The sequence below is a fragment of the Ruditapes philippinarum genome, unplaced genomic scaffold (assembly GCF_026571515.1).
Source record: "Ruditapes philippinarum isolate M1 unplaced genomic scaffold, ASM2657151v2 ctg386_1_1_1_1, whole genome shotgun sequence".
NCBI classification, from domain to species: Eukaryota; Metazoa; Mollusca; class Bivalvia; order Venerida; family Veneridae; genus Ruditapes; species Ruditapes philippinarum.
In genome coordinates this window covers 227,299-279,138 of record NW_026862271.1, presented here as the reverse complement: position 1 = coordinate 279,138, position 51,840 = coordinate 227,299, and the positions used below count along the sequence as shown (strand labels likewise).

Here is a 51,840-nt window from a genome sequence, read left to right as displayed (position 1 = left end):
TTGTTGTAAATATCTTGTAGTCAAGAATTACATTTCACAAATATTAATCAATCTAAATGTTGCATATGTATAAAAATTTTATACATTAAAAGTTTAAAAATATTTTCAATTTCTATCAAGAACATTTTTAGCACGTTGTTCCTAAAAGAAATGTCCCATGTAAGGCACATCCTTTTGATTTGGATATAATTGTCTGACTTGATGAAGGACACATACAGCATTCCAGTAAAAAAAGTTCAAAAAAAATATCTAGACAAGATGGCTTGATAATGTCTTTAATTAATCTGTGAGTTATTAAACCCATGAAACTTCTCCTGTGTAAAATCAGCTGTTTTTGTTTATATTCTCTGCAGGTAAACACTGCATGCTATTTTAAGCTCAGGGTTTGTAACAGACAGTTTTACATCACTGATTAGTCACACCCACAAATACTCGCTGCTGCAGCAGCGAATGTTGCACTTTAACATAAAGCTAGATTTGACATTGGAATAAAAAGAACCAACGGTGAGTAGACTGTTTCGTTATCACCCAGACGAAAACTTAAACTAAATTAAACTATTTTCAAAATTGAATATCAATTTTTGCTTGTTAAAACAGTTAATTTTTGGACGATCAACTGAGTCAGGTCATAATATATTTAAGGTATGATCCACCTAATGCATTACCTCCACTTTGAAGAGTATTCAAATAGCCTAGAACTACTGTCACTTGCATTGTAACTGAGGGGCGTGGGTTCAAGCCCCAGAAGCGACAACATTTTTTTTTTCTTTCTTTTTTTTTTGAACATTATTTGTGTCTCTCATATCACTCTTGAGAAGAAAAAAGTGTTTCATTTGAATAATGAAAATATTAATGGTATTTATTGGCTAAATTGTGCCAATTTTTTTTTATCAAATATGGTACCTGATGTTTTCAAAGTCTAATAAAATAAAAACTAGACGGTAAAAGTATTTTATAAAAAAGTATTTTATATTTGACAGGCGCAACCAGTATACTTTTAAGAAAATTTATGCAAACTTTGAAAACAGCCCCTGATTTGAGTAAATTTAAGTGATATTTTGAAAAAGGCCCGCCAAGTAGAAAAATGACCAAACAAGTACTTAAAAAGGGTGGGGTAGGGTAACATTTATAAACATATTTCAAACATTTTGAGTAGAAACAATAATTTTGCTGGGTCATTTGTAAGCTGAATGCTATTATTTGTTTCTCAAAAATGTTCTGTAGGAAAACATTTTTTCATAAAGATTATAAAAAAGAATATTTAGAGTTTCTCATTTCTGAAAAAGAGCCCTTCTAATAGCCAAGTTTTACTTAAGAAAAATCTCCATAACTCGTAAACCATACGGTAAACTTTGTTTAAATTTTGCATTATTGTGTCTTTTAAGGTATATAACTGACCTATGTTGTCAATTTATAGTTCCTTATAGTGCCCATTAGGGGGCTCATACCTTAAAATATTTCTTTTGCATGAAGTACTGAAAGGTGGTTTATTATATGCTGATATTTGTATTCCATCGATCTGTAATCATTCGTTATCAACGATTTCTTAACAAAAAACTAGGTTAATGCTGACCAAATTTTCATAGAATGATCCCAAACATCTGAGATAAGACCCAGTTGATCTGATATATCAAAGTATTACATATTTATGGTCTGGTAGTCACTGGACCTTAAATTGGATCGTGACAAATCCTCCTTTATTTAAAACTTAAGATATTTTATTTGCAACATTGCCAGGTAGTCAACTATAAAATAACAAGAACACATGTTGCTGCAATGCAGCAATTGAGAAACTCCACTCTGCGCTCATTACAGATACCTTACCAAATCATTTCTGCGCCCAAGTTATTTTCTATTTAGATTAAGGAGTAGTGTACATTGTTCCGGGTGTTTTGTAAATAATTTAAATTTGCATAGCTATAATTATCGTATGTACTGTCCATGACAGAGGGGCCAGATATTAAATTTTAAAAAATGCTTAAACTGATGCCTACCTGGTAAGGAAAGTAATTCCAATACAAACAAAACGCCTGGGCTCCTTGCCATTGGTTCTTGTTGCTGGGTCATGTGGGGGTTGCGTTCATTGAACGCCGCCTTTCCTCGTTGATCTTGTTTATCATATTTTACAAGACTTGTAAATATGTGACATGACAGTAGTGCAACATTGTTCTGTCTGTGTCACTACTGTAGTCAGTAATATTACATGATAAAGAATATCAAAGCATGTACATTTTCTTATTCACCTATAATGCTACTCACTTACTACAAATATCAACAACTAATCATTGTAGGAAATATTAATATCCGCATGTAAATAAGCCAAATCGACTTTATTTTTCTAAATGTCCATTACATGTTTCGCGCCAAATTGTATATCATGTTAAACAAGACAGGCATTGATGCAAAGCATCAAATGACGTCCAAGCAAGAAATGCAGCAAGTGACTATGAACTAGTAGACATCACAAAGATTTAAGGATCAGGATCAAGATCAGGATTTAATTTAAAAACTCAAATATTCTCCATTATTTATCCTCATAGATTAAATATTCAGTGTTAACTTGATAAAACTGGACTTGAAATAGCATGTTTATGAAATTTTAGAATAATTTATTATTATTTTTACAAGATATGAACATTTTACAGTTGATCCTTATTTTGATCTTGATCCTAAAATTGATCCTCATTTTGATCCGATTGTTTTTGTATTTGTTTTGTTATTTGTTCATTTTATCCCAAAATAGATTGGTTTCTTTGCAAATAAACAATTATTCATATTTCGAATATGTACCATTTAATTCTAGCCTAATACGATCAGTTTTAGTTTCATAAAGCAATGAAAATAAAATCAGGATCATCTGACCCTGATCTTTTCATTGTGAACACGGGGCCTTTTGACCAGATATTCTTTTAAACTTTTCAATGGTTAATTGGATTTTACCAGAATTGTACATGCATATCATAGATGAATGGGCGGACAAAAGACATTGTTCATCATGAACTTTGGTCGGCTTGCTAAAAAAATATATTAAATGTTTTTTTCTTTGGAACATACAAAACAGTAGCCTTTATTATAAATGTAACAAATATACAAACAGCATATAAAAATAGTAATGAAAGAGACTAATATTGTAATATAACAGGCATTTTTATCTATCAAATTAAGAAAAATGGTTTCTTTTGATGCCTTGGACTTAAGACACAGTAGCTATATTTTAAGTCTCAGATAAATACTGAAAGAAGAATACACACTGGAATGAAAAAAAATTGGGATGAATTTCTTATTTTAGACCAAATTCAGGATGTTTTCGTTATACGCGTTAACAAAAATAATGGTACATTTAAAATCATGAATAAAGGTGCATGGCATGTTGATATATTGAAACATTATTTATCAATGGAAGACTGTTACCTGTATTTTAGACAGGAATCATAGGGTATGAGGAAATTCACTAACATCATGATCATGCAGTCAAAGATATAAAAGCTACTTGACATAGGTTATAAATAAAGAGCTTTACATGAAAGAAATCGAAAGGAAATTGGCTTCCGAATTTATTTTAAGCTGTAAATCGAAGGGATTAATTGATAAAAATCGGGTCCATGGACAAAAAAAGTAACACAAATAGCGCCACGCCTTTGGGCGCGGAGCACTAAAATCATGTCTTTTGAATTAAGGTTTATTACTTTCAGTTTGGATAGATGTCAGACCGGACTGTGTCGGGTGCTGCGTTTAGTGAACGTTGCCTTGCCTTGTTGATTTTTGTTCATTCTTCCTGTCTGAAAATGCACGGCTCATATCCAAGATACTAAACATGTGTTATTGTTTAAACTAGAAATGTGTCCATAGGACACGGATGCCCCCACACGCCACTGTTCTGTCAATCTTATGACTCTAGGTCAAATATTTTTTGGACTACATGTGCCACAAGTTGAAAACTAAAAATCAACAAAGGGCCATAATTCTGTTAAATTTGGTCGCAGCAAAAATTCCTTCCTTTACTACCATCTACACATTAAGGTTGTTAATCCCTGGAAGTTTAAGCAAAATCTGCCATCCGGTTTAAGAGGAGTTGCGTTCACAAAATTTCTACATAGTATATAATGAAAAAAACCAACAAAGGGCCATAATTCTGTTAAATTTAGTTGCAGCAAAAATTCCTTCCTTTACTGCCATCTACACATTAAGGTTGTTCATCCCTAGAAGTTTAAGCAAAATCTGCCATCCGGTTTAAGAGGAATCGCATTCACAAAATTTCTACATAGTATATAGTGAAAAAATCAACAAAGGGCCATAATTCTGTAAAATTTGGTCGCAGCAAAAATTCCTCCCTTTACTACCATCTACACCTTAAGGTTGTTCATCCCTGTAAGTTTAAGCAAAATCTGTCATCCGATTTAAGAGGAGTTGCGTCAATCTTATGACTCTAGGTCAAATATTTTTTGGACTACATGTGCCACAAGTTTAAAACTAAAAATCAACAAAGGGCCATAATTCTGTTGAATTTGGTCGCAGCAAAATTCCTTCCTTTACTGCCATCTACACATTAAGGTTGTTAATCCCTGGAAGTTTAAGCAAAATCTGCCATCCGGTTTAAGAGGAGTTGCGTTAACAAAATTTCTACATAGTATATAATGAAAAAATCAACAAATGGCCATAATTCTGTTAAATTTGGTTGCAGCAAAAATTCCTTCTTTTACTGCAATTAATATGCGGCAATCTACACATTAAGGTTGTTCATCCCTGGAAGTGTAAGCAAAATCTGCCATCCGGTTTAAGAGAAGTCGCGTTCACAAGATTTCGGGACGTACGGACGGTCTGACGGACAAATGCAACGCTATATGCTCCCACATTGTGGGAATGTGGGAGCATAAAAAAGTTTCCACTCAAGCCGGTGCAAGGGGGCGTGAGGGATGTTGCACTTTTTCATATCCTTACGTACACAATCAAACCCGAGTCTACAAATTTCATATAATTTGCTGTCTTATATGTTTCCGAAGGATCACTTTTTTTCCAGATATTTATACATCACAACAATGCTGTTAGTTGCCCCGTACTTCACTTCAGTGTCGTTATATATTTCTGGTCTTTCGGGTTGAGAATTGAGTACCAAACACGCTGATGGTAAGTGGCGTGAGGGATGTTACACTTTTTTATTATCCCTTATGTCTAGACTCAATCAAACCGAGTCTACAATTATCATGTAATTTTGTTGTTTAAAATGCTTTCCGAGCGACCATTTTTTCAAGATTAATGTTGTTTCATACCGTTTTGGTGACACTTTTGCTTGTGTCCCTTGTTGTTTTCTCGTCTACGGTAAGTTTCTTCCCCTTTGCCCCTAGTTTTATTTCTTTAAATTACCCCCCCCCCCTTCCCCGGATCTCCTGTCCCCTTTGACTTTGTTGACCTATTGTTCGGTCATTTTTTTGTTTTCTTTTAATTTCATTATCAGTTATTCCTAATGAGTTAAAAAATATTCACATTTTAATGATTTGCCTATTCGTGCTCTGCCTTGTACCCTGTCCTGTTTTTGTTTGGGGTCCGCCTGGGCTCCTTTTCACTGGTTCTTGTTGCAGGGTCGTATGGGGGTTGCGTTCATTGAACGCCGCCTTTCCTTGTTGATCTTGTTTATCATATTTTCTTCATAAATACTAAAATAGAGAAAAACAGAAAAATCTGGAAACAAAGTGATCCCTCGGAAGCATTAATCACAACAAAATTACAAGAGAATTGCAGACTCGGTTTGACTGAGTCTGTACATGAGGGATAATGAAAATGTGCAACATCCCTCACGCCCCCTAGCACCGGCTTGAGCGGTACTCAATTCTCAACACTTAATAGTGCTGTCATCAATAATCACGAAGAACCAGAAAAATATAACAACACTGAAGTGAAGTACGGGGCAACTTTTTACGGCTGCCACACAGCACTTGAAAAAAATAAATAGATAAATACAGAATCCCTAAAGAAATAGATAAATACAGAATCCCTAAAGAAAGCCCAACACGGCAAAATTGAAAATGTTGCAGGCTCGGTTTGATTGAGCCTGTTCATGGACGGTCCTGGAAAGTGCAAGTTACCGTCCACGCCCCCTAGCACCGGCTTAAGCAGAATTCAACATTTAAACATGAAATAGTAAAATTTTTAGAAACATCCGCAGATGTGTTCATACGGCGGTTATCATGGAACCTTCAATGTGACACTGTAGTGCCATTCCCTGAAAAGCGGCGTATGGTCCCCAAGTAATAAAAAGCGTGTGCCCTAAACGAGAAAACAATGGGCGGAACTAAATAAAATGGAATTTTGAAAGGGTTAAGAGGTTATGAAGCCTGCGTATCACATATAAGACGTCTAAAGACAAATTTAAAAAGCAGGCAACATATCCTAAGGGTGATTCAACATTATTTAAGTAGGAATATTGGAACCACCAAACTAGAAATGCCGAAAAGTTGAAACTAAAAATACCACAAGCACAACAATAATGTCGTGCTGAACGATCTTTAAGGATCGAAAATATAACATCATTGACGGGGAGACTTTTTACAGCCGCCACACGGCACAAATAACACGGATGTGATCATAAAATAGATAAATACAGAATCCCTAAAGAAAGCCCAACACGACAAAATTGAAAATGTTGCAGCAGACTCGATTTGATTGAGTCTGTCCATGGACAAATGTAAGTTACCGTCCATGCCCCCCTAGCAGAATTCAACATTTAAGCACCAAAATGGTGACATTTTGAATTTAGAAACATCCGCGAATGTTTTCATATGGCAGTTATCATGGAACTTTCAATGTGACACGATGGTGCCATTCCATGAAAAGCGGCGTATGGTCCCCAAATAATAGAAAAAGTGTGCCCTTAACGAGAAACAAATAGGCGGAACTTATCAAAATGGAATTTTAGAAGGGGATCAGAGGTTATGAAGCCTGTTTACCACAGACAAGACGTCAACAGAAAATTTAAAAAGCAGGCAATATATCTTAAGGGTGTGATTATACAGTAATCAAGTTGGAACACCTGAACCACCCGAGTTGAAAAAGGCCAAATAGAAGAAACTAAAAGTACCACATAACATGTATACACAACAATAATGTTGTGTTGAACGATCTTCAAGGATCGAAAATATAGCATCATTGATTAAATGTACGGGGAGACTTTTTACAGCCGCCACACGGCACAAATAGCACGGATGTCACAATAAAATAGAGAAAATCAGAGTCCCTAACGAAGGCCCAACACGACAAAATTGAAAAAGCAGACGATCAAACACCAATTATACAATTGATAAAGTTATCCAATAGTACGTTTTTGTAGTTAATACATGCAGGCGATACTGTTCGGTTGAAGAAATCACAAACACATATATAAAATGTATTTAGGTATATGTAATGGAGATTTATGGTAAAAAAACAAATGACTGACGGTTTTAATTTAGAACAACTTGAATAGATATAACCTCAACAACTTATTCTGGTGAATTTTGAACTTTGGGATTCCATAAATATGTTAAACAAAATGACAATTAGATTTGATTACATGCTGAATCTAGACTGTTATCTAAATAAGCAGGTGTTCCTAAAATGGAAATGTAATCCTGAGTAAAAAATGTAACAAAAGTATCTGCTTTAAAATGCATATTTTCATTTCATATTTGATCAAACAGAAAATTAAACAAGAGGGCCATAATGGCCCTATATCGCTCACCTTAGGGAATAGATCTTAACTGGATTTTTCTTATTTAAAACAAGCAACATGTTTATAAAATACTTTAATGTTATTTAGTTAGTGTCAAATGTAAAATAGATGAATACAGAATCCCTAAAGAAAGCCCAACACGGCAAAATTGAAAATGTTGCAGGCTCGGTTTGATTGAGCCTGTTCATGGACGGTACTGGAAAGTGCAAGTTACCGTCCACGCCCCCTAGCACCGGCTTAAGCAGAATTCAACATTTAAACGTGAAATAGTAAAATTTTGAATTTAGAAACATCCGCAGATGTGTTCATACGGCGGTTATCATGGAACCTTCAATGTGACACTTCCGTGCCATTCCATGAAAAGCGGCGTATGGTCCCCAAGTAATAAAAAGCGTGTGCCCTAAACGAGAAAACAATGGGCGGAACTAAATAAAATGGAATTTTGAAAGGGGATCGGAGGTTATGAAGCCTGCGTATCACAGATAAGACGTCAAAAGACAAATTTAAAAAAGCAGGCAACATATCCTAAGGGTGATTCAACATTATTCAAGTAGGAATATTGGAACCACCCAACTAGAAAATGCCGAAAACTTGAAACTAAAAATACCACAAGCACAACAATAATGTCGTGCTGAACGATCTTCAAGGATCGAAAATATAACATCATTGATTAAATGTACGGGGAGACTTTTTACAGCCGCCACACGGCACAAATAACACGGATGTGATCATAAAATAGATGAATACAGAATCCCTAAAGAAAGCCCAACACGGCAAAATTGAAAATGTTGCAGGCTCGGTTTGATTGAGCCTGTTCATGGACGGTACTGGAAAGTGCAAGTTACCGTCCACGCCCCCTAGCACCGGCTTAAGCAGAATTCAACATTTAAACGTGAAATAGTAAAATTTTGAATTTAGAAACATCCGCAGATGTGTTCATACGGCGGTTATCATGGTCAACAGCAACAGGAATGCAATCAAGTGTATAGAAATACCTCTTTTTTCTTTTCTTTAAAGTAAAATGGGTCAAGGACAAAAATGACCGGGTTGCATTTGTATACCAAATAACATGACTTATGAGTCTGTGATGTTACAAAAATGTACTACCATTGACCATTAATGTTGAACATTTAACTAAGTCGGTAAACAGGAAGTGGATAAGGGATAGACCTGAACTTATTAATGCAGTCACATTACCAAACATCAAGAGGCTGTGTTATGTAGTTGCTGAGAAAACTGTTACGGAAACTTCCTTCCATTTACAATTAATGCCGAAAATTTAACTAAGTCATCAAACGGGAAGTGGATGAGCCACATACCTAAAATCATATCCCATTGTATGTGGCTACATGTTGATGCTGTATACCAAATATCAAGAGGCTGTGATAAGTATTTGCTGAGAAAATTGTTACGAAAAATTCCTACCATTGACCATTATTATGAATTAAACTAAGTCAGTAAACATGAAGTGGATGAGTGACAGGCCTGAAATCGAAACCCATGGTATGGAACAATGTGTTAATGCTGTATAATAAATATTATGAGGTTCTCTAGAGTAGTTGCTGAGAAAACTGTTACCAAAAATGACCCAACCAATTCGCCTGCCTGCCTGGAATCAAGTCTCAATACATGATGGTAAACAGTATTTTTTTTGCATATGATTATGTAAATTTTTTCGAAAACCAGTATTATAGTTGTACCAGATATCCCATTAGATTTTAAATATTAAAATATTTTTTGATAAAAGTGTTTACTCAGGGGTATCATGTTGGGGACAGGATCTAACCCCCAAGCATCTGTGGTTTTCTGTATTTATCTATTTTATCATATAAGGACACCCCTTTCTACAAAAACTTCTTCCTGTTCACATGAGTGGCTCTATACACAGGTTTAATCATAAAATTAAATCATGTAAAATGTTATTAAAAAAAACAACAACAAAAAACAGCAGGGATCTCAGGAAGGTCAGAATTTTCCGTGGCAGACTGTTTGGCAAAAAATTTTCATGAGTCAAATCACTTTTTTCTTGTGTTATTTTTCTACACGAATCATTTTCATGTTTTCAGAAATTACTGTTTGGGAAGTCATTTAGAGTAGATTTTCAAGTTTAAATTGATAACTATTGTAAGGTTAGGCAATTATCAGCTTCTTGCTTAGTTAACATGATAAAGATAATTAAGTATTTCTAGCACCATGGATAATTACCATAATTATTGTTCCATTTTCACTTACATTTATTGAGGTGATTAACACATGTGTACATGCAGGGGTAAAAGTTACAAATACTGAAAGAAAAAGTTGGGGGCCACGGGGCCGCTAGGACCCCCGGAGGGTCCAGGGAAACGCCCTGGCTAGGGGTCCAGGGGCTGGATGCCCTCGGAAGCTTTTGCAATTTAGTGAATTTAAAAGCTCAAAAAAAGGCTCAGATACATACTAAAGTGCTTTATTTATCTTCAGATGTAAGTAATCTGATATGTTAAAATTTACAAAAATTCACTGAGCAATACTATTTAAGCAATATATACACATTCCCACATAACAAAATTATGTTCATTCTTTTACTATTTTCAATTTCATATCTTAAATTTAATCCTTTTCCATTGTCTTCCACTTGTTGATGCAGCACACTCTCAACTGACTTGACAATTTCTTCAGATGCGGAAACATTTTGAATTCTCTCAATCCTAAATGATCCATTACTACTTGACTAGTTCTATCATCAAAGTACTGAAAGATTATATTCAGTACTTTGTTATTGTTTTTTGTTAGTTGCCCCATACATATTCAAAGATATTAACTTATCTTTCACTTTTGACTTCACTCCATCCTTAAGGTCTTAGACCCATCATTGACATATCAAGAAGGAAAAGAGGAAGGAAAACACCAGTACCTGCAAGACTGACAGTCTTTTGTCAAAATACATGTATATGAGCCGTGTCACGACAAAACCAACATAATGGGTTTGCAACCAGCATGGATCCAGACCAGCCCATGCTGTTCGCTATCAGTTTCTCTACTTGTAATAGAGTTGGAAAGCAAACAGCATGGATCCTGATCAGACTGCATGGATGCGCAGGCTGATCTGGATCCATGCTGGTCGCAAACCCATTACGTTGGTTTTGTCGTGACACGGCTCATATGTTTGTTCTGTAAGTAAAAAAAACCAGCACAAATCACTTTACCTACCTGACTGATAGGACATGCCTTCAAGAGCTTTTTAAATTTGTCTTTTGACGTCTTATCTGTGATACGCAGGCTTCATAACCTCAGTTCCCCTTTCAAAATTCCATTTTATTTAGTTCTGCCCATTGTTTTCTCGTTTCGGGCACACGCATTTTTTTACTTGGGGACCATATGCCGCTTTTCATGGAATGGCACTAATGTGTCGCATTGAAGGTTCCATGATAACCGTCATATGAATACATCTGCGGATGTTTCAAAATTCCAAATTGTACCAGTTCATGTTAAATGTTGAATTCTGCTTAAGCCGGTGCTAGGGGGCGTGGACGGTAAATTGCACTTAACAGTACCGTCCATGAACAGGCTCAATCAAACCGAGCCTGCAACATTTTCAATTTTGTTCTGTTGGACTTTCTTTAGGGATTCTGTATTTATCTGTTTCTTGAGCACCTTGTGTTATTGACCGCTCTTGTTTTAGTTGAAGTCGCCGCCGCTTAGTCGATGGCAGTGCCGATCTTTCCTGGACACGCTTCCTATGCTTCTGGCATTTATCTGCATATCTGAGGCTGTGGACACCAGGGGAAAGACCTGCCTCGGAGTGTACCTGAAAGCAGTAATCAGATTATTTAGCACACTTTAAAATGACATATTCAGTCAAACATGGATATTGTAAGAAAAGAATTTTCTTGATCTATATATAAACCCGCGCAAAAATAATTCAGATAAAATGGGAACTATTCATAACTCTTTACTATTGTTGAGGAAAACTGCATTATGATTTTTGTAAAAGTAACACCATTATTCAATAAAGTTTGCTTTTTACACCAACAATTTATACATTCCATCAAGGTGCATAGTGGTCTATAAGCAATATATTTCTTCATTATCACTCAACATTTTCAACAGCAATTGCTTATATCTTTATATAAAAGTCATCTTGTGGATTGTTTGTCTCATAAAACTGACCGGCATACAGGTCCTATCTGCACAAAGCATAACAGAAAATTTAATGAAAATCTTTCCAAAGTTCTAGATAATAGAGTATTTACCTTAAGATCATCACCTGTCAACATCTTGTTCCTTGAATAATAACAGTGCTGAACTGGAACAGCTGAACAAAAACAACAAACTTCAATAAACAATTAACATCAATCAACCGTCAAACAAACATTCCAACATTATTTTGGCAATACATCCAACTAAATCATGAAAATTATTCTTTTTTTTTTCAAAGGCTTCAACAATCTGAAAGAGACTGTTTTCTCTTTCTCAAATATAAATCAATGCTTATTACTTTATGAATGTTCTTTATTTTTCGAGTGATGGTTGAAGTTTGCCAAAATTATGCATGAAAAATTCACAAATATATGTAATACTGAAAACAATTAATACCAAGGAAATAGGGTCTCCAGAACTACTATACCACAAATGAAAGGTTGTTATGACTTTCTTAATTGTTGTTCAAAACTATGTCTGTACTGGTCTAACATTTGTAAATAAAATAACAAGCAAACTAAACAGAACAAACTTAAACAGTAATAAGATATGTACCTTTGAAATGTAGTGACGCCCTTCATTGATGAATGCTGCTGTGGCCTTCACTCTAAAATCCAAAGATTCTGAATTCCCATAATGAAGGGACTTTGGAGCCCTCATGGTGACCTCTCTGTTGGCGTGCTCGCACTGCTGACTCGAACCTAGGTCTGCGAGCTGGGGAGCCTTCATCACAACTGGTTCAAACAGTTTTTCTAGCTGAGATCTAAGGTGGTCGTCCTTAAGCGGTCCTTTGTAGGGCAGGCTTCTGTGTGAGTATTTAACACTGCGGTCACGCTTGTACCCACACCATCGAGGCTGGCACATTGTATGGTCTGCGAATTGATGAGGTACTAAAGCTTTCAGATTTTCTTCTAGTCCCTTTGGATCACCTTGATTCTTTGCTAGAATATACTTCACACATTTCTGAATGTGTAAGATCACTAACTTACTGAGCTTTGTGCTTTTGTCCGCCTGAAGAGCATATAGCTTCTTTCCAATGTTTTTCACTATATGATTTCTGTCAAAAAATATGATAAACAAGATCAACAAGGAAAGGCGGCGTTCAATGAACGCAAATTTCTTTTTCAAGCTAATGTTTGATTTGGATTTCAGACGAGCTATCATGGTGTTATCTCCATCGCCTTCAATCACTTCCACAGGGGTTCCGTCCTTGTGTAGCTCACATACACCCCGCTCACCCGATACACTTTCCATAAGCCTGGCACTTCCTGTGTGATCATGAACACAACGATGATTTCGTACTGCCTCTGAAGGTCTATTTCTTTTCCACCATTTGCAAACTCCGCATGTCCGATGACTAACGACTGCTTTCACTACTTTCTTTCCATACTGTGCCTTGCTCATGAAGAAGGTGTGAGCTGTAAAATTACATATGAACAACTAATGACATCTGTGTATCATTTTGCTTTCTGTTGGAAAACTTAAACATCTATTTACAAAAAGCAACAATAAATACTAGAACCCACCATGAAAAAAAAAATCTGGAAACAAAGTGATCCCTTGGAAGCATTAATCACAACAAAATTACATGAGAATTCACATTCCAAGATGGTAGTCTTCTCAGAGCAAACACTTAATCAAAACATTGCCTACTCTCTCTCTCTATCTCTATCCCCTCATACACAATCACAACAAACTAAGTACATTTCGATTGCAAATTGCCTTAACGGTTAAAATTTTGTATGTGTTTAGACACTCTTCACTACTGCTGGTGTTGCGATTAAACTGGTAAGTTAGTTTATAACTTATTACTTACAAGTCAAGCTGTCAAAGCCACGTTTGTGCCAGGCAGTATCTACAGCACAAGACATTCCTGTTCTAGAGTGACAAGGGAACTTCGATGCCAGACAAACTCGACTTGATGGTGTTTTCTGTGCCCGAGACAGCATTGGATGTTTTTTTTATGTTTTCTAACTTGATAACGTCTCCTGTAATATGCAGAAGAAATATGCTTTGAGAGACAAAAGCTTTCCTTATTTTATCAGAATGTGGGTCAGAATATTAACGCTATACATGTTGGGAAAAAAATGTTGTCTGCTAAATGTTGTCTGGTATATGTATTTTTGGCCATTTTTCTTAACAATTGGTACAAATAGTGTCTGATTGGCTTGGAACCTGTCCAGATGCTGATTTAATTGGCATCTGCATTAATTCCAATCAGTTTGCAAAGGCCTGTGTCCTTTTTAGTAAGGTTCACTTCATGATTTGACAGACAGTTTACAATATTAGTACTCTTTTTTGTACCTTTTCAAAGCGGAGGAGAGTCTCACATTATCAGTTTCATCATTATCCTCATCTACATCAGTCCAATCATCATCCACCTGGTTGTCAGGTTGTAACATCAATCTAGCGAGTAAAGAAAAATAATAAGCAAAATTCTGTGAGAACTATATATAAGAATGGAATGAACAGTAAACTTGTAAATAAAATACTTTCAGCTGTGAAAATTTATAAATTATAGATCTGTTATGCTCCTGCTTATGATAATGGATATCTTTATAAATGCTATATGACTGTAAATAGACTTACTTTAGTTTAGGGGAGACATCTGGAAGTGGACATACACCAAGATCTTCGATAAGGCCTTCCATCCTGTCAGCAGCTCTCTTGGACTCAGCTTCAGCCACTTCCCTGAAATATAAATGCTATCTTGACCGTGTGTAAACAAAAACATTTTAATGTTATGTGTCAGGGTTCGAAATGCCCGGATTCTTCGAACCCTGTCATCTTTATAGTTAATTGATTATGATGGTATTTATACAATTATAGTACAATAATAGTATTTTTAAAATGTACAGCCAGACTGTTCATCTAACCATCATTCATGGGAAAATCCAGTTCAATACAAAGAAAACAAGCATTATAGCTTGGCATTCCCAGAGCAAATCATCATTCAATATCCACATTTTCATTGACCATGTAAATGAACAATTTAGAAATTGTTGATGCAAGCAATTATCTGAATCTTACTTCATTTCTTGATGGAAGGCATCCTTGGCTGCCTCACAAGTTGACATGTCGGCCACATGTTCAACAATGTTTCCAGCCCGTCTCTCCATGGTCTTTAGGTTTTTGTTACTAATTGGCTTCAGGTTCAATGCAGCCAGGAAGCTATTTACACGTACGGGCCCACCTAAACTGTCGATCATTGCTAAAAATACCAAACAATAGAAGCAATGAAGCAAAATGTTTGATTGAAACCATTTACATCTAAATCTTATCATTAAAATTGGCATATATTATATGTATTGATGTAACATCCACGAATGGTCACATGAATGGTCACAGCAGTACGCTCGACCTATTATTGTTATTCGGTATTTGAAAGGATAATGCCACAGTTTTTATGTATGTATTGCAGCATAAGTGTTAGTACATGTGCAATATGAATACAGCTTACTTACAGTAAAATGTGTTACAGGTTTATTTACACATAAATTTGTAAATGATCACTGCTGATAGTGATATATGTCATCATAAACAGCTGGACATTTAATAAGTTCTTGTAGTTCGTGACAAATAAAGCTGGGGGGAGTGTAACAGTACAGAGAAATCACTTACAGATGGGATTTAGACATGATGTATGATGTGACGGTGCAGTTTACTTCTAAAATTGATTGATTACAGAAAAAAAACTGTCAATGTATTTATACACTGGTATCATATACAATATAACAATAGCTGTATACGTGTTTTTTTTATTTATTTATTAAAAAAAAGACTAAACTTAATCGTCTAAAATACATACCGGTTCCCAGCTTCGTGTTGACAACAAAACTTGGAATTCCCTTCGACTTTTCCCGACGATGTGTCTTCCCATAAGGAACAATGTTAATTTCTTCACAGTCATTATTTGTACATTTCACATAAAGGTATCCCCCAAGACCCCTCTGTAACTCGCCCACAATGTTAAAAAGCGTCAGTGGAACTGGTCCAAGACCACAGAATTTGCAACACTTTAAACCAGAAAGAAGAACATCAAACTCAACGATTCTACGACCTGTCTTCCAGCCCATCCTTGACACATTTTTAGGCAATTTCGGCTGGCATTCACAGTCTTGTCCATTACACAAATGTGCTCCAACATAATTGTGATCTTCTATAACATTCGACTGCTTCTTTAATCGCCGAGAATTCACAACTTTCTTGTAACGGCCTGTTTTATCGCGGACTTTCATTTTGACATTTACGGTGAAGGACGTTTCATATAATCTCTAAACAAAGTGGTGGATTTCAAACATCCGATAATTTCAACGAATTGTTGTGAATTTGGATATTATATTGTTAATATACCAAACAAATAGCAGTTATTTAATTTTTGTTTACAATACTTTTTATGAAAACGCAATTTGTAACGTTTATATTTTTTAGAGAATAACTAAGCCGACCTAAGCCGAGTAATCCCGAAGTTCCTCCGTATCCGTTACGAGGAAGGGCGGAGTTAGGCGAAATTTCACGATCTAATGATCTAATTAGACTCTAGAGAGTGGCTAAACTACACAGAGAAATGATCTTACTTGGTCTAAGTTTCTTTTAGTGGTCCTCATCTTCAGCTCCTCTTGATTAAGAAGCACCTTTTTTTCTGTTCGAATTTGTCTAGTTGATCGTTTTGGAACAGACTTCACAAAAGCCCATTGCATTTGGTTTCTTCAACCAAGCATCCCATTTTTCACCTTTAGAGTCCTTTTCCGCTAACCACTCTCACCTCCATTTGTTTTTTGCACCTTTTTTTAGATCGTTAGTATTAACACTTCACTGTTGTTGTCATTGTATTTGTACATGTATGTATTTTGACATCAAATGACTATGCAACAAACGATTTCATTGGCTGGTAAAAATAACGACGACCAATCAAATCTGATCTTGTTTAAATTTAACTAGCTCAATTTTTCATCGGCAATCTCCGTATTGTAATTGTTTTGATTCGTATATTTCCCATTTTGTGCAAACAGGTCTGAGACGGACAAATTTATTTAAAATAATATATCAAGCATTATCAAGCAATGTGCACACGCTAATTAATGAGGCATGCACACACACCCTTCCCGATTTCTCATCGGATTTAAGTCATTCAGAAAAATGACATCGGAGATCGCCGAAAATACGGAATTCCGTCAAACATAAAATTTTAGTAATCATATCACGGGAGGTGATATTTACATAAATACTAAATGTCATCCCTTAATACTTCACAGATTGTGAACAAAATACCTGTTTCAACGAAGCACACCGATAATTGTATTCATCTTCTTTTCTTTGTTTTGAAATACGAGTTTATGTTACAAAATTTCTCAATTTCCTTGTTCAAGGCCGCCATTTCGTCCTACTTCCGGTCGGTTAGTTTTGTAAATAGGTCAGATTGATACAGATGTTTTCTGGACAAAAATGTTGACACAAGACTGATTGATATGCATTATTTAATGATTTGAATTGTATGTTTATGATCAGAATGAAATATAATGACATAAATCGTTCAGCAGATTCAGTAAAACCAGCGTACACAAGTTGAAATATATGATTTTACCCGCAAACCGGAGGAAGAATTTAAGTAATATCCGTACTGTGAATTAAACTTTTATCTTAATCAGCTTTTTTGTGAAAAAAATACAACATTTTTGTTTACTTTCGTTTCTTTGTGCAATATCTTACACAATAAAATGTGCAAGTCAATGTCAAGAACCAAAATATATTACATTTTATTTCGGAAATGACACAGTCTCCTTTCTGGTGGTGTTACGAAATTAATGGAAGAATCTATTATTAAATGGGGAAATCAACTTCACTTTAGCTCTGAAATTTGGGCTATTCTGATTGACTTTGTTTTGAATTAACATTCACATCCAACAACATTTTCATCTTTCTAATGCTTTAACAGAAAAATCCTCATCTGTTGAGACAAAAGATACAAGATACACTTTTTCAATTTATCCCTACAAAGACAGTCTATACAATCTTGCAATTAAAAAAAACCCTTTAACCCCCAAAACAGAGACCAATTTTCAACTCTAGACCATAATTTGAATATACGTTGTAGAATCCAACAAGCTTATGCCTTGTGAGAAATATCTAAGCTCTAGCCCTTTCCATTTTGAAGTATAAGACCTTTTAAGTTTTTTCTTTTAGTTGCCATAGCAACCAGAGTTTAGCATGGAATAGCATTCTTTGAACAATTTTGATAGAGCTTCATACAAGGAGTATTCCTGCCAAGTTTCATTAATATTGGCCAAGTGGTGTTTTAGAAGATGTCGTTTAAATAAAATGTGGACGGACGCGGGACACCGGACGCCATTTGATTGGCCATCCTAAAAGCTCATCTGCACTATGTGCAAGGTGAGCTAAAAACATAAATATGAAACAATTATCTACAGCACAGGTGTTCTATTCGGCGCGTATGTAACCCTCCTACCTCTGCAAAACCATGTAAACTTCAGTATCTGTCATTTGAAGCATTAATCACAACAAAATTAAATGAAAATTGCAGCCTCGGATTGTCTGAGTAGTTTCAAATGTTATTGTAGCATTATGTTGTAAAAGTTGTAAAAATTATACAGCAACAATTAACAATTTCTTTAAACAACATCTCAAAATAGAGAAAAACAGAATCCCTTAAGAAAGACCAACACGGCAAAATTGAAAATGTTGCAGGCTCGGTTTGATTGAGCCTGTTCATGGACGGTACTGGAAAGTGGAAGTTACCGTCCACGCCCGGGCCCTAGCACCGGCTTAAGCAAAATTCAACATTTAAACACGAAACATGGTGAAATTTTGAATTTAGAGACATCCGCAGATGTGTTCATACGGCGATTATCATGGAACCTTCAATGTGACACAGTAGTGCCATTTCATGAAAAGCGACGTATGGTCCCCAAGTAAAAGAATGCGTGTGCCCTAAACGAGAAAACAATGGGCGGAACTAAATAAAATGGGATTTTGAAAAGGGATCTGAGGTTATAAATCCTGCGTTTTACAGACACTACATCAAAAGACAAATTTTATAAGCAGGCAACATACCCTAAGGGTGATTATACAGTATTCAAGTAGGAATACTGGAACCACCCAAGTTGAAAAATGCCAAATAGAAGAAACTATAAATACCACATAACATGTATACACAACGATTATGTCGTGCTGAACGATGTTCAAGGATCGAAAATATAACATCTTTGATTAAATGTACGGGGAGACTTTTTACGGCCGCCACACGGCACAAATAACACTGATGTGACCATAAAGTAGAGAAAAACAGAATCCCTAAGGAAAGACCAACACGGAAAAATTGAAAATGTTGCAGGCTCTGTTTGATTGAGCCTGTTTATGGACGGTACTGGAAAGTGCAAGTTACCGTCCACGCCCCCTAGGACCGGCTTAAGCAGAATTCAACATTTAAACACGAAAAATGGTGAAATTTTGAATGTAGAGACATCCGCAAAGTTATAATGCACAGTTACCAAACTTTACACGAATGATCTTGGGTGGTCCCCTGCCAAAGTTGTTCAAATGGTTACGGTCTGTTGCATAAGTAGGCCACGGGGCTAGAAAAGGAGTTTAAAAAAATGTACACTTAAATCTTCTTGTCTGAAAGTACAAGGCCTAGAGCTTTGATTTTTTGTTATATTGGTATATGATATCACCTATAGGTCATCTACCAAAGTTGTTCAAATTATAGCCCGGGGGATCAAAAATGGCCCCGTCCCGGGGGCCATAGGTTTTCAATATATGTATATAGTAAAAACTTAAAATCTTCTTGTCTAAAGGTACAAGGCTTAGTGCTCAGATATTTCGTATGTAATATCACCTATAGGTCCTCTACCTAGATTGTTCAAATAATAGCCCTGGGGTCAAAATTGGCCCCGCCCCAGGGGGTCATATAGGTTTTCCTTATATGTATGTAGTAAAAAACTTAAAAAATCGACTTGTTTGAAGAGCTGCGATATTTGGCATATAATATTATCTATAGGTGCTCTACCAAAGTTGTTCAAATTATAGCCCTAGGGTCAAAATTGGCCCAGCCCCAGGTAGGTCATAGGTTTTCCTTATATGTAAATAGTAGAAACTAAAAAAATCGACTTGTTTGAAGGTACAAGGCTTAGAGCTAAGATATTTGGTATATAATATCACCTATAGGTCCTCTACCAAAGTTGTTCAAATTTAAGCCCTGGGGTCAAAATTGACCTCGCTCCGGGGGTCATAGGTTTTCCTTATATGTATATAGTAGAAACTTAAAAAAAACTTCTCCTCTGAATTGACAAAGGCTACAGGTTAGATATTTAGCATGAAGCATTGTGTAGTGGAACTCTACCAAGATTGTTTAAATTATAGCCCTAGGGTCAAAATTGGCCCCGTTTGTTTGTTTGTTTGTTTCATTTTACGCCTTTTCCCAACAGTATTTCAGACATATAGGCGGGTAGTTTCCTAACCATCGTTCCTGGAGAGTTACACCAGTACTAGACTACCTTCCTCCGTGCTAAACTACCAAAGCATCTCCCGGGGATCGAACCCACGCCAGAGAGGTAACTGGATTAGAAGTCATCGACTCTAAACCCTCGACCACGGAGACAAAGGCTACAGGTTAGATATTTAGCATGAAGCATTGTGTAGTGGAACTCTACCAAGATTGTTCAAATTATAGCCCTAGGGTCAAAATTGGCCCCGCCCCGGGTCATAGGTTTTCCTTATATGTATATCCGCCTATATGACTGAAGTATTGTTGGGAAAAGGCGTAAAATGAAACAAATAAATTATATGTATATAGTAAAAACTGTACCCATCCACAAACTTTAACCTTTACAAGCTTCCTACTCAATCCGTAAACTTTATTATATGTAATTTATTTTGTAAATATGTGGATTATAAATAAAATATTGTTTAAACTAAACTTTATTGTCTTAAAACATCAACTCCAGTTTTGTATATTTTTAAGAACTGGTTACTTCACTTTTGTATATCAATTCAATTTAGTACTCAGGTGAGCGCATTGGGGCCAATGACCCCCTTGTTTAATATTTTTGTGGGAAATAGTGGAAATTGAATTGAAAGTATATATCAAATATAAAACATATTTCAAATGAACAATAATGCAGTTTACAAGGTTTTGGAGAGGACGGAGGGTTGTAGAGTATGTAAGGGGGGGGGGGTGGAGGTAGTGACCAATCAACGCGTCGAACACCTGTGATCTACAGAATATGATTAAATCACCTAACTTAATCACTGAGCATGAATTGCTTTATTTATATTCTTTTTCAGTATAAAAAACAAAGGTGATGACTTCGTACAAAAATGATGGGGACTGTGTTCCTGTTCAATCCATGCCCAATGGCGTCTTTATACCGTCGAATGGACAAATGAATGGACATTTTATTTATGCTGGTAAGATACAATTTTACACTTAAATAGGTGTTTATGCATTCAGTATCTGACAAGTAAGAATGTCAATAATTTCGTAAACTAAAACTTTTCGTGTATCACATAAAGCATCATAAAGCAATCGTGCCAATTAACAATGTGTTTTTAAAAGTAGTCCTCTGTTTCATTTAGGTGATCAGATATGCATTCGTGAAATGCCGCAACAATGGAGGCCAACCAAATGGAGTAGAGAAGTACATACGTTTTGCTTAAAAACCGCAATATATCAAAAATAGAATAGTTTGTTTTTATTAGATAATGTATCTCAAACTAGAACTCCATGAGTCGGATGTGTCGCCTTGTGAACAACAGTATAGCTGTCACTTAGGCACTTTCTTGTTAAATATAGGTTATATATAAACACGACTCTTACAATATACATGGACCTTGAACTTTAGTCGCATTTGAACTGATTGTAAAAATGCTACATCAGGATTGATGTAGAATGAATAGCTTTATTGTGTTGGAGAAATGACCCGGACAAAAATAAAGTGTAATAATTAACATAGGGCAATAAATCATGAAGTACATAGTAACGGTTCTTATATATGCAATGCTCTTTTTCTCAATGAGATATATCATCCTATGAAGTTTCAAGTCCATAGCTTTTATAGTTTAGGTGAAATGGCCGGGACAAAATTAAAAGTATTATATTATAAACAAAGAGCAACAACTCAAAAATTAAGAAGCGCAGAGTATCCGTTTTTAAGCACTGCACTTTTTCATAATGAGATCTGTCATCCTATGAAGTTTCAAGTCCATAGCTTTTATAGTTTAGGAGAAATGGCCCGGACAAAAATAATAATGAAAATTAACAAAGGGCAATTACTCAAACACATACGTGCAGAGTACCGGTTCTTGTGCACTGCTCTTTTTCTTAATGAGATCTATCATCCTATGAAGTTTCAAGTCCATAGCTTTTATAGTTTAGGAGAAATGGCCAAGACAAACATAAAGTATGGAAATTAACAAAGGACAATAACTCAAAAAATAAGAAATGCAAATACCGGCTTTTGTGAACTGCAATTCTTCTAAATGAGATCAATCATCCTATGAAACTTCAAGTCCATAGTTTTGATAGTTTAGGAGAAATTGCGATACAACAACACATTTTAAAAAGCATAATTTGAAGCTAATGCTTTTCTAACCATTTTAAAACGTGGTAATGGAAAAATGCAAGCATGTCGTAATGATCAATATTTACAGAAAGAGAAAACTTGTCAAAACATTCATTCATAGATCTAGAAAATTTGAGATTGATGCACTTACTTTCGCGCTAATTTTTCAAACATTTTGACGGATAACACCTTTATGTACTTTATCTGTTAGTCAAAAGTTATGTAAAGTTTCATCAAACATTGAAAGAGAGAGGCAGGACATGTCAAAATGTGAAGACAGAATCTTGTTATTTAATGTGTGTTCTACTTAACATTTACAGTATGTACGATTAGAACTCTAACAACGGTATAATCGAAATTGCTAAATGTTGATTTTTGTAATTGTCATCACTTTCAAATTATATTTCTCTTTATTTTGTAATAGCATCTAGATTGTATGAAAGACGATTTAATTAGGTTTACACCAAAAGAAGATCCGTCAGTCACACGCACACGGATATTGATGATTGGACTTGTTGGCGCGGGAAAATCCAGCTTCTATAATACCATTGACTCCGTATTCCGGAATCGTATAACTCAGCGCGCAACTTGTGGTAGCGCAGAAGAAAGCCTTACAAAAAATGTAAATAATTGTTTTCTTAACCTGTTGACTATGTAAAATCAATTTCAAAGAACACGCAAAATTTAGTTTTCTTGTTCTCATGTTTTCATTTAACGACTACACATAAAGTTTATAATTTTAGTTTATTTGTGTATTTTGAATTCCAAGTGTCATAATCCTCGTCGCATGCAGATCGTTACCATTGTCACTATGAAAGTATAATTATGTATCACACTTAATCCTTAAAATTTCAAATGAAATATCTAAAAGTATCTTCATTATTTAAGTATAACACCTACGCTATAAAAGATCAAAGTGGTACAGACATGAACTTCTGTTTATGTGACACACGCGGAATGGAAGAACTCAATGGTCTTCATCATGATGACTGCAAATATTTATTGGATGGACACATAAAAGACCACTACGAGGTATTGCTACTTTGCAATTGTCAAAATACATGTTATAAGATTATAGAATACTCATTCAAAATTCCATTTTATTTAGTTCCGCACATTGTTTACTCGTTTAGGGCACAGCTTTCTATTAGCTTGGGATCATATGCCGCTTTTCATGGAATGGCACTAACAGGTCACATTGAAGGTTCCATGATAACTGCCGTATGAACACATCTGCGGATATTTCTAAATTCAATATTTTACCATTTCCTACTTAAATGTTGAATTTTGCTTAAGCCGGTGTAAAGGCATGGACGGTAGTTTGCACGTAACAGTACCGTCCATGAACAGACTCAATCAAACCGAGCCTGCAACATTTTCAATTTTGTCGTTTTGGACTTTCTGTAGGATTTCTGTTATTTTCTCTATTTTATTGCCACATCAGCGTTTTTTTTGCCGTGTGGAGGCTGTTAAAAGTTTCCCCGTACATTCAATCAGAGTTGTTATATGTCCGATCCTTATAGATCGTTCGGCACGACATTTTTTGTTGTGTTTATCATATATTTAAGTTTTAACTATTTGGCCATTTTCTATTTGGGTGGTTCCAATATTCCTACTTGAATAATATTGAATCATCCTTATGAAATGTTGCCAGCTTTTTAGTCCCCTACCGGTTTACCGCGATAACGCAAAATGTACGGAAAATATTTTTATGAAACTTGATATATGGATAGATGGCAGTATGGAGATTATGCATGTCTTTTTCTTTTCTTCATATGTTGAAAATTCTGGTTGCTATGGCAACAAATAGACTGAAAATATGGCAAATTTTTACACATAACCTGGATCCCGCGATAACGCAAGAGTGCTGAAAATATTTTTATGAAACTTGATATATGGATAGATGGCAGTATGGAGATTATGCACGTCTTTTTCTTTTTTTTCCTATGCTGAAAATTCTGGTTGCTATGGCAACAAATAGACTGAATTTCAAGATTTCTGATTCTAGTTTTAAAGTTTTTTCACTATAAGTTCTTTATTTCTTAAGGTATTTTCTTCAAACTTTAAATATAAGTTGCTAGTCATCAACAACATCATATGTGACAAAGTGTACAACTCTAGCACAAAATTTATCAGAATTACCTCCCTTGAACTTAAAATTTTCATGAAAAAAATATTGTTTTTTTTAATAACTTCTTTTTTTCTGAATGTATCTACTTCAAACTTCATATATATGTTTCTTATTATCACTCAACATTTGTGAGAAATTTCAATACTCTAGCAAGACTATTTCCAGAATTATGCCCCTTTTGAACTTTTTTTCGAGAATTTGGTAATTTTTACTCCAACTTCTTCAATCATGATAGGATTTTCTTCAAACTCCCACATCATAATAATATGACAAGGTTTATAAATCTAGCATCCATATTTCCAGAATTATCTCCTCCTTAAACTTTTGATTTTTCTTATTCGTTCTTTTAACTTTCATTTACTTCAAATTCAAAATAAACATTCATTATTCATACCTTCATTACTAATTGTTCTTTGTTACACTCACATCATGTATGACATCTTGCATCTTTATTTCACGAGTTATCTCTTTCTAAAAATTTTGCTTTTAAAAATGTTATATTTTGATAACAGGGATGTTTAAAAAATAACTGTAGAGTGTCCTTCATTCCGTCTGTCTGTACATAAAAACTGTTTCCTGTGATCACTTTTAAAGAACTTTTTAACAAAATTACTTAAAGTAGAAACATACGTGAATTGCCAATGGCCCTTCAGAATGTTGCTGGGGTTCTAACCGGTAGGGGACTTATGGATTGCTTGCAATACTATGATAATTGCTTGTTAACTTTGTCTTTTGACGTCTTATCAGTGATATGCAGTCTTCATCACATCTGATCCCCTTTCAAAATTTCATTTAAATAAGTTCCGCCTATTGTTTACTCGTTTAGGGCACACGCGTTCTACAACTTGTGGACCATACGCAACTTTTCATGGAATGGCTTTAGCCAGTCACATTGAAGGTTCCATGATAACCGCCGAATGAACACATCTGTGGATATTTCTAAATTCAAAATTTAACCATTTCGTAGGAGCGTGACAGTACCGTCAATGAACAGACTCATGAAACCGAGCCTGCAACATTTTCAATTTTGTCGTTTTGGACTTTCTGTGGGGATTCTAATTTTTTTATTCTATCGTATATACTAAATCAACGAAATAACATAGCAAAGTTATATAACATAGAATATTTGTAATAACCTTTTTCAAGCAAACTGCTGTTTGTTAAATGTTTTAACATTTCGATATCTTTTAATTTTGTCTTTTTTATTTAGTTTTCAACGGAGCATTCAGTTTCTTGGTGGTATTATAACGGAACGCCGTCTGCCAATGATAGAGTACATTGCATAGCGTTTGTCATTGATGCAACATCAGTGGACGTTTTATCAGAAATGGATTTAAACAAAATCAGAACATTTCAGAAACTTGCAAAGGAGAGAGGTGTGCTGTTTTGTTATCGGTGGTTAAAACGTTACGTTAAGGATGCAAATTACTAACACCTAACATTTTGCTTATTTCTGTTTTGTAACCTTTTATTTTGTTTTCTAGAAAACATGATTTACCCGAAAAAAAAAGTATTTTGCAAATCAAAGACATATTTTGTATTTTCCTTTTTTAATTAAGTGATGAATTATTTCAACATTTTCATAGAAGCATTAAAGGATGATTAACCAGAAAACACTGACCCGTTACATAAACACCGAGTAGGAGATAAATGATAAACTTAGTAAATTATTAATTTTTATATCTATAACAGGTATATTGCAGACAGTTGTTCTAACAAAGATAGACAATCTCTGTAAAGATGTGAAGAAGGATATTTCCTTAGCCTGTTCAAGCACAAATGTTGAAGAGGCTGTTCAGAAGATAGCAGACCTGCTAGGTCTTCCACGTAACAATGTCTTCCCAGTAAAGAACTACGAAAATGAAACAGAGCTTGACGACAAAATAAGTATTCTCGCCTTAGCTGCTTTGAAGCAAATGCTTTTTTTCACAGAAGATGCTTTGCAAAAGAAAAAAGAAGAGGCAGAACACGAAATATGGTTGAAACAGCCATGCAATATCCTTTAAAACGCAGCCAACCTGATTCATATAAATATACGTTATAAAAGTTAAAACAAAACTACGAAGATACATATTTAAAGAATCAGTCTCACACAGACTTTAAGTAGTACTCAATCTTCTTTTTACTTATGTAATGTTTTAGACTTTCATAAGCTGTACTTTTCACACTGAAATAAAACTGAATAGTGTGTAGAAGCTTGAACAAGATCAAATCGTCGCCAATTCAAGCTAAATATTTAGTAGGAAGACAGTGTTTGATAAAAATAATTTATCAAAAGTTTGGTTTTAAGTTTAGATTAAACCTCGCCCCGAAAGATGTTTTGAAGTTTTACTTGATGTAAAAGCAACACATGTGCAAATACTAATTGTAACATTAAATGTGAATTTTGGATGTACAACGACGGAGATATGAAAGTTATGTTAATTACGTAATCACTTACTTGTACACTTGAAATGAAGATATGGCAATAAATTATGGAAATCTTGTCAGATTTTGCACAACTATCGGTACGTAATGTTTATTTTGATAGACCTAAGGTTGTGTGGATAGAGAAAATGAAATATTCTCAAAACAGTAAAAAAAAAACAAGATGGAAATTAAATGGAAGTTTATCATGGCATTAAAAATAACATGATTTAAGAGAATAATCTCAAATGCTAGTTGAAAAAGTATTCTTTACGACAAAATAGATACGCAAACTTTTTTTCACTGCGGAAACCATTACTTTGAAAAAGAAACAACCAATCTTTTTTGGAAGGTCATCTGTACGCCCTTATCAAGATATATAGAATTACCTCCAATAAAAAATAATTCTTTCGGAAAACATCCTTTAACAATAACATATTAATTGGTTCAAAAAGCGTATTTTTAAAATCTTTTTTTTTTTTTTTAATTTGTAACTTTATTTTCTGATTTCACATACAGACATTATAACATATCTTGAAATTCACAAAGACATACAATAGTATATAAATTCATATCAGTTCACAAGGACATTACATAATTATAGTATTTTCTAAATGCATATAAACAAACCATAAGAAATTTTCAGAAACTTCTTTATTAGTTCCCTACCAGTTTAACCGGAGGGGACTTTAGGTTTACCCTCCGTCCGTCTGTCTGTATGTCTGTCTGTCAGTCCGTCTGTCAAAACTGGATCCCGTGATAACGCAAAAAGTACTGAAAATATTTTTATGAAACTTGATATATGGATAGATGGCTGTATGGAGATTATGGACGTCTTTTTCTTTTCTTCCTATGTTGAAAATTCTGGTTGCTATGGCAACAAATATTCTGAAAATATGGCAAATTTAACATATAACTGGATCCAGTGATAACGCAAAAAGTACTGAAAATATTTTTATGAAACTTAAAACATGGGTAGATGGCAGTCTTGCGATTATGCACATCTTTTTCTTTTCTTCCTATGTTGAAAATTCTGGTTGCTATGGCAACAAATAGACTGAATTTCAAGATTTCTGATTTAAATTTTTCAGCTTTTTCACTATAAGTTCTTTATTTCTTAAGGTGTTTACTTCAAACTTTAAATACAAGTTTCTGGTCATCAACCACATCATATGTGACAAGGTTTACAACTCTAGCACAAAAATTATCAGTATTACCTCCCTTGAACTTAGAATTTTTATGAAAAAAATGTTGTCTTTTATAAGTAACTTCTTTATTTCCTAATGTATCTACTTCAAACTTCATATATATGTTTTTTATTATCACTCAACATTTTGGAAAAGGTTAAATACTCTAGCAAGACTATTTCCAGAATTATGTCCCCCTTGAGCTTCCCCCCTTTTTTGAGAAATTGGTATTCTTTACTCCAACTTCTTCATTTCTTATAGGATTTACTTTAAAATCCCACATCGTAATAATATGACAAGGTTGTATAAACATAATTTCCTTACCAGGCAGGGAAACTTAACACATTACTGTGATATTTACAAACTTAGAACTCAAAAGATTTAAGTTAATTCATGTCATTCATTCACTGGTAAAATTGAATGACCAATGGCCCATCAGAATGTTGCTGGGGTTCTAACCGGTAGGGGACTTATGGATTGCTTGCAATACTATGATAATTGCTTGTAATTTATAGTTAATATTTGACCTATTCTCTATTTTACCGTAAACGAATATGGTAATGTTTTTTTTAGCTCGTAAAATCAAAAATGAACATTGATTTCCCTGTAAACAAACCATTCTCTGAAACTGTTACAGTCTAAGTCTTAAGTTCGAATGAATATTCAATAGAACCTTTTCTGAATATATAGATAATTTAACATGTTCTGAGACCTTGTTACAAATTCACAAGTACATACAATATATTATAATCATATAAAATTCTTAATCATTATAAAAGACATTAAACAAAAGTTGATATTTGGATATATATCTATTACTTATACAGAACTAAGAAAACAAAGATGGCTAGAGAGAATATTACATCCATTTACTGGAAAAGAAAAAAAACAACAACAATAATATACCTTCTGAACAGTCATGAATAGTGACTAATATCTTTGTTAAAATTATTATAGTATATATACCTTGTTATAATGATTTGCCTGTAATTCCAGATTGAAATTTATTTTTATACAAAAGAGTTATCTAAAATATGAAAAAAACATATGCATTAAGGGGTCAATTTAAATCTTAGAATTATCTACATGAACTCAAGCAGACAGATACTATTCTTGCATAGTTCTAACAATATAAGATGTTAAATGCATAGTTCTAACATAATCATATGGATGTTTAAAGCTTGAAGAAAAAAAATAAGGAAAATAAAGGTTCAAGAGTGTCAGGTGGAAAAAACATTTAAAGATGGAGCAAACCAATAACCAATAATCAAGCGAACCATGATTTAAACAAAAATCACAGCATTAAGTTATACATTAATTAAACGCATATATAATAAAAGTAAACAAATATACTACCTGTCCTGTGTCGGTGTAAGTGATGCTAGTGGGGCCCAAATTATATTAAACTTATTTAGATTAAATATTCTAAATATTCTGCTTAAAAATAGGAAAAGAAATGCTTTTTAAAAGATGAAAAATCAGGTACTGTCATTTTCATCTTACTCTGATATATATAGTATTTAGCAAGGCATGGCTGTCATGTCTATTTCTAGTGACATACTGGATTTTTCAAATATCTAAACCTTGCCATTCAATAGTCGTAGTTTCCTTACTGATTATTTAAAGATTGATTTGTATTCAAGACTTCAAAAATTTTTGAAACACAATGTCCGGTAAAATGAGTTTTCTACACGATTTTTTTAATCTTATAATACCCTACTTAAAAGACACATTTCTACGGTCAAATGTTTAATTTCATAATTTAAACTTTAATTTCATAAAAGATACTGATAAAAAAATTCTTATTTTGTCCGGTAATATGTAGGATCCCAGTAGTACTTCATGTTATATTAAGTTTTGACATTCGATTTCTTTTTTTTTTTTTTTGCAAATTGTTTACTAAATAAATCAAATATGTTTACGAAATGTAATAATATTAATTGAAAGATTTTGTTAAAGACATACTTGTGTCATTCGGATATTTTTTTATTAAAGTTTACATTGTTTACAACAAAATTATAAAAAAAAATCCGCCAAAACAATACAGTCCAATACTAAGAGATTAATACACGGCAGAGTAGGGCCGGAAGGTAATGTGATAATCGGTCCGCAAAATGAATAATGGCCCCGAGGGCTTCAACCCGATGGCATTATTCATTTAAGGGCCGATTATCACCTTCCGGCCCTACTTTGCCGTGTATTAATGTATTTAATCTAATAGTAGCATTAAAAAAATACTTTGAAGTTCTTTCGTTGAAATTCTTGTCTACACTTTTACTGTTCTGTAGAGATGTTTACTGTTTGTGTGTTCAAAGCAGTAGAATCTAGAAGCAAGTTTTATTTTTCAATTTTTTTCGGAATTAATTTGTCGTATTATTTATTCAAATTTCAATAGTAACAAAAATGTATTTGTACGAAATACGCTTAAGCTCTCATAATAAAATAAAGCGATTCGTGCTGACAACCTACTTTCACTTTTACAGTTAACTGTTTGATGACGTAAAATATGACGTCATTGTTTCAGTTTGTGCACGTGCACATGTTCTGCGGGCTGATAACTAGTTCTCGGCCCCGGGCCGCAAACTCATAATATGTCACGTGACACTCATAATCAGTTGAAATCATAGGCAATTTTGTTACTATATATAGTAACAAGTGTATTAAAATAAAATACATAACGTCTTTCTCATTTATGACAGGCGATGTTGCGAGCATTAGAATACAATATGAAAGTCTGAAACGTGTAGAAAGTTTAGTGGAAGCTTTTAAAAACTCACAAATAAACCAACAAACTCTCAACAGTATAAGAAATGCCATGAATGAAAATGATGCCCGTAAGCTTGGTAGTGGTATTGTAGCAGGTAGCAGACCAAGTTATATGAGGGTGCTTATTACACTTATAGGGTAAATCATTATCTTACTGAATCGATATTAATTATTGGTTGAAACTCTTTTTTACTAACATCATTATCTTTAATCATGTTAAAAATAAAAGCACTCAGATTATGGCAAATTGATAGAAAGCACTTACAATTATTTAACATTTTACTAATATCAAATGACAGACTTTACGCTAAGATTATGAATTTCTTTTAACGTGACTGTTACACTCGTGATGGTTACTTTGTTATTTGTAATGAATTTATATGCTATGCCTATACACGAGTATATTAATGAGTTTATCTATTAATGAACAAATCTTATTTTTCAGCCGAATGTATAAAAATGATTTTAGGAACCGAAAGGACTACTTTGCTCGTATTTTTCTACTCCCCTTGTTTATGGCGTTCATAATTATACATGTATTTTTGGGAAGGCTTAAACACAACAGACAAGTATTCAGCACTTCATGGGAATCATTAACAGTATTGCACTTTGTACGTATAATCATTTACTTGCAAAAACATTTACACATATCATGCAGAAATCAGTAAAAATAAGTGTTCATTCAATAATTACGTAACATTTATTGTGATATATTTTGAACAAGACATACTTGTTGTCTGATTATATGACATATCATTCTTGAAATATTTTTTTTCTTTAAAACATATTAAGTTGAAAAAACGAGAGGATCAGGATGAATAAAGATAGGGCAAAATGTTCAACAAAACTTATACAAATCTATACGAAGACCAGATGTTTGTTATGCTTCGTATATTTTTGTTGATGCATACCAACGTTTAAATCTATTATTGTCAACATAATCGGCTCAATTTTCAGTTTTATGTTTGCGGGATTTATACTACCGTGAGAGTCGAGACGGATTGTACGGACCTGCGACATTCTTGATAGCGTACTCCATACATGTCATACCCTTCAATATTGTGTCGAGTGCCATATTTAGTAGTATTATATACTGGTATGATAAAAGTTTATATAAATCACAATTTCCACAGGCTAGTATTTTAGACTGTATTTACTTCTTGCTTGTGTATCTTTTAAAGTACAAATAGCGGTTGATATAACAGGACGGTAAATTTTTCTTAGACAAAAGTAAATTGCATTTTAACTATAATATGCACAATGAGTGATTTGATTAAGCACAAATGCTTCTTTTTTTTATCTAATTGTAAAAGTACTATTTACATATTTTGTAGGATTTCTTTCCCCTTTCACATTTACAGGGTTTGTGGGATATACCCAAGTGCTGATATGTTTGGAATATTTACTCTCGAGGTGTTCGATCATACTGCATTATTGGGGAGAAATATTGACTGTTGCCTGTCTGGGAATGTTTATGAATCCAAATTTAGCCAATAGTGTTGCTGTTCTGCTGCAGTCAGTTGCTGTCATTACAGCGTCCGGATATATAAAGTATGATCTAAATTTGAGTGACAAAAACTAAAGTCTTTGATCGGAAATTTTGCAAAATCTATTCAAGTTAACATTTGTTGAAACATTTCCTTGACAATAACGGAAAATGAGTTAAATTTGCGATTACTTTCATCTTAGTTCATTAAGAGAAATAGATAAGGTTATATATTTAAAAGAATATAGTTGAACATATATCATTTCTTTATCGTCAAAGTAATTTAACAAAAGCTTTGTTAGTGAGCTTTCCTACTCGTCAATTTTGGAAATTTCAATAAATGACATGGTCTGTGACCGTAACGACGTTTTAAAAGCGATGCTATTCAATGTTAGAAAAGGAACAGATGAATAAGATATCAATGATTGTTTGAAAGGTTTTTTTTTTTTAAAGTGTATTATTATTAATATTATATACTATTTTCTTTGATGAATAAAACTCACATTTTGTCCAGTGTAACTTTTTAATTTTTCCAACCTCTGTAAAATTTATTATATTTCCTTTTCAGAACATTAGATACCCTGGTTGAACCAATGGAGTGGTTAAGTTACATACTTATACATAGATATTCTGCAGCCATCTTTGTAGCAAACGAGTTTAAAGACCTTGACTTTGACTGTGATCGAAATGGTAAGTTTGAAGACATTTTCATACAATAAGAAATGACTGCCAATGCTCCGATACCTTATCCAAATAAAGGTGCTACGTGTTTTTCTAATTTCTTTCTGTAAAAAAAAGAATGAAAATCGTAAAGTCATCCCAAGCAAAATATTAAAATCACAGATCAAGTCTCATTAATAATATCAGTATAACTTGAAATAATCTATATTTCCTACTTTATCTATTTCTGCTTTATACGAACTACATAGAATTATGAATTTATAGTACCAAACATATCTTATACAATTCAGTTACGTTGAATTGTATTGAAAGTGGAAATGATTACCTAAACAAATATTACCCTGGTGCTGTGGATGATATTGCGAACAACTTCGGGTATTTAGCAGCTTATTTGGCAGGGACTCTAATATTTGCTATTATTGTCTTCAAATTATCTTGTTTACGAAATTTACATTGACACATTTGTAAAAAATTGTGTAATAATGCATCTTGTCAAATGTGATATATTTTATATTGACCAAGATTAATGGTCAGTTATGTTACTTGCTAGATATTTTTATGAAATGAAAGAAAAAAAGTAAACAGATTTGAATTAAAGTATGTTGTGTTTATCTTCTATCAAAGCGGTACTGCAATAAAACAATAACAATTCTCTAGTGAACTTAAAACGAAGACCCTTAAGTGTTTTCTTGAAGAATTTACCATAATAACTGGCAAAAAGCAGATTGAAGCACTGATCTTTTCCTTATCAAATAGTTCTTATATTAAGTAATATCTTGTGCATTATAAATAATCGGACAAGCAGATTGCGTATGAATTTGGAAGAGTAAGACTAAAATTGACCCCCCCCCCCGAGGAAGTCACATGATTTTTGATTGACTCATCTTGGAAAGCCTTTTTTGAAACTTCTTGTCCGAAATCCCAAATGTTAGAACCTAGGTATTTAGTGTGTTGTTTTGTCAAGTAGAATATTATCAAGTTTTTTAAATTATGATCTAGAATTTAACATTTACCCTACCATGGTGTAACATTTTACATTCACTTGGACAGCATGATAAAAAATATTTTCTCCCGAGATACTAAAATTCACAACACCCACAGGTCTGGTTTGTAGTTTAAAGGCTAATCCTATGGACCTTAGTAAATTAGAGAAAGTAAGAATCCATAAAGAAAGTCCGAAACGGCATAATTGAAAAAGTTGCAGGCTTGGTGTAATTGAGCCTGTTCGTGGACGGTACTGACTAGTGCAAACTACAGCCCTTGCTCCATAGCACCGATTAAAGCAGAACATGACACTGGTGAAATTTTTGAAGATGACATATTTGATAGTAAGACACTTTACACCACACAGTATCTGAATTACTATAAATTGTATGTATACAATGTTATGTTGAATAAAATATATGTTATGTTATATACAAAATTCATGTCCCTTGGGCCAGAAATGGTTTACTGGTGAGCGATCTAGTGTTACTATCACTTGTCAAAATATAGTATGTGCAAAGTTTTGGTCATTATTTTTGTTTTGTTAAAAACATTAAAAAGCTAAATTTTCAAAACTGTCCCATTTTCTAAGCAATTCTTTTAAATGTTTTTTCCATATACATCTAGTACAAGTATAGATTAAAACCACAACACAACTAATTACTCGAGATCATAGCTTTAAAAGCTTTTAAAGTTATGAATTACACACTTAAATGATAATTTTATTGTGTCTTTATTTATATTGCATACTGAGGACATTGCATAAGCATTTTATTTTTCAAAAAAAAATTAGCTTATATGCAGATGTTTACTCTAATTATGCATACAAACTGACGTCATTGTTAACATGAGGCCTTTTATAGTAAATATTTAGGTATGTTATCTGCATATCAAGTGATTTAATGCGGATTGAACAATGTATCCAGTCAGTAACTAGCACGCTTGTGATTTATCAGGTTTATTTGAAAAGTAAACACACATATACTTCAAACTCTGTAGTAAATAATATGGTATTGATCACCTCGCCCCAATCAGTAGATCTACTAAATGACTTTTGGTGTAGTAAAGTAAAATGAGTCACGAATGTATTAACACTGAAAAGATCATATTGCGACTTTTCAGCTTTACTGGTGGAGGAAGACAAAAAGTACTATTAAAGCATTATTTCAGATAACCCTAACCCTAGATGTTTCGTAAGCTACATGTAGATGGATTGCTTTCTTACATTAAATAATCCAAAGGACTATTTGTTTATATTTCCGTAATACTTTGATTTAAAGTCATAGTCAATTTAAGAATATCCATTGACATATAATCATAACCAAATCCGAAATATGTCATTTGTACATTCTGTTTGTCATTCGTACATTCTGTTTCTAAAAAAAGACTAACTGTACTTATCGTTTACATCTCTAAGTCGACTTTAACACAATATAACGATATACGAAAGTTGTTTGATACGTAAATGTGCATTGAATCACAGCGCTAATACCTTAATCGGAACACCTCGACTATCAACTATGATAAATTAAACAAGATAAACAAGGAAATGTGGCGTTTTATAAGTTTACGTAAAGCACCGAGAAGTTGACTTAAATATGTTTTTTAAATAAATAAATAAAATAGAATAAATAAATATATAAATATGCTAAGAACGTATAGTTTCGATTTCGTTTTCGGATTTTTGTTTGACTATTTATACCTTGGCTAATAACCAATGGGACTTTAACACGGAAACACTAGATTAGATTAATAGATAAAGCTAGATTTGCTTTTGATTCAGAAACATTGGAATAAAAAGAACCAACAGTGAGTAGACTGTTTCTTTATCACCCAAAAGAAAACTTAAACTAAATTAAACTTTTTTTAAAATTGAATTTTTGCTTGTTAAAACAGTTAATTTTCGGACAATCAACTGAGTCAGGTCATACTATATTTTAAATCTTTCTTTCGCATGAAGTACTGAAAGGTAGTTTATTATGATATGCTGATATAATTTGCATTCCATCGATGTGTGTCATCATTCGTTATCAATGATTTCTTAACAAAAAAAACTAGCTTAATTCTGACCAAATTTCCATAGACTGATCCCAAACATCTGAGATAAGATATATCAAAGTATTACAGATTATGTTAAAATAGATCGTGGAAAACCCTCCTTTATTTAAATCTCTAGATATTTTATTTGCATCATTGCCAGGTAATCAACTATAAAATTATAAAATCATGTCTTTTGAATCAAGGCTTATGACTTGCAGTTTGGATAGATGTTAGACTGGACTGTGTCGGGGGTGCTGCGTTTAGTGAACGTTGCCTTGCCTTGTTGATTTTTGTTCTCATTTTCAGTATTCTTCCTGTCTGAAAATGCATGGCTCATATCCAAATACTAAGCATTTATCATTGTTGAAAAAAAAGTTTCTACTCAAGCCGGTGCAAGGGGGCGTGAGGGATGTTTCACTTTTTCGTTATCTCTCATGTACAAACTAAATAAATTTTCATATAATTTGCTGTTTTTAATGTTTCCGAGGGATCACTTTTATCCAGATATTTATACATCACAACAGCAGGTGTCAAATGCTGTTAGTTGCCCCGTACTTCACTTCAGTGTTCTTATATTTTTCTGGTCCTTTTGGTTGAGAATTGAGTACCGCACAAGTTGGTGCTAAGGGGCTTGAGGGATGTTACACTTTTTTATTATCCCTTATGTACAGACTCAATCAAACCGAGTCTACAATTATCATGTAATTTTGTTTGTTTTTAATGCTTTCCGAGCGACTATTTTTCATACTGTTTTGGTGACACCTTTTCTTTGTTGTTTTCTCGTCTACGGTAAGTATCTTCCCCTTTGCCCCCAGTTTTATTTCTTTAGTTTAACCCGCCCCCTTCTCCGGGTCTACTGTCCCCTTCCCCTGTGTCCTTCGACTTTGTGGGCATATTGTTCGGTCATTTATTTGTTTTCTTTGAATTTCATTATCAGTTACAAATTATTCCCTATTTTTCAATTATTTATTTGTTTTCTTTGAATTCATTATCAGTTAAAAATTATTTATCATTTTAATGATTAGCCTGTCCGTGCTCTGCCTTGTGCCCTGTCCTGTTTTTGTTTGGGGTCCGCCTGGGCTCCTTACAACTGGTCTTGTTTGATTCAGCCTGTTCATGGACGGTACTGGAAAGTGCAAGTTACCGTCCACGCCTCCTAGCACCGGCTTAAGCGAATTTAAACACAAAAAGGATGAAATTGTTTTGAATTTAGAAAATCATGTTAAAAAATTGTCATGTTTTGGTATCACAGACATACCTTTTGTCAAAATCAGCATGCGTCATTGCTTACGGTCATCTTCAAACTATTTAGATAATACTCTTGCTGTAATGCTGTAGAAAAAGCCCACTCCACGTGAGTCCCTTTTGCATACAAACTTGTTTGGGGATTTTTAAAAGTATACCACTTCCTGAAAAATTGCCCAAAGCTTATTTATTTCCTATATAGCATTTCTAATTGATTCTTTTATCCCTGTTTTCATTTACACAGGGTAACAATGCAAACAAAAATAGAATGCATGTAAAACAGAGAAAAACAGAATCCCTAAAGAAAGCCCGACACAACAAAATTGAAAATGTTGCAGACTCGGTTTGATTGATTCTGTTCATGGACGGTATTGGAATTGAGAGAAATAATCCCTAAAGAAAGCCCAACACGGCACAATTGAAAATGTTGCAGGCTCGGTTTGATTGAGCCTGTTCATGGACGGTACTGTCATGCCCCCTAGCAACGGCTTAAGCAGAATTCAACATTTAAAAACGAAAATGGTGACATTTTAAATTTAGAAACATCCGCGAATGTGTTCATATGGCAGTTATCATGGAACCTTCAATTTGACACGATGGTGCGGCGTATGGTCCCCAAATAATAGAAAGTATGTGCCCTAAACGAGAAAAAAAATGGGCGGAACTAAACAAAATGGAATTTTGAAGGAGATCAGAAATTATGAAGCCTGTATACCATAGACAAGACGCCAACAGAAAATTTAAACAGAAGGCAATATATCTTAAGGGTGTGATTATACAGTAATCAAGTTGGAACACCGGAACCACCCGAGTTGAAAAAGGCCAAGAAGAAACTCAAAGTACCACATAACATGTATACACAACAATAATGTCGTGCTGAACGATCTTCAAGGATCGAAAATATTACATCATTGATTAAATGTACGGGGAGACTTTTTACAGCCGCCACACGGCACAAATAAGACGGATGTGACAATTAAATAGAGAAAATCAGAATTCCTAAAGAAGACCCAACACGATAAGATTGAAAACGCAGACGATCAAACACAAATTATATAATGGATTAAGTTACGACATTTTAGAATCCAATAACTTACGTTTTTGTAATTTATACAAACCGGCGATACTGTTCCGTTAATAGAAATCACGAACACTTATATAAAATGTATTTAGGTATATGTAATGGAGATTTATGATAAGAAAAACTAACAAATGACAGACGATTTGAATTTAGAACAACATGAAAAAGATATAACCTCAAAAACTTATTCTGGTGAATTTTGAACTTTTGGATTCCATAATATGTTAAACTAAATAAAAAATTGATTTGATTACATACTGAATGTAGACTGTTATCTAAATAAGCATGTATGTCCCTTACTTAAATGGAAATGTAATCCTGAGAAAAAAATGTAACAAAAGTATCTGCTTTTAAATTCATATTTTTATTTCATATCAGGTCTAACAGAAAATTGAAAAACATAAATATGAAACAATTACCTACAGCACAGGTGTTCTGTTCGGCGCGTTGATTTATCACTTCCCCTCGCCCCCACCCTTACCCACTCTATAACCCTCCTACCTGTCCAAAACCATGTAATCTTCAGTATTTTTGAAGCATTAATCACAACAAAATTAAATGAAAATTGCAACCTCGGTTTGATTGAGTAGTTTAAAATGTTATTGAACTATTATGTTGTAAAAATTATATAGCAGTGTAAACTGAAATATGAATAGATATAATAGTGACGAGACCAAAATGAAGTAGTGGCGAAAGTTTGTCAAAAGAAGAGGGGCTTAAAAAGGGCTTAGTCCTTCCATTAGAGCCCAAAATCATCCAATCATCCTATAGGTATAAAGAACCGTTTTTCCGATATGTCAAATTCCCAATCGTAATGGAAGTAACGGGTGCAGCAGAGTGCTCTCCCCTTTATTTTTGTACAGAGAATTTTCATTTGTCTGAGTATTCACATGATCAATGAAAATAATTCATACGAAAATAAACGGGAACAATCTCTGCGTTAGTAACTTTCATTTTGGATTGGAAATTTGCAAATCGGGAAAACGGTTCTCATGGTGAGCTATTGTGATCCCCACCGTCCATCGTCGTGCGTCGTCAACCATTTCTTTAAACAACATCTCAAAAACTAATGACTGCACAGTAACCAAACTTTACAGGAATAATCTTGAGTGGTCCCCTGCCAAATGTGTTAAAATGGTTCCAAATTATAGCCCTAGGGTCAAAATTGGCATAAGTCATAGATTTCCCTTATATGCATATAGTAAAAACTGTTCCCATCCACAAACCTTAACCTTGATCATAACTTCTTGGTGTAATGTCTTAAAATATCAACTCCTGTTTTGTATATTTTTAAGACCTGGTTACTTCACTTTTGTATATTAATTGCATTTAGTCCTCAGGTGAGCGCATTGGGGCCAATTGCACCCTTGATTAATATTTTTGTGGGAAAAAGCGAAAATTGAATTAAAAGCATATATTAAATATTAAAACATATTTCAAATGAAAAAGTATTGCAGTTTACAAGGTTTTGGAGAGGTTGGAGGGTTGTAATGTGGGTATGGGGGTGGGGAGTGACCAATCAACGCGCCGAACACCTGTGATCTACAGAATATGATTAAAACACCTAACTTAATCACTAAGCATGATTTCCTTCATTTATTTTCTTTTTCAGGATAAAAAACAAAGGTGATGACCTCGTACAAAAATGATGGGGACTGTGTTCCTGTTCAATCAATGCCCAATGGCGTCTTTATACCATCGAATGGACAAATGAATGGACATGTTATTTATGCTGGTATGATACAATTAGACACTTAAATAGGTGTTTATGCATTCCGTAGCTGACAAGTAAAAATGTCAATAATTTCGTAAACTAAACTTTTCGTGTATCACATTAAACATCATAAAGCAATCGTGCCAATTAACAATGTGTTTTTAAAAGTAGTCCTCTGTTTCATTTAGGTGATCAGATATGCATTCGTGAAATGCCGAAACAATGGAGGCCAACCAAATGGAGTAGAGAAGTACATACATTTTGCTTAAAAACCGCAATATATCAAAAATAGAATAGTTTGTTTTTATTAGATAATGTATATCAAACTAGAACTCTGCGAGTCGGATGTGTCGCCTTGCGAAAAAAAAACAGTAAAGCTGTCACATCGGCATTTTCTTCTTAAATATAGGTTAAATATAAATACCATTCTTACAATATACATGGACCTGAACTTTAGAAGCATTTAAACTGATTGTAACACTGTTACATCAGGATTGATGTAGATTGAATAGCTTTTTGTGTTGGAGAATTGACCCGGACAAAAATAAAGTATATTAATTAACAAAGGGCAATAATTCTTAAATCATGAAGTACATAATGCCGGTTCTTATATATGCACTGCTCTTCTTCTCAGTGAGATCTCTCATCCTATGGATTTTCAAGTCCATAGCTTTTATTGTTTAGGTGAAATGGCCGGTACAAAAATAAAGTATTATAATTATCAAAGAGCAACAACTCAAAAATTAAGAAGCGCAGAGTATCAGTTTTTGTGCACTGCACTTTTTCTTAATGAGATCTCTCATCCTATGAATTTTCAAGTCCATAGCTTTTATAGTTTAGGAGAAGTGGTCCGGACAAATATAAATGATGAAAATTAACAAAGGGCAATTACTCAAAAACATACGTGCAGAGTACCGGTTCTTGTGCACTGCTCTTTTTCTTGTTGTGATCTATCATCCTATGAAGTTGCAAATCCATAGCTTTTAAAGTTTAGGAAAAATGGCCAAGACAAAGTAGGAAAATTTACAAAGGACATTAACTCAAAAATGTACCGGTTTTGTGAACTGCAATTCTTCTTAATGAGATCAATCATCATATGAAGTTTCAAGTCCATAGCTTTTAATAGTTTAGGAGAAATGGCCCGGACAAGGCGACACAACAACGCATTTTAAAAAGGGAAACTAATAATGAAGCTTATGCTTTTCTAACCATTTTAAAACGTGGTAACGGAAAAATGCAAGCATGTCGTAATGATCAATACTTACAGAAAGAGAAAACTTGTCAAAACATTCATTCATAGATCTAGAAAATTTGAAATTGATGCATTTACTTTCGCGCTTATTTTTCAAACATTTTGACGGATAACACCTTTATGTACCTTATTTGTTAATCAAACGCTATGTGAAGTTTCATCAAACCTTGAAAGAGAGAGACAAGACATGTCAAAATGTGAACACAGAATCTTGTAATTCAATGTTCTTCTTAACATTTACAGTATGTACGTTTAGAACTCTAACAACGGTATAATCAAAATTGCCAAATGTTGATTTTTGTAATTGTCATAACTTTCAAAATTATATTTCTCTTGATTTTGTAATAGCATCTATAGTGTATAAAAGACGATTTAATGAGGTTTACACCAAAAGAAGATCCGTTAGTCACGCGAACACGGATATTGATGATTGGACTTGTTGGCGCGGGAAAGTCCAGCTTCTATAATACTTATTGGATGGATACATTAAAGACCACTACGAGGTATTGCTACCTTGTAATTGGGAAAATACGTGTTATAAGATTATAGAATGCTCTTTCAAAAATCCATTTTATTTAGTTCCGCCCATTGTTTACTCGATTAGGGCACAAGCTTTCTATTACTTGGGGACCATATGCCGCTTTTCATGGAATGGCACTAACGTGTCACATTAAAGGCCTATAATAACCGCCGTATAAACAAATCTGCGGATATTTCTAAATTCAAAATTTTACCATTGCATACTAAAATGTTGAATTCTGCTTAAGCCGGTGCTAGGGGCATGGACGGTAGTTTGCACGTGACAGTATCGTCCATGAACAGGCTCAATCAAACCGAGCCTGCAACATTTTCAATTTTGTCGTATTGGACTTTCTGTAGGGAATCTTATTGTCTCTATTTTATCGCCACATCAACGTTGTTTTTGTCTTGTGGAGGTTGTTAAAAGTTGCGCCGTACATTCAATCAGAGATGTCTGATCCTTATAGATTTTTCAGCAAGACATTTTTGTTGTGTTTATAATATATTTAAGTTTTAACTATTTGGCCATTTTCTATTTGGGTTGTTCCAATATTCCTACTTGAATAATGTTGAATTATCCTTAGGTTTGTTGCATGTTTTTTAACTTTGTTTTTTGACGTCTTATCTGTGATGTGCAGTCTTCATAACCTCTGATCCCCTTTCAAAATTCAATTTTATTAAGTTCCGCCTATTGTTTACTCGTTTAGGGCACACGCGTTCTATAAATTGGGGACCATTCGCCACTTTCCATGGAATGGTATAAGCCACTCACATTGACGGTTCCATGATAACCGCCATATGAACACATCTGTGGATATTTCTTAATTCAAAATTTAACCATTTCGTATTTAAATGATGAATTCTGCTTAAGCCGGTTCTAGGAACGCGACAGCACCGTCAATGAACAGGCTCATGAAACCGAGCCTGCAACATTTTCAATTTTGTCGTTTTGGACTTTCTGTGGGGAATCTAATTTTTTTTATTCTATCATATACAAAATCAACGAGATAACATAGCAAAATTATATAGCATATAATATTTGTAATTACCCTTTTCAAACTAAGTGTTGTTTGTAAAATGCTTTAACATTTCGATATCTTTTAATTTTGTCTTTTTATTTAGTTTTCAACGGAGCATTCAGTTTCTTGGTGGTATTTTAACAGAACACCGTCTGCCAATGATAGAGTACATTGCATAGCGTTTGTCATTGATGCAACATCAGTGGACGTTTTATCAGAAAAGGATTTACACAAAATCAGAACATTTCAGAAACTTGCAAAGGAGAGAGGTGTGCTATTTTGTTATCGATGGTTAAAACGTAACGTTAATGCTGCAAATTACTTACTCCTAACATTTTGCTTATTTTTGTTTTGTAACCTTATAATTTGCTTATTAGAAAAAAATGATTTACCCAAAAGAAAAAGTATTTTGCAAATCAAACACATATCTTGTATTTTCCTTTTTTAATTATTAATTGATTAATTATTTCAACATTTTCATAGAAACATTAAAGGATGATTAACCAGAAAACACTTAACCGTTACATAAACACCGAATAGGAGATAAAATGATAAACTTAGTAAATTATTCATTTTTATATTTATAACAGGTATATTGCAGACAGTTGTTCTAACAAATATAGATAATCTCTGTAAAGATGTGAAGAAGGATATTTCGTTAGCCTGTTCGAGCACAAATGTTGAAGAGGCTGTTCAGAAGGTAGCAGACCTGCTAGGTCTTCCACGTAACAATGTCTTCCCAGTAAAGAACTACGAAAATGAGACAGAGCTGGACGACAAAATAAGTATTCTTGCCTTAGCTGCTTTGAAGCAAATGCTCTTTTTCACGGAAGATGCTTTGCAAAAGAAGAAAGAAGAAGCAGAACACGCAAAATGGTCGAAACAGCCATGCAATATCCTTTAAAACGCATCCAACCTGATTCACATAAATAAACGTTATGAAAGTTAAAAAAAAAAACTACAAAGATACATATTTAAGAATCAGTCTCACACAAACTTTAAGTAGTACTTAATCTTCTTTTTACTTATGTAATGTTTTAGACTTTCATAAGCTATACTTTCACACTCTGAAATAAAACTGAATAGTGTGTAGAAGCTTGAACAAGATAAAAGTAATCGTCGCCAAGTCAAGCTAAATACCAAGTCGGAAGACAGTGTTTGATGAAAAGAATTTATTAAAAGTTTTGTTTTAAGTTTAGATTAAACCTCGCACCAAGAGATATTTTGAAAGTTTACTTGATGTAAAAAACAACAAATGTGCAAATACTAATTGTTACATTAAATGTGAATTTTAGATGTACAACGACGGAGATATGGAAGTTATGTTAATAACGTAATCACTTACTTGTACACTTGAAATGAAGATATGGCAATAAATTATGGAAATCTTGTCTGATTTTGCAGAACTATCGGTACTTAATGTTAATTTTTATAGAACTAAGGTTGTGTGGATAGGGAAAATGAAATATTCTCAAAACAGTACAAAAACAAAATGGAAATTAAATGGAAGCAACATCAATTTAAAATAATAGACATAAATTTTCATGTTGACTTAAAGAAAATGATAGATTTAAACTATAGCAAAAGAATAGAGATATATCGAAAGGTTATTCAAAATTGGAAAAGTATAATTCTCACACCAATCGGTTAATTTGCTGTTATAAATTTTATTTTGATTCATCTCTAAATCATATATGTATTTCACTACAAAACCCTTCTGAAGATGTAATCGTGTATTAAATGAAATGTTTTATGGTTTTATTTGGCAAGGAAATGCTAGTTGGAAAAGTTATCTTTACGACAAAATAGATACTCAAACTTTTTTCACTGCGGAAACCATTACTTTGATAAATTTGCAAAAGAAACGACCAATCTTTTTTGGAAGGTCACCTTTACAGCCTTATCAAGTTATATAGAATTACTTTCAATATAAAATCATTCTTTTGGAAAACATCCTTTATTTTATAATAATAACATATCAATTGGTTCAGAAAGCGTATATTTAAAATCGTGGTTCGATGCTGATTTTATAACATAGAACACCTAATAGCATCTTGAGGAAAGTTCTTATCTTATAATGAATTAATTTATAGATACCATGTTCAATATAATATCTTAACTTTCAACGGTATGATTTTATCAATAAAGCAATGTTTAAATAAATATAATATTATCTTATACACCTCACAGAAAAGAATTGCCATACTTTAAAGATATTGTATCAGACATAAATGGAGCAAACCCTTTCTATAATATATTTGATATAAACCAATCAAAGCCCACAAGTATCGATAAATGAACCAAAAATCTTAATTAAATGAATGAAAAATTAAATTTGAAATGTGCCAGTTGCAATGGTTCCAAACAAGAATTTTTCACAGGATTATTGGAACCAATCACCTTTTATACAAAATTAAGTATAAGGAGAGTCCTTTTTGATTTTTTTTGTAGTAATGATGTTGAAAGAATTGAGCACCTATTTTGGCTGTGTCCCATTGTCAAAACATTTATAAAGGAATTTCTTAAAATAAATGAAGAACCTTTTTTATCTTTGGGTATATAAGAAATGATGTTTGGCTATAATGCAAAAGATGATCTATCTAACGCAAAACCACTTATTTTTAGTATACATTTAAATGTGTGTATATCAATGTTAAGTAAAATGCTTGATCTTTCTTTATCAACGGTTGAAGCTAAAAACTTTATAACACAAAAGCTCATGACTGATAAAGAGGGAGCAATCACAAATAATAGGTTATCAAAGTTTGATAAAGTTCGGAGTCTTTTTACAAAAATTATGTCTTTATTTTGAAAAGAAAAAATGTCATATATTGGTGATGCTTTTTAAACTTTTTTTTTAAAATACGGTTATGATTGTGAGTGTGAAAGCATGTGTCGTCCTTGTTTCCTTGTGTTTTTTTTGTGTGTGTGTGTTTTTTCTTTTTGATTGTCTTTTTTGTAAATAACTGTCCTTTCACTATAATAATAAATATTAGTTTGACATCTGGTATACCCCGTTCCTATGCATGATAAAAGATAATTTGTTAAAACCACTGTGGGATGTGCTTTGACCCACAAATGGTTATGTGACGAAGCGAATAAATGGGGTTACCCCATGTGGGGCCTGAAAAGAAGATATGACAAGAAAAGATTTAACGGTTCATAATCGAAAGCATGCTTCTAGATGATCGAAAATATTTCAAGAAAAATCAAATTTAAGAAAAATGTACTGAGATTCTAAAAAAAAAAAAAAAAAAAAACAAGATTCAAGTAATAATTTACATGTTATATGCGATGAATGTCTGATTTTGGCAGTATTTGTCACCATATTTCAACAGCGTGACTTTTTTTTTTAACAATTTGTTTTACATTGCTTTGTCAATGTTAAAGTGAAGATGAAAGCTCATAAGGAAGGATTTATAGAAAGCTGATTCAGGTTCAGAGACATCATGAACAATGCAACATCTCTTGTTGCATCTACCATTGGCTTGATTTACAAACAATCTTTAGCACTTACTGTTCTACCAACAATGATCGAGAATGACGAGAATCATATGAGAATATTGGCTGTGACTGAAATTGAAAAGCAGCTATTGACACCTGTTTTTATATTATGGTTTAGCGTAAACGGATTTATCAAATAAAAATGGTTTTGAAATTATAAACAATGTCATTGCTTCTTTAGTTTTAGAATTTCATTACATACTTTTTATACCATATTGTGAAAACATTAATAATATATGAAAACTGCCATATTCATATTCACAGCTGAAACATTATTTCGTAGGTATGATCAGTAATCAAACCATTTGGAAAATATAAATTTGGTCCTCCTCTGAAAGACTATAAGTAATAATGAAATTCATTTCTGATTAAGTAAAAACAAATTTTGTTCTATAAATATCTATATAATTACAGTAACTTAATAAATCAATCATTCTTTTTGTCATCTTGTAAGTGAACTTTTTACCAAAAGCATGGGGAAAATTCTTTTTGAAGAAAGTCAATTGTCCAAGAAACTACAGACCAAAAATTAACAAACCACAGATTGTCTTTTTACTTTTCCTAAATATGTTTACTTAAGGTTTGTTTATTATCAACTTCCATTCTTTTTAATATTGTTATAGTGGTTACTGTTGTTATAACAGATCAAAAAGTTCTTGGCCCCATGTACTTCCGGTAGTCAGAGAACCCATCTTATGGTTTTACTTTTCAATATAATCGCCCTCTACATCAATGCACTTTGCCTACCTGTGCTCCAACTTGTTTAACCCTTCAAAATAGAACTCTCTATTTTGGTCCTCAAAGAACTCATTGACCGCCTCCATGACACCTTCATTGCTTCCAAAACGTCTACTTCATCACGAAGCTTTGTTTTCAGTTTCGGAAACAGGTAGAAGTCAGAGGGGGCTAAGTCTAAGTGAATATGGGGGATGGGAAAGAATAAGAAAGCCGCAGTCAGTTGCAGTAGCCATCGCAACTTAGGATGTGTGAGCTGGCGCATTGTCGAGCAGGAGCAGAACGCCTTGTGTCAGTTTGCCTTTAATAGTACGACCTTGCTTAGGATAGCCAATCATGATTATCGCCTGACAATCCGAAATAATTTAAGCCATCATCCTCCCTTCTTGAATTTTTATCGGATACTGAACTAAACCAAAGCTTATACCAACTTCCCTACCAATGCTTTGTAGGTCTTCTGTCGCACATGACCAGATCATGCAGTTTCATCGTTGGTGGACTCTTTTGGCCGCCCAGGCCGCCCATCATGCTCTCCCTGACCCTCTTGAATTCAGTAGCCCATGTTTCACAGTGCTATAAGAAGGGGAATTCTTCCCAAGTTTTTCCATGAAGTCTTCATGGATTTCCCTGGGAACATCCCTTTCTTACAGAGGTACTTAACCCATTACTTCATGAACATTTTGTGAAAAATGTCTGTTTTCATTGAAAAGTCTCCCGTTACAAATTCAAATTGCTATAATACTATAAAACTGCTTCAATACTTATCAAACTAACTATCACTATCAAAAACAATTCTATTCACACGAAAATCTATGATAAAAAAGATGACTTTGATTTTGGTATAGTAAATTATCCTTATTTGAATGGAGACGTACCGCATGCAACATCTTACGGGGTTTACATATCTCAGTTAATTAGATTTGCTAGGGCTTGTAACAACGTAAAGGATTTTAACGATCGAAATATTTTCATTACCGGTAAGCTACTGAAACAGGGCTACTGCTATTATAAATTAAGTAATTTTTTTACAAAACTTTACAATCGTAACTTTGATTTAATTTCAAAATTCAATAGTGATCTAAAATCACTTCTGCGACAAGGAATTAGCCAGCCTGATTTTTACGGGGATGTTGTTTACAAACTTCGTAAGATCTTGGGTCATTGTAATTTTTCTGTTGTCTTTACTAAAATTATTAAACGTTTTATTAAAGTTGGTTATGACTCTACTATTTTAAGACATACCGCATGCTTAGTGTTCAACCCATTTACAGTTGGACGCTACGCTTTCCTCTTTTGATTACATCTGACGGACCAAGTGGGAGACTCTATGATGGACAGTTCTTAAAGCCCTTTGAGACTGAATTGCCTAAATGTTCGTCTTCTGTCTTGCTTCGTCGGGCCCTTGTAGGTGATTTTCTTGTTTCTTCTGTTTCCTTTAAGACATTGAGTACTTTTGTTATGGTCATAGGGATTACTTTTATATGTTTCTACATGATCATTTTGGTGTTTTACTTATTTAACCTTTTGTAACCATGACAACTGTTAGAATTTCACTTGGCGGGGATTCATTTTGATTACACTGTCTCGTTTATAGGAACATAATGGGGCTAAGAGCGAGGTTTGGTGCACCATTAACCGGTTAAAACTCCCCAGCAGTATTTATGCTGCTGACCGTTCCAAGGCGGCGCCCCTCTGTAATCCTCAGATGTATGTCTATGTTGTTTCATAATGTTTTGGTGACACTTGTGTCCCTTGTTTTTTCTCGTCTACGGTAAGTACCTTCCCATTTGCCCCTAGTTTTAATTTATTTTATTTATCCCCTTCCTTCCCCGGGTCTCCTGTCCCCTTCCCTTGTGCCCTTTGACTTTATGGGCCTATTATTCAATCATTTATTTGTTTTCTTTTAGTTCCTTATCAGTTGCTGATGATTTTAGTGATAAGCCTGCCCATGCTCTGCTTTGTGCCCTGTCCTGTTTTTGTTTAGGGTCCTCCTGGGCTCCTTGTCGCGTCGGGTGGGGGTTACGTTCGTTGAGTGCCGCCTTTCCTTGTTGATCTTTTTTATCATATTTTTTGGCACAAATGTTGACTGGACCATTGCTTTTCCAACAACATGCTCAGGCTTAAATTTTCTGTTACCATGGCAACGAGGGGACATCTCAAAATTGCCAAAAATCACTATTTTGCGTTGATTTTTTTCCATCAAAATTGAAAGTGCTGCAACTTCTCAATTGATTGAGATAGATTCAAATGCTTTTGAGCGTTTGTTACACGTTACCTTATGATGGATCTGGGGTCATTTTAGCCTCTCACAAGTCCAAAATGTTCTTTTAGTTTCGGGGCGGCGCCGAAAAGGTGGTCACATTTTTAACAACATTTCTCAAACAAAAACAAGTCTTGGGGCCTAAATAAGGTATTTTCTTACCATTTGAGACAACAAAACAGGGTGGTAAAAAGGGCGTTAAAAGGCGAGTATATCGCGTAAAGGGTTAATGAAGACTCGGATTTCAACTTTTTCCTGGGCTCCTTGCCACAGACTCTTGTTGCTGGGTCGGATGGGGCTGCGTTCATTGAACGCCGCTTTTCCTTGTTGAACTTGTTCATCATATTTTATCATGACTCTTATTAAGGTATTAAGGTCCTGCATGTTTCTCATATTGACTATGAAATCCATCATGATGATCACTGTAATTATATTGATAATGACCATTCTCTTCGTGATGGTCTTGATGATGGCCTTTTTGACCAGTTTGATTGTTGTGATGTCTATAGTTACCTTATGATGTTTGTGTACAGGTCTGTCTCCATGATGTTTATATGACCCTCAACATGTGTAATGCCTTTGTTCATCCCCTTCTGCATACCGGAAAGGGGATTATAGGAATGGCATCCGTCTGTCAGTCCGTCCTTCTGTCCGTCTGTCCGTCCGTAACACGTTTGTGTCCGCTCCATAAATTTTAAACCACTGAAAATTTTTTGAAATAAATTGGCACAAGTACTCACTATAATGAGACGATGTGCAGAGCGAAATAATTGGGTTGCTACCCCCAAGGTCAAGGTCAAATTTTAAAAGCTCTTCATTTCATAATAGAAGTCTATATTTTGTTACCGCTCTATTACATTTAAACTACTGAAATTTTTAAAAAAATAAATTGGCAGAAGTAATCACCATAATGAGACGATGTGCAGAGGGCGAAAATTGGGTTGTTATCCCAAGGTCAAGGTCACACTTAAAAGTCAAATGTTTAAAGCTCTTCATTTCATAATAAAAAGTCTAACTTTTACTTAAAACGACATCTCCTCATAAACCGCTAAGCTAATTTCATCCAAACTTCACATGAATGTTTCTTTGGTAGTCAACTTTAAATATTGTTCAAAGAAAACACTTAATATCTTCTTTTAGAAAACAAAAAGAGCTAGAGCTTAAATATTTGGCATGAAACATTATCTAGTCAGTGTCTACCAAGATTGTTCAAATAAAAGCCCTGGGGTAAAAATTGGCCCCGTCCCAAGGGGTCATTATTTTTCCCTTTATGTATATGGTAAAAACTTTAAAAAATGTTCTTTTTAAAAACCCCAAAGAGTTAGAGCTAAGATATTTATCGTAAAACATCTTCTAATGGGTGTCTGCCAAGTTTGTTCAAATAAGGGTCCTTGGGTAAAAATTGGCCCCGCCCCGGGCGTTATTGATTTTGCTTATATGTGTATAGTAAAAACTTAAATTGTTTTTTTTTTAAAAACCCTAAGAGCTAGAGTTTAGATACTAAGCATGAAAATCTTTAAGTGAGTGTCTACAATGTTTGTTCACATAAAAGCCCTGCGGTCAAAATTCGCCCCTCCGTGAGGGTCATTGTTTTTCCCTATATGTATATAGTCAAAACATTAAAAATATTCTTATAAAACTTATAAGAGTAAGAGCTTAGATATTTATCATGAAACATCTTCTAATGGGTGTCTACCAGTTTCGTTCAAATAAAAGCCCCTGGTTTAAAATAGGCCTTTGCCCAGGGGCCTATATACAGGTGAGCGATTTCAGGGCCATCATGGCCCTCTTGCTAAGATAACTTGGCAGAAATTATCACAGTTGCTTTTGTAAACACAGGTGGAATTTGTCTGTGTGAACTGAGTGGTTTACAATCTAGAACAAAAAAGGTAAGTGGTGTCCTTATACATGTTATATATTCAAAAGCTTAATAGGTATGTTATTTTGTTACTTTCTATTCAATAGATACATTTATAATTATATAAATATCAAATAGAAGCAGCAACAAATGTTTAACAAATTGTAATTGTGACCCATATTAGAAAACAAATTTCTCCTATCCATCAATAAAACTCTACTTCTCTTTTGCTAAATACAAAAAAAACGTATAAAAATTATTTGTTATTCTATACTTCCTCTTTTATATCCGGTCATAAAACGTCTCATTTAAGTTGCCTTTTATCGTTTTATATGTACATAAATTTGAAAAACAGAATATAATATTAGAAAAAAAAGGCAAAAAAATATTTTGCTAGATCCATATTCATATGCTGATAAGTTATATTGAAGGATAAGACAACACGATAAAGTTTAAGATATATCAATTTAAAATAGATAACCAGAGGCTGACTTATGTTAGATAAAATGTCAGA

General features: G+C 33.8%; 4 protein-coding genes and 1 long non-coding RNA gene across 7 annotated transcripts; 3 read left to right on the top strand and 2 right to left on the bottom strand.

The window, feature by feature from the left end:
* Positions 1-397: 397 nt before the first annotated feature.
* Positions 398-44,359, top strand: LOC132718514 (interferon-induced protein 44-like). Of its 3 annotated transcripts, none has more exons than XM_060702215.1 (7): positions 398-504; positions 21,182-21,304; positions 21,473-21,534; positions 22,883-23,080; positions 23,347-23,490; positions 43,073-43,238; positions 43,560-44,359. In XM_060702215.1, exons 2-7 carry the CDS (start codon positions 21,199-21,201, stop codon positions 43,871-43,873), a joined length of 990 nt encoding a protein of 329 aa, XP_060558198.1. In that variant the 5' UTR covers positions 398-504; positions 21,182-21,198; the 3' UTR covers positions 43,874-44,359. The 3 variants fall into 3 exon arrangements, with proteins under 3 accessions (XP_060558198.1, XP_060558197.1, XP_060558199.1); XM_060702214.1 differs by lacking the exons at positions 43,073-43,238; positions 43,560-44,359 and adding exons at positions 25,800-25,965; positions 26,282-27,099; XM_060702216.1 differs by lacking the exons at positions 21,473-21,534; positions 43,073-43,238; positions 43,560-44,359 and adding exons at positions 25,800-25,965; positions 26,282-27,099.
* On the bottom strand, positions 11,938-12,937 carry LOC132718491 (uncharacterized). The gene is made up of 2 exons (XM_060702188.1): positions 12,434-12,937; positions 11,938-11,993 (listed from the first exon to the last, which is right to left on the bottom strand). Exons 1-2 carry the CDS (start codon positions 12,740-12,742, stop codon positions 11,949-11,951), a joined length of 354 nt encoding a protein of 117 aa, XP_060558171.1. The 5' UTR covers positions 12,743-12,937; the 3' UTR covers positions 11,938-11,948.
* LOC132718490 (uncharacterized) lies at positions 12,997-16,157 on the bottom strand. The gene is made up of 6 exons (XM_060702187.1): positions 15,687-16,157; positions 14,909-15,089; positions 14,468-14,569; positions 14,183-14,284; positions 13,695-13,866; positions 12,997-13,296 (listed from the first exon to the last, which is right to left on the bottom strand). The coding sequence occupies exons 1-5, from the start codon at positions 16,114-16,116 to the stop codon at positions 13,734-13,736; spliced, it is 948 nt and encodes a 315-aa protein (XP_060558170.1). The 5' UTR covers positions 16,117-16,157; the 3' UTR covers positions 12,997-13,296; positions 13,695-13,733.
* LOC132718516 (uncharacterized) lies at positions 31,602-33,712 on the top strand. The gene is made up of 4 exons (XM_060702220.1): positions 31,602-32,044; positions 32,310-32,499; positions 33,003-33,124; positions 33,406-33,712. Exons 1-4 carry the CDS (start codon positions 31,990-31,992, stop codon positions 33,570-33,572), a joined length of 534 nt encoding a protein of 177 aa, XP_060558203.1. The 5' UTR covers positions 31,602-31,989; the 3' UTR covers positions 33,573-33,712.
* On the top strand, positions 35,597-41,901 carry LOC132718517 (uncharacterized). Its single transcript, XR_009624095.1, has 4 exons — positions 35,597-35,908; positions 40,078-40,200; positions 40,368-40,429; positions 41,780-41,901. It is a non-coding gene; the product is annotated as an uncharacterized LOC132718517 (long non-coding RNA).
* Positions 44,360-51,840: the final 7,481 nt, after the last annotated feature.

Coding starts and splice junctions, on each gene's coding strand:
- LOC132718491 (XM_060702188.1), bottom strand. CDS start 12,742: ATGTGCCAGCCTCGATGGTGTGGGTACAAGCGTGACCGCAGTGTTAAA. Junction 11,994..12,433: donor GGCGTCACTACATTTCAAAG/GTACATATCTTA, acceptor GTTTTTGTTCAG/CTGTTCCAGTTCAGCACTGT.
- LOC132718490 (XM_060702187.1), bottom strand. CDS start 16,116: ATGAAAGTCCGCGATAAAACAGGCCGTTACAAGAAAGTTGTGAATTCT. Junction 14,570..14,908: donor GCCTTCCATCAAGAAATGAA/GTAAGATTCAGA, acceptor TTTATATTTCAG/GGAAGTGGCTGAAGCTGAGT. Junction 14,285..14,467: donor GATGTCTCCCCTAAACTAAA/GTAAGTCTATTT, acceptor TTTACTCGCTAG/ATTGATGTTACAACCTGACA.
- LOC132718514 (XM_060702215.1), top strand. CDS start 21,199: ATGACTTCGTACAAAAATGATGGGGACTGTGTTCCTGTTCAATCCATG. Junction 21,535..22,882: donor CAACCAAATGGAGTAGAGAA/GTACATACGTTT, acceptor ATTTTGTAATAG/CATCTAGATTGTATGAAAGA. Junction 23,491..43,072: donor ACATAAAAGACCACTACGAG/GTATTGCTACTT, acceptor CTTTTTATTTAG/TTTTCAACGGAGCATTCAGT.
- LOC132718516 (XM_060702220.1), top strand. CDS start 31,990: ATGTCATACCCTTCAATATTGTGTCGAGTGCCATATTTAGTAGTATTA. Junction 32,045..32,309: donor TTTAGTAGTATTATATACTG/GTATGATAAAAG, acceptor TCACATTTACAG/GGTTTGTGGGATATACCCAA. Junction 32,500..33,002: donor ACAGCGTCCGGATATATAAA/GTATGATCTAAA, acceptor TTTCCTTTTCAG/AACATTAGATACCCTGGTTG.